We start from the raw sequence: 50,687 nt of genomic DNA on the forward strand, positions 1-50,687 counted from the left end.
AAAGAATAAAAAATAGGGAAGAGAAGGGGATGCATTTGGAACGTAAGTAAGGAGTAAAGAAGGATCTGGAAGCATTTAAAAGTAAATATTAAAGAATAAAAGTAAGAATGGGTCTCTTTTCCCAGAGAAGAAAATTGATGGGATTCTAAGTCAGAAAGGTACAACACGTCGGAGCTCTTCATAGGGTACGTTGGAGGCATGGGAAGAAAGTTTGTAGTCACATATCAACATCCCTCGAATATTGAGTTGGAAGGCCCCACCGCGCTGAGAGGTTCTTCTTTAAAATAGAGAGATAATGTTGTGGTGAAATTTCACGCTGCGGCGGAGAATTTTATAAAAGATTGTGTTACGGTGGAAATTTCGTGAAGATTGAGTGATTATATTGCGGTGGAAAGATTTGTGGTTGGATTTTCTTCTCAAGTAATACCTTAGGCGACTGACGTCGAGAATTTAGACAGCATGACTCGAATGATTTTTTTTCTTTCTTCGCTCGGGGTCTAGCCCAAAAAGTTTTTTTTAAAAAAAGGGCATTGTGGGGGTAAAAAGTTTTCGAGAATGATTTTTGGGCACAACAAGGGGAAATCTAACAAGACCGGCTCCGGATTCCACCCTGGAATTCAAAGTGGTCCTGCGAGACCCACTTTTAAAGAAGATTTACGAAAAATTTCGGCATAACCTTCATTAAAACTGGGCAATCCAAAACCTGTGGAAAATAAATTTCACTTCTAATAATCCAACCACAAACTCCTGGAGCCACCCTGCTCCCATCATTCAACCAACTCAATCCCAAAAATAATAATAGTGTATCAAGTACTTCAAGTCTAAGAAACTCCAAGATTTAAGATACTACAATTCACAAAGTTAGGTCGTAGACCTCAAATATAATTCCATACAAGTCTGGGTCACAAATCCCATAGTAATCAGAGCAATCTAGGAACGTAAATTAACATAGAGTACAGTAGGTTAAACAGGTAACCTACAAAATATGATGACGGAAGCGGATGCGGTCACTATGGCTCACTCCTGAACGCCGAGCAGCAACACTGTAAACTAGGCATTTGAAACCGAAGGGCCCAGGGGAAAAGTATATGAAAACGTTAGCGTGAGTGGACAAAAATAAACAATTTTAAATCAAATGGATTTTATACTTTCCCACATTTATTTCTTTAAAAAAAATTCCCGATGCATGCAATGATTAACGAAAATAAAATAAGAGTTCCGCTAATGAAAACCGACTAGCCCCGCTAGTCACAAACGATTTAAAAGAAAAGGTTGAATCTCTAACACTCAAGGAAATAAAACCAACCCCGCTGGCTAAAATAAATCGGACTAGCCCCGCTAGTCGAAAATAGTATAATGAGTAGGGGAAGACGATAGCCATACGAGTGAGCTTCCCAGGCTCGGGTGATAGCCTCCCAGGCTAAAGTACTCCCATTACTTTCGTAATATACCCTTACGCCACTATGTGTAGCGATAGGATACTGGGCTTGAGAATTACTGTCACAGAGACAGTAACCAGTGCCACAAAGGCGGAGGGCTTCGGTGATCCCATCACCTCGCCACAAAGGCGGAAGATCAAAGCTAGCAATGATAAGTCACCCAAAGTATGGCAAAAGAAAATCCGAAAACCACATAAATCCATAAAACTTCCCCAACTATCGTAAAAGAATTTCCAATGACGTGTCCCACACGCCAAGATAATCTCAAGTTCAAAATAAATAGGAGATAAATAAATATAAAGATTTACTCCATCGAAATCTCATTTCGAAAATCTCAAATCGCCGAATATAAATATAATATAAATAGTATAAATCCGGAAATCACATCGGAAATAAATAAATAAGAGAAAATAAGCATATTCCAATGACGTGACCCCGCATGCCATAAAACCTTCAAATATCCAAAACCATTTCTGAAAATAACCATATGCTTGGGAATGTAATACAATAAATAAATTATAACCTTGGAACCAATTAAATAAATGCATGCATCATTCTTTGAAAAATAAAAGTCCACTCATAGTATATAGTCAATCCTGACGTCGCTCGGTATTTTCCTCGTACGAAGACTCCTCTCGTCCTGTACGAATAGCACTCGTAAAAATATATTTACAGGACGGAAATTAACTTTACGATAATTAGAAATTGAAATTCATATTGTCCCCCTTCAAAATCCAACTCCTTAATTCACATCGAATCCATCCATAATACTCCAACATTATTCATTCATCGATATATAAGTTCTAAAGTGAATTCGAAAGAAATTCGGCGATCGAATTCACGTAAATCGATAATTAACCATTTATACTCAATTCGTAATTCCTCCAATTTCCACCAAACTTCATGTATAAAATTCTACAATCATTATAGGATTTTTGGAGCCAAAACAGTAATTAAAACTCAGCTCTATGCGCCACCCACAGTGGCCCCGCGTGGGGCCCACGCGCCACCGGTAACCACCACCAATGGCCACCAAATTTTGGCAGCACCACCTACTCAACAGACCCAACCTCTTTCTCAACTACAACAAGTTCCAATTTTACCTTTAAACAGTCGAATCCGGCCGGTGAAGATAACCCAGAAATTCAAGAACCCTAGGTTGACGATTCGGCCTCTACACAGAAAATCTTGGCTCGAGGTTAGGGGCGAAATGATCTCTGTTAAAAACCGAGCCTTCGACGCCGGTTTGGTGACCGGAGGTGGCCGGAATCGCCGGAAATCGGCGAAAATCGTGAACTGCTACAGTTAGTTTCCTAGCTCAAAATCGAGTTCCTCCGGCCAAATCTTCCCAAAATACCACCACAGATGCGTCAAGGGGGAGGAGACGAGCTTGGGGATGGCCGGATTTCGTCGTGGGTCAGCCGGAGAGGGAAGAAATCAAAGGGAGAAGAATCGGGCCGAAAGGGAGGAAGAGTCGGGGGAAGGAGAAAGAGAGTTACCGTGGGTTTCCGAAAATGGAAACCTACAGTGGTAACTTTCCATATATATATTTTTATTACCATGAACAATAACTTCCACATTTTAAGCTATAACTTTCACATACGAACTCCAATTTATACGTACCACATATGCACGCGCTAGGTTTAACGTCCTCTACAACTTTCATGAAGGAAATTTTCTCAAATTGTTAACCCATAAAAAGTCAAGTTTTAGCCACCCCCCTAAAAGATAAAACTATAACCGCGAATGGTAAAACATACAGTGATTCGTGTAACTCAGTAAAAGGGGTAAATCGGATGTGGGGTGTAACAAAATCCCTCCAAGGAAGGAAGAAATCCCGCTAAGGAAGAAGTATCAAGTTGGGCGAAACACAATACCTTCGAGGGGATCATCAAGTTGGGGCAAAACACAATATCTTCGAGGGTGGGATCCCCTCGAGGTGAGTTCAGCTAAGGTGGAAAACAATCTCCTCAAGGAGGAAAGGATTCCGTCAAGGTGGGTTTAGTAGAGGTGAGATACAGACCTCTCGAGGTGGATATGGGTATAGCGGAATCAGTCAACTGATCTGTCCAGCTTACCCAAAGTCCCAAGTAATCGGAAGCACTTCCCCACAAAGTCAGAGGAGTGATGTCGTGGATCTACTCGTGTATGACTTGCGGATTAAGCTTGCCACTGCGCTCACTAGTTGAAATATCCGTTCGGGTTCGCCTATAAATACTTGGAGAGTTAAGCTTAAGCAATCACTTCCAAAATACACCCATCACACCTCAAACTCTTGCTAACTTAAGCATCGGAGTACTTTTTGCAGGTACCCCTACCAATTCCCTTTCAGTAGCTATGAACGCCAAGTTCAAAACCCAACTCCAAGGATCGTCACCCAGTTCTCTGAACACGAAGCCACCACTCCCGCTCCAGTTAGAAGAAGTAGGTGAGGAGACTTTCCGTTGAATTTTTCCTCACCAACATGTACATATCATTGCATAAAATTTTTCTACATGTATATATAAAAGTAGGAGCCATCTTACTATCAAGCTCAAATCGGTGACTGAAGCGAATGAAGTGGCCAATCGCTGGCCAATCAATTTCGAATCAGGGAGAAGGCATGTCCCAACACCGCACATCTCCAACCTTCCGCTTCCCCATGGTGGCTCCACTACCTATCCCACGCAGTGTCGTGGATCTACCCATAACTGATCCTACTCCTCAACCACCGACCAATCCCTAAAGCAGCCATCCTTCACGAAAGAGAAAAAATTAGCTAAATCGGAAAACGTTTAACCATTAGATTAGCACAATGTTCATCTTAACTTTATCTAACGGTTTACATTTGTTTATACAATTTTGAGTGACTAAATGATTATGAATTTGGTTGATTTTTTATAGACACAATTCTTGTATAGGAATCTAAATGATCAACGATTGAAATTATTGAATTAGGTCATATACTAGTGTAAAATAATAAAAATCCTCAAATTCTTAAAAGTAAGGATATCCTCTCCTTTCTTGATCCTCCCTCTATATATATGTATATATATGTTATCTATTAAAGATTACACATCCAATCAAACTTTTGCCTCTTATGAAATACATATATTATTATACATGCCTAACTGCCTAAGCTATAACAGTGAAGCTCAGGTACCAAAATTCAGTAGTTCCCTGAGGGCAATAGCCCCTACTTGTCCTATACTGCGTCCGCCACTGGGCCGATATGCGTCTTATTTCTCTCTTAAACGAAAACTATTATTTTCTATGCATCAGAAGCGGTTGGTCTATTGTATACTCTATCAGAAGCTTTCTTCACCTACAAAATGAATAATAATAAAAAATAAAAAAAAGCAAGAGATTATTGTAATAGAGGCTGACAAATGAGACATAATATGAAAGTAGTATACTTCTTTTTCCCAGTCTGTGAATAAGATTATGATTGCAAGAGACGGTGCTTGCACAAATTGCGCAACAATGATTCCCATCCAAAGACCCTATAAAAGAACATGTTACTTTAATTTGTCTTAGTATGACATAAGCAGTATCATACTATCATATTTCTCTCCCAGAAGGATTAAGAAACTTAACAGATTAAAATTTTAAGACGAAGAGTGAAATGATTTGGCGTCACCTTTCCTCCAATGTGGAATACTAGGGCTGGGAATTCCAAACCGAGATCCCGAAACCGATCCCGTCCGATCCGAGCCGAAACCGATCGGGTCGGTATGATGAGTGGTTTCGCCAGAATCCCGATCCGAACCGTACCGAAACCTCTGCAAACGGGTCGGCACCGGTATGGGTGAAAAGCATACCGTATTGACAGAACCGAGCCGAAACCAGATCATGACGGCGGTTTTCATGGCGGTTCTGTGTCGGATCGAGTTGCTGGGATTCGTGGTGAGCCATGGGTACGGGTTGACGGAGACGGCGAGGTGGTGGTGTCATGCGCGTGGAAGCCCGGGTGGAATAAGTTGGCGTCGCTTCGCCGCTCGAAAGCCCCAGCCTGCTCTTCATCTCCATCTGCGAACTGTTGAAACCGATTGGTGCCGACACTGTACTGAATCGATCGGTTTCGGGATCAATCGGTTACCCTGCTAAACTTCCGGTATCGGTCTCGGTATAGGCTCATTCCCGAGCCGAGCCAAACCGATCCCACCCCTATGGAATACAAATGCTAATAACATTGCAGTAGGAATTCCCATAAATAATAAGCTCCCAGATTAACATATGCCCCAATATTCTGTTGTCCACTTCCTTTTATGATACCTGAATTTGTAAATTATTTTAAAGTCTTTTCTTCAAAAAGAGAAAACATGGTACTCATTGCATGAGTAGATAGGACTTGATTTTGAAAGTAAAATTCCTAATAAACCCAGAGGATGCTATAAAATTCAGAACCAGATAATTCAGTTAAAAAAATGGTCGTTATGGGAGAAGTAATCAAGCAAAATGGGAAAAAACCTGAAAGCACAGATTGAAGTCCATCAAAAAAGTGGGATAGCGCAACCAAAATAAGCATTTGTCCAACGTAATTGACCACTTCCTTTTCACTGCTGTAACAGTTTCCCCAAACTTTTCGGCCCAGTATCAGTATAGCAGCAGCCATAATACCTGTTTGAGCCCAAAAGTAATTTTGGCAAGATCGTTTAGTGGATTTAGCATAGCGGGCCGATACCTGCGGCCCAAAAATAAGCCTACTTAGGTTTGGGTTACAGCTTCACCCATTCCGAGATCCATAAGGAAAATGAGCCCTTATTGGAGTCAAGTGTCAGAGATTGAATAGGAAACTTCAGTCAATAATCCTTCTGTGGAGAGGAACGGTCGAAACCCTAGGTAAAAATACCAGGTTTCCAGGATGAATTAGAGACAACTCTCAAATCAACTAATCATACAGATTACCAAAGCCTCTCCGGAGCAAACCTACCTGCAACCTAGTTGTAAACCAGCGAAGCAAGAAAGTCATGCTTTAGCAAAACCCGTGATTTCTCCAAACTTCCCGGTGATTGCTCTGCTCAACCTGCAACATCTGAGTATTGATTCGGTGTCGCGAAGAGATCATAACCAAAGCCCTTACCTGTAAGGCAAGAAGTCATTTTTCGGAAGGCAGAGAAAAGAGCTTTGTGATGAGATTGGTGCTCTTCTCGTCCACAGTGCTTGATTCAAGAAGTTAGGTCAAGGGACTCCCCGACGACTGCACCCCATGGTGCTGGCACGCCTGCGCAATCACATCAGCAAAAGAGACAGTTTGCAAGCCAACTGGTTTGGAGCCAAATATTTTGGCACGCCTAGTGGGACCTGTGCATAGCGTTTCTTCGTGAACGTAACCATTGGGAAGTCAAGCTAAAACCCTTACCAAAATATTTACGCTAACTGCTCAAAACACAAGACCTCCAGTTACAGACCGCATTCTCGCGCGGACTGTCGTGGTCTTTTTGAAGAACAAGTGACTCAAAGGTTTTCTCACCCCCAATCATCCGACATGTCGACTGAACAGGGAGAGAATCCCTCGCCCGATATTGAGGGTCAGAATGTCACTATTACCCAGTCAAGTGAGCCTATTAACACTACCGTCGTCTCCAATGCTGCGGAAAGTGAAGAAAGAGAGGCTTTCATTCCGAAGCCTATTCTAGAGGGAGCGACTTTCGAGGAAAAGCTCGCGATCATCATGGTGAATAACGAGACACATCATAAAAAGGTAGCTGCTGACTTTGACAGGGAAATCGCGTGGACAGACCAGCTCATACGCGAACTAGATCAGCGCATTGCCCAGCGTGCTGAGGATATTAAGCAACAAATTGCACTATCTGAGAATGCAGTATGGGCCCATGCCAGAGGTATCGCTGATGAGCATAGTTAGCGCCAAAAGGAAATCATAGAAGTTATCGCGAGCCAAGCCAAGCAGACCGCGTCAGATTTGGCAGGTCTTCGGAAGGATGGTTCTAACCTTGCAACAGAGGTCGCCATGCAGAGAACCGAGTTGAACCAGGCTAAAGAGGTATTGAACAAAGCTTTAGGGGATTGTAATGCCATCCTCGGTTCACTTGGCCAACCCTCCGGTTTTGGTAAACATATACCACCAAATGCTCGGGAGAAGGCGAGCAACAGTACGGCCACTCCATCTGCAACGGCTACTGCCGCGTCAACCAAGAATAAGGAAAGAGCCTGGGTGATCGGCGGTAACAAGGCCACTCCACCAGCCCCGCAAAAGGATAAGATTCGGAAAACCGGTGATGGTACTCCTGACGATCCTGTTGTGTTTACTCAGTACGACAGCGATAGGGCGGAGAATGTATAACATGAACTCCCAGACAATTATTATGGCATTGATCAGACAGGCAACCCGGTCAAGATAACAGCTCTGGTAAAGGATGTACCCATGCCTGCGGTAACTCTTCAGCAATATGCTAATCCTCAGACCATTCGCCTTGGAGAAGGAACAGCGACTGCCAGCCAGGCTATACCCCTGCAGAATGCCCGCCAGAACGTGGCAGCACCTCCCCTTCGTCCGGGCTATGTGAGACGGGAAGAGGTTGAGGAGATGATCAGGCTGACTAATCCTAGGGCCCACCTAGATGGGGTCTATGAGGGACCTTTCCCGCTGCATATGTCTTATCTCCAACGCTTTCAGATCCAGAAGGCCAAATTGAGCATGATATTGCCTGAAAAGGAGTTGGTTAAACTGGCAATCAAAGGTCTGGGGCCTCGCCAACGAAAGAAGCAACATGGCAGCATGATTCAATCAATGGGAGAGCTTATCACAGAGGTCGGTAGCTTTGAACATCTCCTCAGAGAAACTGACGCTAGGAAAAATGCGTCCAAAGGGATATATGTGCCAGGCAAACACCGTACAGTAGCAGCGCTGAGCTACCAGTCGACTACTTATGATCCCTACTACCACCGTCATAGTGAAGAGATTTTCCAGAATGAAGAAGAGGAAGAAGAGAATGATGTCTCTGCTTTTGAGCTGACAGGAAGGAAGAACACAGCCATGAAACAACTGAAGATATCTAAGGAACCTGTCAAACTCAAATATGTGGCTTTCACCAAACCTGAATTCGCGACGTATACATATGATGCCAATAAAGCACATGAGATTTTAGATGAGATGATTGCTGCGAAGATGTTGAAGATGGACTTTGGACCTTTTCCTCGTCCGGATAAGCTAAAGGGTAAAAAGTACTGCAAATTCCACAACCTGTGGAATCATAACACAGCTGATTGTGTGAAGCTGAAGGATCAAATTCAGGTATGGCTCAATAATGGTAGTTTGTAGGTGGAAGCTCCAGTGACTGCGGCAGCACTTGTAGATCTGAACCCTTTTCCTGACACCGGAGTCAACATGGTCGATGTGAACTGGCCCAAGCTGAACCAGAGGAAACCAACCCTAGCGAGAAAATAAAAACAAGACTCCTGCGAAAAAGAAGGCTCAAGCCATTAGCGAAGCCTCACCCGTGGTCCTTTGTTCGCGATGCAAGGAAGAATGTGGCATCCAAGTGTCACATGAAGAGGTCAAGCAGACATTTGGTTTCGGTTCGTTCCCGCGAATCCAGTGGGCCTCACAGTCGCGAAACTATTAACCGTCGAGTCCAAGAGCAAGAGACAAGACCGAGTCACCGTCATCCCCAAGGGACTCCAACTTGTTCAAAAAGCTGAAGGCAGCTGCAGCAGAACATAAGCAAGGTGACAAGGCTATGAATGAACATAAAGATGTCTTGACGAAACCCTACATCCCACCTGCTTCAAACTCCACCATCAAGGAAGGCAAGTGGTACACCAAGGAAAAGGGAAAAGCAGTGGAAATCAGTCCTTCCAAGAAAAGGAAGTTGCAACGCAGGTTTGGAGAAGCCAAGCGAATGCTGGAGGCTCTGGATCAGGGTCTGATCAAACCCTCGCAAATGGTCAAATCTCCTTAGCAATATCAGAAGGAGATGGAGGCATTAGCCGCTAAGCCTTTGGTGGCTCCCCGTAGTTTTCAAAAGCAAGCACGCTCGGAATCTAAACCTAATGTTTTCTGCAGAATCACTAAAGAAAGAACACCTCTGCCAGCTAGGAAGGAAAGCACACCAACTAAGCGGCCACATGTCAGGCGCAGTTTGTTTTGTGAGGAACCAAACACCAAATCCTTGGTCTTCGAGAGACTGGGGGGTAAGGACAATACTGCAGAAGCTCTACAGTGGAAACCTAAAAAAGTCCAAAGTGTAGTGGTCGTGACCCCAAAACAGAATACAGTAGGGGAGGCGGCGTAGGAACACAAGCAGTGTGAGGTAAAAGGCCTCGTAGAGGAGTCGTTAGTTGCTTTGTTGGTCAAACAATTCAACACCGACATACCAGCTGACGAACCCAAACTCAACCTGGATGAAGAAATGGACGAGATAGAAGGGCTAGATACCTCCTGTAACATGGTTTACGTGCTTCCGGCGAAGTACACACTGCCAGTCGCCGCACAAGAATGCTTTGACACCGAAGAGCACAGTGAACAACCTTTACAGATTACTTTAGCGGCAACGACACCTACCGAGGAGGCTATGTTTCTAGAAATAGAGGATGAAAACGGCAAGGAGTTCTTCATGAGCTTTACAAGGCCAGCCCTAGCTATGGTCCCACATATGAGGCCTCTGTACATCACGGCGGAGATTGGTGGTGCCAAGGTTAGCAAAATCATGGTTGATACTGGAGCCGCGGTCAATGTCATCATAACAAGAACCATGCATTTACTTGGGATCACGAAAGAGAAGATCCAGTCTACGTCTCTTGTAACGTCCCGAACCTAAATTTACCAGTTACAAGTCTTTCGATGGGTAAACGACATTTACATTTACTTTTTGGCTCCGTTTCGACATTTTAAGGGGCCCTAAAAGTTGACTTTTTGTTCGGGTCAAAATTTGAGAAAATTTCCTTCATGAAAGTTGTAGTGGACGTTAAACCGAGCGCGTGCATATGTGGTACGTAAAAATCGGAGCTCATATACGAAAGTTATATGTGAAAATGTGAAAGTTACTGTTCACGGTAAGTAGTATATATTTGAATTTCTACTGTTGGCCGGTAACTTTTCTTTTCTCTTTCTCTCTCCTCCTCCCCCGCGTTTTTCTCTCTTCCTTCGGCGATCTGCAACTCTGGTGTTCTCTCTCTTCCGGCCACCTGACGGCGCAAGACTGGTGGCTACGGACTCGTCTCGACCTCCTCGTGACGCCTACGGTGGTATCTCACGATAACTTGGCCGGAAAATGACGAACCAAGTCGTTGGAGTTTACTGTAGCAATTGATCGTTGACCTCAATTCCGGTCCCCTCCGGCGACAAAGCCAGGCTTTTTAGAAGCGCCTTGAGGCGTACTTGAAGCTCCCCAAATACCTTGAGGCGATTTGCAGCGTGGAGGGAGAAAGCATAATTAGAAAATTTTACTCTACATCGGTTTGCTTAATTGTTCGGCCCCTTAGAGGTATGTTTTGACTTGGCCACATTTATGAAAGACCCTTGGAATGTTGAGTTGTTGATGCTGGTAAAATTTGGTAGCCAGATATGGTGGTTGACTGGCGGCGCGTGGGGTCCAGGAGCAGCTGCCTGTGGCGGCGCTTGAGGGCGCGTCCGGCCGTTCCTGGTGAGTTGTTTTGGTTTATTGGGTAGTATATATTGTTACGAATTTATGGATAGGTGTTTGGTGGAAATTGGAGGAGGTTTGGATATTAATCGAAATTTCCGAAGTTCAATAGTTTGGTTATTGATTTATGAGAATTCCACTATCGGATTTCTCTCAGCTTTGCCCTAGAAACCTTCAATTAAAGAATAGATGCAAATGATGAAGTTTCGGTTTAATCAGAGAAGAAATAGAAATGTTGATTTATGAGAATAGGACATTGGAATCGTATTTTATTCCGGATTGTTATTCACGAATTATAATTGTGTACATGGCAATATACCGAGTTATTGCTCGACGAAAGAACTTGTATGCGTGATCGCCTCAATAGTACAGTGAGTGGACATTTATTTTAAATTAAATGTGCATGTAGTATATTATTAATTTCCGATTGAGGTTTAATTTATAATTTGAATTATTGAGTTTTATGGTTTTATGAGATTTGGTTGATTGAGTTTTGATTTATTGGGATTTATTTATGAATTATGAGGTTAGTATTGAAATTCCTTCCCGAGGGCTTTTAGTAGATTTTCGAGATAGTTATTTATGAGTTATTGAGTTGGGAAATGATTTTCGGGAAGTGACTGATTCAGAAAATATTATGAGAATTATTGATTTCGAATATCAGTTTTTATGAAGATATACGAGTACGAAGGATTTAGCAAATATTTGAGCAAGTAATTGAAAGAGGTTGTTACCAGTTTATTGAGGAGGCTATCAGTCAGCGCATGCATGCATTACCTAGTTGGCAGTCCCTTCTAGGTAATAGTCTGGTTGGCAGTCCCTTCCAGACTACAGTCCGGTTGGCAGTCCCTTCTAGACTACAGCCCAGTTGGCAGTCCCATCCGATGCGTCATCTGGTTGGCAATCCCTTCCAGATGACATGAGGTAGTTAGTTGGCAGTCCCTTCTATCCACTGCCTCCTGTTCCGGTTGGCAGTCCCTTCCGATGCTTCTTCTGGGTGGCAGTCCCTCCCAGATGGCATGAGATGACTAGACAGCAGTCCTTTCTAGTCATCAAACGAACCTCTTGAAAATGATGTTTTAAAAAGGATTGAGGATGAGATTTTAAGAGATTGCAGTAAAGATGATGATTCAAAGTATTTTCCAAGATTGTTACTGCATGCGAGATTTTAGAGAATAACTTGGGAAAGCATTAAGTTTTACTTATACATTCGAAAGTACTTATTTTTCATCCACTCACTCTAACGGTTTTTAAATGTTTTTTTTCCCTGGGCCCTTCGGTTTTAAATGCCCAGTTTGCAGGCCAGTTTAGCTTGAGGTCGAGCGTACTTGGGGTTGAGGCATAGCTGTCATAGCTTCCGCATTATAAAAGTATTGGTCGTTTATCTTGTATTCTACCTTCTTGTACGCCTAAGAAATAGATTGCTCTGATAACTCTTGAGATTAATATTCTTAAGTATCAGAATTGTTTGTGAAATGGGAGATGTTGTGATATAGGGAGCAGGGTGGCTCCAGGAGAATAAGGATGGATGATTTAGAAGTGTAAAAGCTTTTCGACAGGTTTTGGGTTGTCCATTTTTAGGGGAAGTTCTGTCAAATTTTTGGTAGAATTTCTTCTAAGGTGGGCCCCGCAGGGCCTCTTTGGATTTCAGGGTGAAATCCGGGGCTACTTGGAGCCTATTACTCCATTGCAGGTCAGTGGCATCGATGACAAAGGCCGCCCCACAGGGGTGACGGCCTCTGAATTAGCACAGTGGGAGCTCACGCTCGCAAAGGAAGGCCTAGAAAAGCTATGCCCAAACCCTTAAACGATTAATGGATTACGACCTTCCAAAGGAAGGCATAGAGGCCTTCCACTCGCTATACGAAAGACTATCCTCGTACCTGGTGGAAAAAGAGGCCTATGATCGAATCGCGACCTTGGAAATTGTCAATGAGGAGTTCTCTGACCAAGAATAAGAAGACGACGAAGAGATTCAGCTGGCTCGGCAGCGCTGGATGATACTCCTCCTAAGGTCAGGGACCCTACCGAGAAGGTCAATCTTGGAACAGTAGATGAGCCTATGGAAGTGGCTATTAGCGCCTATTTAGAGCCTAGCGAAAAACAGAGGCTTATTGATTTATTAATGGAATTCAAAGACTGCTTCGCGGAGAAATATGAAGACATGCCAGGCCTATCACAGAATTTGGTATGCCATCAGCTACCCACACTCCCTGACAAGAGGCCTGTGAAGCAAGAGCCGCGAAGAAAGAACTCTGAGACCTAAGTCTTGGTCAAAGAGGAAGTTGAAAAGATGCACAAGTCAGGCATTATCAGGGTAGCCAAATACAATAAGTGGCAATCCAACATAGTGCCAGTCCGCAAGAATAATGGCAAGATGAGGGTTTGCGTGGACTACAGAGACCTTAATGTCGCTACGCCTAAAGACGTCTACCCCATGCCGGTCGCGGATATGCTGGTAGACGCAGTAGCGAGACATGAACTATTATCCTTCATGGACAGAACTGCAAAGTATCACCAAATTCCGGTCGCGGAGGAAGACAGACACAAGACCGCGTTCGGTTGCCCAGGGTTCGCGGGTGTTTTTGAATATGTGGTCATGCCTTTTGGGCTGAAGAATGTTGGGGCAACATATCAAAGAGCCATGAACCTGATCTTCCATCACATCATTGGGAAGATTTTAGAGGTTTACATTGATGACGTGGTCGTGAAGTCTAAGAAGAGAGGAGACCATATCGTAGATCTTAGAAAGGTCTTCGAGAGAATGCGGCAACACAAGCTGAAGATGAACCCCGCCAAATGCGTTTTCGGAGTTCAGGCAGGTGACTTTCTAGGATTTATAGTCTACCAAAGAGGAATTGAAGTCCCTGAGGAAAAGGCCAGCGCAGTCATCAACGCGTCTCCCCACGAACAAAGAAGGAACTACAGCAATTGCTGGGTAAGATCAATTTTTTGAGACGTTTCATCTCTAACTCTGCAGGTAAAATCCAGCCCTTTTCCCCACTGCTAAAGTTGCAGGGACAGAATGAGTTTGTATGGGAACCTAAACATCAAGAGGCTTTTAAAAAAATTAAGGCCTATTTTTAGCGAGCCCGCCAGTACTTGTTCCCCTAGAGATGGATTCCCATTGAAGTTGTATATTTCAGTAGCTGAGGCTTCCATTGGAAGCCTACTCGCTCAAGATGACGAGGAAGGCATCGAACATGCCATCTTTTACCTCAGTAGGACACTTACAGATTGCGAAACAAGGTATACTCCAATGGAGAAGCTATGTCTTACACTATATTTCTCAGCATGCAAGTTACGGCACTACATGTTATCCTTCACTAGTTGCATCATTGCTCAAACCGACCTGCTTAAGTATATGCTGTCGCGACCTATTCTGAGAGGTCGCATTGGCAAGTGGGTGCTGGCCATATCCGAATTGTCGCTACAATACGTTCCACAGAAAGCAGTAAAAGGACAGGCCATCGCAGACTTCCTAGCACATCACCCTATGTTGGATGTCCCCACCATGAAAGAGTTAGAGATAGCGACAGCCACCACAACTCGACTAGATTTGGCGCGCATTCTAGAATATGCTATATGGTATCAAGCCACAGTCTCCCTTCAACCTTGGGTATTGTTTTTTGATGGCTCACGCATAGAAACCCCTAGCAGGGGCAAGGGTGGTTCTGGAAAACCCAGCAGGCGATCGTTTTTCATATTCTTTCCAGTTGGAGTTTAAGTGCAACAATAACCAAGCAGAATATGAGGCCCTTATTATTGGCCTGGAGGTATTATTGGAACTAGGGGTGAGAGACATCCAGGATCGTGGTGACTCTTTACTCGTGATCAATCAGCTTCAAGATAAGTTCAGGTGTGTCAGTTGCTTGCTCATACCATATTTGAATAGCGTCGTTGAGCTCTTGGACCAATTTGATGTCATGGGTTTGGAGTACATCCCTCGCGAGCGCAACTTTGCGGCCAATGAACTTGCCCAATTGGCTACAGGAATTACATTGAAATATGGGGTCCGCGAGCGCATTCTGAAGGTTGAGCGATGCACGCTGCCTTCATGGCTTGTGCGACTTGACCCGCCTGACGAACCGGTCGTCGTGGTTCTGGAGCCTATTGAAGTAGATTGACGCATCCCTTTGATAGATTACCTCAAGCAGCCATACCCCATTACAGATAAGAAGATCTGTTTCCTTGCTTTAAATTACTTCCTCAAAGGCGAAGAGCTACGTCGACGCGGTGAGGATGGCATCGATTTCAGGTGTGTCTATGGCCGCGAAGCGAAACGATTAATGCTAGAAGTACATGAAGGCGTGTGTGGAGCCCATCAAGCTGGTCCAAAGATGCACTGGCTTATCAGGAGACATGGCTATTATTGGCTCAACATTTTGAAGGATTGTATCGCATTCGCGAAAGGATGCCAAGATTGCCAGGCACATGGACCAGTCCAGCACATTCCTAATATTCCCATGCAGCCCATCATTAAACCTTGGCCTGCGCGAAGTTGGGCTTTGAACTTGATCGGCATGATTCACCCACATTCTTCACTCCAGCACAAGTTCATCATCGTCGCTACCGATTTCTTCACTAAGTGGGTGGAAGCTGAGCCTTTGAAGGAGGCTTCCGGTGCCACCATTCGTCAATTCATCCTTCGCAATATTATTTGCAGGTTTGGCATTCCAGAGGTTTTAGTGTCTGACAAAGGGGCAGCGTTCATTGGCGATGTCGAGCAGCTTATCAATGATTATGGCATCCAATTTATCCATAGCACGCCTTATTATGCCCAATCCTATGGTCAAGCGGAGGGCAGTAACAAGATCATCATTACTCTGTTGCAGAAATTGCTCGTGGAGAACCCTCGCCAGCGGCATGACACATTGTATGAGACGTTATGGGCTTATCGTACTTCGAAGTGGAACCCTACGGCCACGACCCCCTATGCATTAATGTTTGGCCACGATGCGGTTCTCCCTTTGGAGATCAATGTTCAATCTATGCGCATCTAAGATCAACAGCATCTGATTGGTGAAGATTATGTCCAGGCTATATGGCAAGAGCATGAAGACCTCAGCGAGAAGCGCTTAGAGGCTTTGGACACCTTGGTAATGGGAAAGCAGCGGATCGCCCGCGCCTACTATAAGAGGACGCGTGGTCGTAGTTACAAAGAGGGTGAATTGGTTTGGAAAGCAGTCCTTCCATTTGGCGAAAAGTTGACTGGCCGCGGTAAATGGACTCCTCGCTAGGACGGACCATTTGTTATTCACTGAATTCTGGAACGCGGGGCTTTTCACCTCAAAGATTTGGACGGCGACCTCCACCACAACTCTATTAACGGCAGGTTCCTCAAGAAGTATTACCCCAGTGTTTGGGAATTTGACGACCCACAGGCTCCAACTGTTCCTGGAACAGGGGGCAAACATAGTCTTCTTGGGCTTGCTCCATCTTTTCCAGTTAGGCCAGTCAGTGGCTTCATCCTCATGTATTCGCTCCGCCTAAGAACACTAGGGGGGCAACACTCTATATATTTAGGCCATTTGATTGCGGCCATTACTCTATATATCTATAAGTGCCTATCCCAGAGGCCTTATTAGTTTTCTTTTGAGTTTCAATATCCTTGACAATATGTGTTAGGAATATATGTAAGGGCCTATACCATATTATTTTTCAGCAAATGACAAAACACAGAAAATCTCATTAGAAAAATTTCATACATAAAGTGGTTGTGCGGCCAAAAGCAATACAATGTGTTCAAAAATTACATTGACGGTTTACAAAGCCAAAAAGTGGCTAAACATCATAAGGATTTCAGATCTTCTAAGAGCTTCTGGATCTTGCTGCAGGAAGAGGCAATGAGATGATCATTGTTACTCTTCCTCTCTTCACCCACATCTCTTGACTCCGGGCTGCAGCTGCTATCGCCTGTACTGGAAGAAAAGGGAAGGAAATAATCCATCGCAGCCCTTCCAGTTGGCTATCCTCAGGGATGGAGATGGAATCAGCACGTTAGCGCAGTCCAGTTGCCTCATCTAGCTCCAGGGGAAAAACAGAAGTCGATGCGTTAGACCCCGGAGGTAAACTACGGAAGAAGAACGATCGGCCTCGAATGGCCTTCCGCCCTTCTTCTTTTTTATCCGCGCAGGGAAATCTGAGGAGATGGAATTCCCAGAATATGGTATCCTGCGCTAGGAGCCCCTCGTGTTCTTCAGTCTAAGTGGAACCAGTGAATCCCATCCGGAGTTCCAGAAACCAAAGACAAGAGGTTGAACCTGAGATTAGGCCATAAGGCCTACCCAGGCATTGAGATTAACCTATAAAGCCTAAGATTTAGAGGCTAAGGGTGAGATCGTAAGGAGAAGATTTCGAAAACAGAAGGAAAAGGAGCAGAGCTTGCAGAGTTATTTCTGGGTTAGCTATGTGTGTGTATGTGTTCACTTCTCCAATGTATGGATATTTATAGGGCCAACCTCAGTGGCTTCAACCTTTCGATGGGCAGTTGAAGCGATTTCAAAGTTATCAATGGGAATATCAATTGAATTGAATGCTATGATCTCAGAAAGGAAAGAAGTTTGAAGACGTGTGGGAAGCGGAACAGTCTTCGAGGAGGTAACCGCTCTATTCGAGGTTATCTTTTCAAACGGTTTTAATATGCAATAAAGGTAAAGTTGAGCGCTTAACTGCCTGTAATACCAAAATATTTAGGCCAAGAAATGTGGGCTGAATATTTCACCAAACCATAAATAATGATATTAATATTAATATTGTTCATACAAAATAATGGGCCTAATATTAGAGGCCTAAAGCCCTCGGCCTGCATAAGTTAGGCGGAGGAAATGTTCATCCAGGCGAAAGCTGGCATCAGCAGTGGCTTGAGCGGCTTGTTGGGCCGCCAGGCGAGCCTGGGCCAGTTCTTGAGACAGTGCCTCGAAAGCGGCTAAGGGTTGCTCCAGTTGAGTTTCCTCATGGGCGAGCCTGGCCATGACAGCTGTTAATTGGGCCTGAAGATCTTGAATCTGGGTCCTGAGATGGTTCCTCGTAATAGTCAAGTCCCTGATGAGAGTACGCCGGTCGCCTAAGAAATCGCGCAAAGTGTCCGTCTATTGAGTGAGGGTCAGATAGTGGGCTTGGGTCTGCCTGGCCTGCGCAGTCGCGGCTGCCTTCTCATTGAGCCATTGGGGGAGATCCTGCAACAGTTGATCGATATCGAGGAACTGAGCTTCGATGATGGATTTTTCTCTGAGAAGTACCCTCAGATACTCCAAAGCTCTCGTGGGTGCACCAGGCGTCAGAATATCCGGTCCCAGGAAAAGACGGAGGCCTTCTCTGACATCATCTATAACTCTAGGAGGAGTCACTTCAAGTACGCGAGCCAGCCTTTCCAGTCTGGAAGGAGGCGCAGGCGGCGGATTTGGGACAACAACAACAGGAGCCTTGAGAGACTCCGCGACAGGCACCGCCTCCAGTACCGGCTCAGGGTTCACTTCATCTCCTACTTCAAGTGCTTGGGGGGCATTAGGGACAGGTTCTTGGTTATCCGCGTCCTCGCCATCTGGTTCAGCAGGATTTGCGCCAAGCATCTCTACGGCGGCTACAACCACTTCTTCGATAGGGGCAGGATTCTGCTTTTCTGTGAATGGTTAAAACGTCGAAAAATTAAGGCAGGAATCAGAATATAGTAAGCAAGAAGGTGTACCTCTGGAACAGATGGCTCGTGCAGAATTGCTATTGGCATTGGTTCTTGATTGACCTCGCCGGAAACTAGAACCGGATCAAGCGCTACTTATTCCATGGCAAGTACTGTAGTTGGTTTCTCGCGAGGGTTGTCCAGGAGCGGTATTCTTTCCTCAACCTCAGGCGAGCTGTCGTCCATAACTTGAACTAGTACTAAAGCCAACTGCATATTTGCAGCGCTGATGGGAGGTGGAGGATTGTTAGAACCAGTTGGCGCTTGGGCGTGTGAAGCGGACACGTCTTCGCCAACAGCGGAGGAGCCTTCCCCAGCTTGTCTGGTGGACCTACGACGAACCTGTAAATGAGGAGTGTTATACGGTCGTGCATAATGAGACAAAGATGCCAGTGCTCACTTTAAGGGTATTACCAGTCGATCAGCGATTGGTTCATCTTCTGCCCACGGATCAGTTTGAGGATCAGGGCGACTACGCTTTCGGGCCAAAGCAACGGCAATCTGTCAGGATTTACAAATTAGACTTGGGAGGAAAATGTCAAGACCTCATAAGGGGGAAATCCTTACAGTTTGTAGGTCATTATCATCAGAAGAGGAGTCCTCGACTTCGGGTTCCGTCACTATTGCTTTCTGCTTCGCGGCCTGTCCAATGGCCGGAGAAGCATTAACTACGCGACTGCCGGAAGGTGGTACACTTCCCTAATGCAACAAAGTTTGAGTTAAAAGGGGAAAAGCGGATAGTGAGAATGAAGAACAATCTAAGGCAAGTACCTCTTGAGGGGGCTCGCAGATTACAATCCTAGCCTGGACCTGGCGTGGAGTTCTCGCGGGTCGCGGAGCTGGTTCAGGTGGCGGGGGTCGTTCCTCGTCTTCAGGAAAGCGAGCAAGCAGCTCGGTATCAGCATCGTAGGGATATTTCAGTTCAGCAAAGAGGGTCGCGAAGAGTTCATCATCCCTTTGTCCCCAGCAGTTAACAGAAACTTCTGACCACCATTGCTCGTATCCTTCAGAGTTCCCATCCACGGGAGCGATGTCATTGGCCCAGTCAGGGAGATCAACAAATGCAAGCATGCTTTGTGCCGGTGGAGGCCTAGTAGTGGAGCCAATTCTGCGCCAAGAAGTATTGTAGTTCTAGGCATCATAGAGGGGGAATGGCACTAATTGGACGAGGCCAAATTGGCGAGCAAAATGGTTGGGCGCGTAGAGCTCATAACTAAGTTCATCAGCAGCAAGCCTAATATTTGAATAGGAGATCGCGCAGCAGAAAGCCAAGCGCACACGATCACTGTAGTCAGGAGCCCCGGGAAGGAACCCATTTTCAAGTGGTGGTGGGAATCTTCTACCAAGCACTAGGTCGCAGTAGGGCATTTCGTGCAGAAGGTACAGGTATGTGAAGCACTCAGAATAAGGAGGGGATGTGTACCTTTCCTCGCGGCTAAGCATTGACCCAAGAGTTGATCATCCGGTGGAAGCAGTGAGATATCGTCGCGGAAAAAATATGGAAAATAAGTTTGAATCCAGAAGTCGAGGACCCAAAAAGGGCCAGAAATGCTAATCTCAAAAGGATGCATGGTGGCCTGGTATAGAGTGCAGTAGAGGGCGCCCAACACTGGTTGTCCCAGTCCTACGCGGCGGCCATTATAGAGGGCTGTTGCTAAAGAAGTCCAAGGACTAGTGGGTTTGTTGGCAGAGGTGCAGAAGATGAACTTGCAGAGCTAGTACTCCAGAAAGGCAATTCCACCTCTTGCATTGTGCTGTCTGAGGTAATAGGCCAGTTACCGCGGATAGGAGCTGCTGTGAGCGCTGCGACCGGTTTGGGCCATGGTGGAAGGAAAGGTGGCAGAGTCGAATTGGTCATGCAGATAGGGCTCGCCATCGATGGGCAATCTAGTAATGGTGAGGATATCAAGCAGGGTGATGCTCATTTGGCCAAATCGGAAATCGAAGGTGTTGGTGGCAGTATTCCAAAAGCAGAGAAAGGCGGCGAGCGGTGAGCGATTACCACCGCGTGGGAGGCGAAAGCATAAATCAATAGTATAAGTGATACCTACCACGTTCCAGCGAGCCAGATCTCGCTCTCACGCTTCACGATACCAGGAGAGCTCCGCCTCGCTGATAGAGGATGACCAGTGCCCTATTTTCGCTAGATGTTTTTGTGCACCCCAACTGCTGAAATCTCAGGGGGTCCTTCGGAGGATCGGAATAGGTAGACGAATGGGTAAGCCGTAGAGGGCAATAGCGTCATCGGGGATGGAATCTCGCGGCACCGGATCCAGTCTGACGTGGTGATTTAGGAGCCTGAGAAGTAGAGGTCTCTGGATAGTAGTGTGGATGTGACAGCGGGCATCGATGCTGGTTCCCCAAATGTGGGCGGCCTTATCATTGAGTTCTTCCTCTTGATCGATGACTATTTTCTTTGGGGGAGCCATTTCTGGGTTTCTGAGGAAGATGTTCGGAATAAGAGGGTTTTCTGGGTTTTGGAGACTAAAAGAGTTTCTGATGTGACAGGTTTAGAATGGCTGTGGGATTTAAATAAGATATTTTGTGAGGGAAACGATGCGACGAAAAGACGTTTTGCAAAGCGAATGGACGCAACCCTCATTAATGACCTCGTTTCGATCAGTAAGGCATGTCGTTTTAACCCCCTTCAATCAGTTACATTTTCGCGGGCCTGATTTCAGGGCCTGGGGGGCAATGTTTGAGCTCAAAAGTAATTTTGGCAAGATCCTTTAGTGGATTTAGCATAGCGGGCCGATACCTGCGGCCCAAAAAAAAGCCTATTTGGGTTTGGGTTACAGCTTCACCCATTCCGAGATCCATAAGGAAAACAAGCCCTTATTGGAGTCAAGTAGCAGAGATTGAATAAGAAACTTCAGTCAATAATCTTTCTATGGCAAGGAACGGTCGAAACCCTAGGTATAAATACCAGGTTTCAAGGACGAATTAGAGACAACTCTCAAATCAACTAATCATACAGATTACCAAAGCCTCTCCGGAGCAAACCTACCTGCAACTTAGTTGCAAACCAGCGCAGCAAGGGTAACGACCTCGCAACCCAGCGACGCTAAAGTCACGCTTTAGCAAAACCCGTGCTTTCTCCAAACTTCCCAGTGATTGTTTTACTCAACCTGCAACGTTTGAGTATCGATTCGGTGTTGCGAAGAGATCACAACCAAAGCCCTTACCAGTAAGGCAAGAAGTCCTTTTCCGGAAGGCAGAGAAAAGAGCTTTGTGACAAGGTTGGTGCTCTCCTTGTCCACAACGCTTGATTCAAGAAGTCAGGCCAAGGGACTCCCTGACGACTGCACCCCACGGTGCTGGCACACCTGCGCAATCACATCAGCAAAAGAGACAGTTTGCAAGCCAACTAGTTTTGGAGCCAAACAATACCGTCGGTAACAACAATGCATAGTGCAACACCTACTGCTAGACTAGCAAGTCGCGGTTGCCCGGCACTCAGTTGATTTGAAACTCTTGTGCTACGGCACAATATATTTATATAAAGATCAGGAGACAAATATGCACAAGAGAGACATGCATTACACAAACCTTGATGCAGCGGCGAATGCAAGAGGAATCATGTATATCATGGAGCATGTGTTAAGGCTGAAAACATGTGACAAATTCACTGTTAGTTAGCTACTATCAGAGTTGTATCGATTTCAATTAGTCATTCGAGTTAATGTCAAAACACAAACCTAATCGATAGCAATGAGGTTTCAAGCTTGCTGTGGATTTGGAAGAAAACAGGACAAGAGAACCATCAATTCGAATGACCAGATAACTAGGCTGATCGCAGAAATAACACCAACAAACAACCAACATTCGAGAACTTCACATACATACATACATAGTTACACACACACACACTCACACACACACATATATATATACACATATATATATATATATATATATTCTAAGAAATGGTTTAGGAACTTTGTATTTGGATTTGCTCAAACAATCTGGTACTGGCTTCTAATGCTCTAATCAGCGCATGCAATGTTATACATCAGCGACATAAATGAAAATTACCTGATCATTATAGCTGAAGGGATAGATAATTTTATGAAGTTGGGAATTCCATGAAATGCCTCCTTTGAAAATCCAGTCCATGTGTGTTTACAAGAGGGAGAAACTCTAATATAAACAACCAAGAACAATGCATTGAACCAATATGATATGGAGATTGCGACAGCAGCTCCTCTATATCCAAGGCTTGTCTTATATACCAGAAGCCAACAGACAAGCAAGTGTACTAGTGTTGCTGTGCCTGTGCTAACTATCATAGGAACCACATTGTTTTGGGTTTGCAAGAATCTAGAATGACATTGTTGGACTGCGTAAGCAAAAATGCAAGGTATCAAGAAACGAGCATAGTTTCCAGTAGCTGCGGCAATTTCTGGATCTTGACCCAAGGATTGAAGAATGTGGCCTGCATTGAACCATATAGTTGCAATAGGAATGCAGGCCAGCAGAAGAACAAGCATTGCCCTCTGCAAGTGTATCCCAAGCATATGATACTGTTTTGCTCCATATGACTGCCCTCAAAATGTGTCTAACGCGCTACCCATTCCTATCTATTCACCAATTTACGAGAGAAGATACTAATGTTCATTACTTTACCAATTTACGTCAGATTTTTTTTCCACCGAACATTTTCTCTACAATAAACTTGAAAATACCAAATGGAACGATATTGTGTTATAACTCAAAGAACAACTTAACAACAAGAGTACTTTATCAATAGGGACACAGAATTTGCTAACATAGTGTAAACCTCTCCACTGAGGAAACTTCACTGTGTGGCTTTTAACGTAGCCAACACGAAAGATCAATCCATTATGAATTAAATGAGTTTACAGTACACAAGTTGTGTTGTTCATAACATACACAATCTCTTAGCAACAAATGCTAACTTGATTTACAACTGATCTAACGTATACTTGATTTTCAATCTATCAACTCTAATCAAATCACTGATCTTTCTCGTTCTCAATGTCTCACTGATCTTTGAGAATAATCTATGGAAGTACTGGACGACACAAGATAAAGCATGAAACAAATAAAGAGAGTTTTCAGAAAAATGGTTTTTGACAGAAAACCATAGTTCAAGAATGAACCAACATTTTTATGCTACCGATGAAAAACCCTACACATGTATTAGTTTCGAGGCCTTTTATACAAGAGGAAAAACTCCCCCTCAATCAAATCTTTTCTTTAAACACCAAATGATAGATATAGAAAGATATCAAAATTTATTTGTTTTGCATGCAAGAAGTCTTTAATGCAAAGTACACCAAATCAATTTAATAGACATGTAAATCAATTAAATATGTGCAGCATGATTTGGAAATTTAAACTCAAGATCAGTGAATCAATTTTGCTTGAACGTATCTTCCTCTTTGTTTCCTTGAAGCTCCGGTTTCCTTGTGACAATGGGAAATCATGTATTAAATGGTGATTGCCCAATATACTTACAATCTCCCCCTTTGGGCATTCCCATTCAACACATGATTTTTCATCTTTTTGTCCTGCATGTTAGTTTTTCATAAATCACTAACAAAGAGGGCTACTTGGATTAAGGAATCAGTTTCCATCCTTTTCCAGATCCAAGTAACTCATGCAATTATCACATAATAGTAATAATAATCCAAAAATAAGCATCCCAAGTAGTTTGTGTTTATGCACTTACAAATTCAAAACCAAAAATAAATATTGTTCATGAAAAATTTAAAAGCAGAAACAGAAAAGAAGAAGATGAAAAGATGGAAAATTAATTCTCCCCCTTTGAATGGGAAGGCACATCAAACTCCTCTAGCATTTTGGTCACGGTGTCCTCAAAGTCCTCGGTGTCCATGGACCCTTTGCTGTCTTCTTGATCATCGTCCTCTGGTACTGGCATGGACGGACCAGGTGCGTCAAACCAGGGAGGGTGGCGCTGCATGTTTCGGATTTCCTTGAGGACTTCCCTGAGAGTATGGTTGGGGCGAACGAGGAGAGAGTGCATGTCATCCATGTCGGTGGTGAGACTTGCAACCCGCCAGTCAATGACCAGAATGAGGTCGCGAAGACTCTTAAGAGAAACAACAGAAGGTGCACTAGAAGGAGATGGAAGAAGAGGAGGACTTCTGCTTCGTTCACGGTGCATGCCAGGATGAAGAATATCGGCTCGGGCTGCGGCCTAGCGCCCCTCCTCTGGAGGAGGAAGGCGCCGATGGCCTCCGCGGTGAGGAGTGATCTTAGTGCGAACCATGATGAGAGAAAAAGGAAGTGAGAGAATCTATACACTAAGACAAGGCAGAGTGAAATCCAAGAGAGATATAGATATATAGCGAACCAGTAGGTTAGGGAAAATCAAGAGACGCATCGGTCAGTGATAGCGTCCAAGAGAAGGAAAATTTATTGCAAGGTATAATTCCGAGAATCACGCATGCAAGTAAAATCTCCCCCTCACGTTATGCTTAACCAGTAAGGAAAGGGAATACAAATAGATGGCAATCCAGAATAGATATTGAGAGAACAATGGATTCCCACAATCTCCAATTATAGCACACAATATATCCGTCTGTATAGTATCCAAGCAATTAATGCAATTGTCATAATGAGAAGAGAAACTATAGCATAGTTGAAGCACAGAGAGCACAAATCATGTAGTGAACAGAACATAGGTCAGAACAGCAGGCATGATGTATTCTATCAACAAATGAATGAGTACTCCTCATAGTCAGACCTTAGGAAGAAAACTTGTGATTAAAGTGAGTGTAACCAGTATATGGGGCTTAGAAACAAGTTTAGTGAAGGAGAGAATTAGTGAAGTAAGAGAACTAAACATGTGAACTGAGCTCAATAAATCTCCTTAGAAGGAGTGGAAAACATTGTTCCCAAGCACATAATGGATTGGAGTCATAGACCCTTTTTATTTTGTGACACTTAGAACTCATGTAACAAGACTCGTCTCAGCAACTCCCAGAACAGATGTTCTTAGGGTACTAAACATAACAAGGATGCTCCATGGAGAGAGTCTCGAGTAGTTGTCTGCTTTATTTTATTTTTCGTGCACAGATCACTCACCAACTCGTTTCCTGCAAACCTTAGAAAGTTCACCACAACTAAGGCCTGATTACTAGGAGAGATGGGATAGAATTATCCATTCTCGTTTCTTACAAATCCTAGAAAGTTCACCACAACTAGGACCTGATTACTTTGAGAAGATGGAATTAATCATTTGAGCAGTTTTAATTAGTTCGCCTATTTCACTGAATCTCTTAGACAATAAACGAGGAACATGCCACCACATAGGTTATAAGTGAAAGTGCATATGAAAATTAACTGACTAAGATACGAACCATGAGTACACAATATTTGTTCAGAATAAGGCATGACAGTAGTGTCCAGAGAAAATGTACAAGTCACTAATAACAGTGGTCAAAGCACACTAAGATCACAATGTTCTCTCTCAACATTGGACTCACATTAGAGTTCCTTAATACTTAGAACATATCCCTAACGCATTTCTTAACATTTCAAACCTAGCAGTGTCAAGAGGCTTAGTGAACAAATCAGCAAGTTGGCTCTCAGTGGGCACAAAGCTTAACTCAAGTATATTTTGCTCAACCAAATCTCGAATAAAGTGATAGCGCAGATCAATGTGTTTTGTTCGAGAGTGTTGAACAGGATTTTTGGTAATATTGATAGCACTGGTATTATCACAAAAAATAGACAACTTACCTTGATTTATGCCATAATCTTGAAGCATTTGCTTCATCCAAAGCATTTGTGTGCAGCAACTTCCAGTTGCGACATATTCAGCTTCAGCAGTAGACAGAGAAATGCAGTTTTGTTTCTTGCTGTGCCAAGCAACAAGATTATTCCCAATGAAGAAACAACCTCCAGAAGTGCTTTTTCTATCTTTGAGGTTTCCACCCCAATCAGCATCAGAATAGCCTGCAATTTCTACGTTAGTGTCAAAGGTATAGAAAATGCCGCAGTTAATTGTACCTGAGATATATCGGATGATCCTTTTGACAGCTTCCAAATGTGATTCTTTGGGATTTGCTTGAAATCGAGCACACACTCCCACACTGTATGAAATATCAGGTCGACTGGCAGTTAGATACAGTAAGCTGCCAATCATGCTTCTATAGAGAGTGGAGTCGATTAATTTTCCATTCAGATCCTCGCTCAGTTTTGTAGTGGTGCTCATGGGATTTGTAACCACTTTCTTGGATTCAAGTCCAAACTTCTTGACGAGATTCTCAGCATATTTGGTTTGAGTGAGAAAGATACCCTCATCAAGTTGCTTCACTTGCAGTCCAAGGAAAAAGGTTAGCTCACCACACATGCTCATTTCAAATTCACTTTCCATGACCGATTGAAATTCACTGACAAGATATTTAGACGTAGATCCAAAAATAATGTCATCAACATACACCTGAGCTATGATAAGATCATTTTTCACATGTTTTATAAAGAATGTTTTATCAATTGATCCTCTCGTGTACCCTTTTTCCACCAGATGGGTGGAGAGTCTTTCATACCAAGCTCGTGGAGCCTGCTTTAAACCATAAAGGGCTTTCTTGAGTCTATAAACATGATTTAGATTATGTGGATCTTTGAAACCTTGAGGTTGTTCCACATAGACTTCTTCCTGCAACACACCATTCAGAAAAGTAGTTTTGACATCCATTTGAAACAGTTTGATTCTTAGGTGACAAGCAACAGACAAGAGCAATCTCACTGATTCTAATCTTGCAACAGGGGCAAAAGTTTCATCAAAGTCGAGACCTTCAATCTGTGAATAACCTTGTGCTACTAGTCTAGCTTTGTTTCTGATTACATTGCCTTTCTCATCACTTTTATTTTTGAAAATCCACTTAGTGCCTATTACATTACAGTCTCTAGGTCTTGGTACCAAGTACCACACATCATTCCTAGTGAATTGATTTAATTCTTCCTGCATGGCACTAATCCAATCATCATCTAGTAGGGCTTCCTTGATATTCTTTGGTTCAATTAGGGAAACAAACCCACACAGAGATATGACATTCATAGCTATTTGATTTTCTATAATGAAGCAAAGTAAAGCATTACCTCGACTTACCTCATCTATACTTACCTGTGGAGCAGTTTGGCTTCTGGTTTTGAGACCATCTGAGATTTTTCCAAGAATGTCTTGACGTGAATGATCCTTTTGGACTTGCTTGAACCCTCTTTTTGCTTGAGGAACTGGCTCGAAGATGTTGTCAGTATTCTCTCTCTGTTCATCAGTAGTTGATGCGTCTTCTGGTTCTGGTCTGCGAGTGGGTGATGTTTCTGCAAAGGTTTCCTCCTGTCTAATGTAGGAATCATCAATAGACACATTAATAGATTCCATGACAATTCTGGTTCTTTTGTTATAGACTCTATATGCCCGACTGTTAGTGGAATATCCGAGGAAGATACCATCATCGCTTCGAGCATCAAATTTTCCGAGTTGTTCTCGATCTCTTAATATGTAGCAGGGGCTTCCAAACACACAAAGGTAGTTTATGTTTGGTTTCTTACCTTTCCACAACTCATAAGCTGTTTGGTCAGTTCCAGGTCTCAAGAAAACTCTATTGATGGTGTAACATGCAGTACTAATAGCCTCAGCCCAAAAGTTCAAGCTTCGACCAGTAGAATGCAGCATTACCCTTGCCATGTCTAACAGCACTCTATTTTTGCGCTCAACGATTCCATTTTGTTGTGGAGTGATCGGGGCTGAAAACTCATGGGAAACACCTAACTCATGAAAGTAGTTAGCAAAAGCAGTATTTTTAAACTCAGTTCCATTAGCTGACCTTACTCTTACTAAGCACATGTTCGTGGACTGTTTTTCAATTTTTATTCTTTGGTTTAATCCCTTGAATGATTCAAAGGTTTCAGCTTTGTCTCTTAGGAAATTAACCCAAGTGTACCTGGAGAAGTCATCAACGATCACAAGTATGTATTTCTTACCTCCAATGCTTTCTGTTTGAGCTGGTCCCATAAGATCCATATGCAACAGTTCCAAAACTCTTGTGGTAGTGGCAGCGTTTATTGTTTTATGAGGAGATCTGGCTTGCTTACCTATTTTGCATTCTCCACATATCTTGTCAGTCCTACCACTTAGTGCTGGTAGACCTCTGACACACTGCTTAGTGGATAATTTGAGTAGATCCTGATAGTTTACATGCCCCAGTCTTCTGTGCCATATTTCAAAGGTCTCTTTGGCAGATCTCATAGTCAAGCAATCCTGTATATTTAGAGATTCATTAGATTGAATGTGGTAATAGTTATCTGAAGATCTCTTACCTCTCATAATATTTTCTCCCTTGTTATCAAGAATCACACATCTTTGCTTATTGAACCACACATCCTCATAATCATCAGCCAAGTGACTGACACTTATTAGATTGGCAGTTAAACCCTCTACATACAAGACATTTTTTAGATTAGGAATTCCGGGAGTATTGACTGTTCCTCGAGCAAGTATTTTTGCCTTTCTCCCATCACCAAAAGTAACTGAACCTGTAGTGCTTTCATCTTCGAATGAGATAAACCAAGCTTTATCTCCAGTCATGTGTCTGGAGCAACCACTGTCCACATACCAAAAATCTTTTCGCTTGTCTGCCAAGGCCGTGAGTGCTACCAGGCAAGTTGCTTCAATGTATGCTGAGGGATTATCTGTACTTACACTTGTCATGAGACATACATCATTAATCACTACTACAATAAATTAATCAGACGACGGGTATTTGTAGTTGTGTGATGACCAGCCTCACTGTGGTCTAAACGAGTGTTGTGTGATTGAAAAATCACACAACGGTGATTTCACCGTTGTCCAATATTCATTTCCTCAACAGATATTTAGTTCTGTTGTGTGAATTCTGCGCAGGCATGTGCCTGGCATGGCATGCGCGGGGATGCCTCGGCATTGACATGGCCATTCAGACAACAGAAAATGAAATGTAGCTGTTGTCTGAGATTCATAACACACAACAATTATATTGTTTCTTTGTTGTCTGAGATTCATAACACACAACAGATAGAATTTTTTCTTTGTTGTCTGAGATAAGTAACAGACAACTCAATGAAATGATATCTGTTGTCTGTTGATTGATTCAGACAACAGGGATAATTTTATTTCTGTTGTGTGTTATGAATCTCACGCAACAGAATTTTGTTATTTTTTGTTGTTGGTTGTTTGTTCACACAACAGCTATATTGTCTTAACTGTGATGTGAATATTGTAATCGAATTGGTTAACATCTAGTAACTGTTGTACGAGAAGCCTTAATTTTGAATCCTTTTACAGTCAGACAACATATTATTCTACATTGTGTTGTATGACTGAACCTTGGACAACAAGAAGAATATTCATAGAAATAATGCCCCATATATTACGATATAAACAGTACTCTAATCCATATCATTCAAGTACCGTTATTCAAGCATTCATACATTCAAGTAACTAGATAATGCACTAAACAAAGGCATTCCTAGTTAGCTACACAAGAATTAAAAACATTCCTATTTTCGATAGCTCTTGGCCTTTAACTGCTTCTGGCTTCAACAAAACCTACAATGTCTCACTCCCGCAATTGGCCTGCAAGATGCAAACTTGTTTAGTGATTTGATGAAATTTGACAATGTCTACATCAGACACAACATGATTTAACGTTTGCAGAAGAAAGATAATACAAAACTGCATGGGAATGTGAAGAAAGAGCAGTGAAGCAAGAAAACAAACATACAGGAAATTTACAGCAAAGAACAGAAAGTGCAAGTGAAACCAAAACCAGCAAACTCCAAAAATCACAAATAAATACAATGATTTCCCCAATTACCACATGAGTACATGACTCATGACTCTAGATACAAAATGGACATGTTCTTCCTCTCAAGGACAACAAAAACGACAGCTTAGGATAGAACAAAGCTAGAGCCAAGTCGCCAACCTTAACGATGTATCTGCAATCCTAGCCTAGGATTGTGTTGTAAGATCTACAATCCTAAATAGAAATAAATACATGCTGTATAATTATAGGCTTTATGGCAACACCTTATTATCCTTGCAAGCATAAGTAGCATGTTATGACTTTAAGCAATTGATAACAATACATGAGTTTCGTATTTGCAATGCTGTTGCATTTCTTGATTTTATTTTCCTATCCTCTTTTACAGTTCATTTCTTTCATTTATCGTTTCTGTTTTCAAAATGTCTTTTCCGTATATCAAGTTTGAACGAGCTGTGGTAAAGTACTAGACTTTAGGTAGTACTAAGCTTATCTACTTTTAAGGAAAAAAAATGATGCCTGGAAAAAAAAAAATATTACCTTCGATAAGTTTACCCCATCACTTCTCTTATTTTCAAGTTCTGAGGCATTCTCAATATGATTTAGTGGCATATTCCTCCCTCCATATTCCTTGCTAGCTCTTGTGGGTGTAACAACATGAAAGCCATTCCCATTTTACAGAGCCCCCTGCTTAAATGAGCAAAATATTAATGTATAACTCTTACTTCAAGAATAACAGCTGAAAAACAGATTTAAACAAGAATAACATATTTAAAGAAGAATAAACCATTAGAAGGTACAAGCTTCAACCTTGTAAATTAGAACTCTGAGTAGACCAAGAGTTCCAGCAAGGTTACAGTTTGTCCATTGCACTAGAAAAAGGAAGAGATGAAAGCTGGACTGTATGATATTCTCATATGAAGACAAGCACCATCAAAAGCAAGTATAAGCATCGAATTGTTGAACTCCTCAATTATAAGGTTGGCTTAATGGATTCGGTTGGCCTAATCTTATTGGCTACTAACAATGACCATGTGTTTAAACTAATGAAAGGTATGAAGCTATCATTATAAACAGATAATCATTACTTCAGCTTTAAACCTCAGTCTGCTGCATTTCTGCGACTCTATCTCTAGTAGGGAGGAGGACAAAAATTTCATGAAGGCATTAATGCCAAGGCTTTAAATCCTTCTATTTTCAAATTTTTCATTAAGAGGGAAACAATTATTTACAAGAACTTGTAAGTAAACATAGGACCATAATATCTCTCTCAAGAAAATAAAATGACATGAGGAAGTCAACGAGCTGTGAACTATCAAACATAGGAGATAGTTGAAGTCCTCAAATTAAGGGTAAAATATAGAAGGAATAAAAAGGAAAAAAAAAAAAAAAAGGAGACAAAATTAGCTCTAAACAGTATCACTAACTTGACTAGAATTACCTGGAAGGGATGCACCCAATGATAATATAAAATGAATTCTACAGTGTACAACCTATATTTTACTTAACTAGCTTTAATATGCATGCTCTGTAGGAAGAATACCAGCAGTGGTACGTGGTCCCATCTTTCTTAAACAGAGGCTTCAACTTTGCTAGGTCTGACAAAGTTGTATTTCGAATCCCATCATCACCAGATTTTGGATCAACAACCTATTTGAATTCAGTGAAATCAGTATCACAATAAAAACACACATCTCGCTGCACAGATGCTATTCAAACATTATCTATAACAAACTGTAGAGGAATTGCACATTACCTTGGTTGCCACAGGGATAATTTCATCTTTAAATCTACCAGCAGCAGTAGCAGCAACTGCCTTTCTATGAGAGTCAACCTAACAATATTATGCAATAAATCAATCAGTAAACAAAAGCAAACCAGGCTATAATAGCACGGTAGCAGAGTTATCAACTTACTTGTATGCCAATACAATATTTACGAAAAAATGGAACCAAACTATCTCTCTGAAATGCCAAGGCAGTCAATGCATGGAGCACTATGAGAAGAAGCAACCTAATGGCTCTTTGTTCTTTGCTCTTTACTCGAGGCTCCATTTTGTTTAACCACCATATAGAATTATAGATACTTTAATCCATACTATATCATAAGATGTTTTCTAAAACGAGTAGTTTCACTGGCAAGGGGCAAAGGAAGAAGACAGATGATTTTTAACTCAACATAATCCCCAAACAAAACTCTAATTTTGCAAGATACCCAAGAATTCATATGAAATAATCAATTTCTTAATTCTACAATTGACTTGGTATGATCCTCCCATATATTCATACCATGTTGATGCTGGTAGTGCCCATAAAAATTGAACAATTAACCCACCCGAAAGAAAATTGTTAACATAAACTTAAAAGATAGTTACAAAATTTGGTTTTCAATAGAAGTTCAAGACTGATTTCAAAAGCTAATAATAAACCCAAGAGAACAATCATTATACCGAAACCAAAACCAAACTGTTCAATTGATATAGAGCACAAACAACAAGTACCAATACAAGATAACTGATAAGCATCGTACAAAGAGCGCCCAAATAAAAATCAACAACCTCGGTAAGTTCACATAAATCAAACACCCAACATAACCATTTATCAAAACCAAACTCTCACATTCCATGTTAACAGTAGCAAGGCAGTGAACATAATGAAAATAAAACAGCTAGCAAAGTAGAGAAGTCACTCACAGTAAGGCAAGGTAAACAAAGACAGTAAACAACCCAAAGCAAAATCCTCCACTTCAGAAAATTTCCCCCCTTTTGCCTTTCTACAAAAAAGCTACTAGGGCACCTACTTGATTGGAAAATAACAAAAATCAGCAATTTTTAAAGGAGCAATTCAAGCACTTGTTAGAAAAGTAAAAAAGGAAATGGAGAAGGTGGGGTGAGGTGCGCTATCTATCTCATGTTACAGGAGGGAAGGATTTTCTTCAATTGCGAAAGCCTGATGGAGAAAGAGGTGAGATGTTCCTCATAGAGCTATCACCAGCTTGTCCTTAAGTTGCAAAGAGATGCAGCAAAAATGAAATTGAAGGAAGAATATGGCATGGTTCATTTTCATAACTTCTCCAACTTCAGAAATTTCAATTGGCATGATGCATTTAGTAGGATATTAAAGGTGAGTCTCCCTATAAATAAGCAATTGGCCCTGAAAGAAATCAGAGGTCGACCGATTGAAAGATGTTTAAAACCTGTCCCACATACATCAAGAGTCTCCCTATAAATAAGCAATCTAGTTTACGGACACAGTAGGCATCTAGCAAAGAGAACAACCACCATTTGTGGCTAAAGACCAGCTACCCAGGAAAAGCAATACCCGCCTCATCTAAAAGTACAATCTTATCAATTAATGGTTAGTACCTGAAAGTGGGTATAGTGAGATCGGAGGAATTGATAATCTGACCATGCTCTGAGGTCCCAATCAAATTATCATAGCCACCCTGTCATTAAGATAACAGAAGTTGGTAAGGAAGGTCATATCCGAACGATTAGAGAGACAACAGAATATATAAGGCAAAGAGAGGCATAGAGTCAATGTATGGATACCTCGTATGGACATTCAATCATTACCGAAGTGATATTGGAAGCATAGTGCACTTTGTACCCCCAATACATCCTTGCTTCTTCCCTTGGCTTGGATGATGATACAACCTGCCGTGATATATCTAGATAAATGCCATAGGAAAAAGAAACCATTACGTATCTAAAATTCATACTAAAAGATGAAAAGAAACCTTAACTAACTATTAAGAAAGGAATCACTATAGTTAAAAGAATTCAGAACAAAACATTCATTACCAGCATCCAAATTCCAACTGTCTCCCATAGCCACTGTAACTCTTGTTCCAGGATCAAGTACTTGATCAACGACGACATTCTGCATATTGTCAACAAAATCAATTAATTGCTAACTCCCGGGATTTAAGAAAAGTATCAGGCAATAACTAGTGAAAGACTAGCAAAACCAGACAATGAGAATACCTTACTCAAGCCCACATCAACTAACGTCACAACACCATCTGGAGATCTTTCCTTTAGTGTGACACCTATGCATTAATGGCAAATATCAAAACTTGTCCAATGTTCTAAACAGCAAACACAAACAAGCCACCAAAACTAAACATTAGCAGTACAAACTCCAAACCATCTCATTTCTCAGTTGGTTCTAGTTCAATATCTTCAACATAAGCAAGTTAAACAATTGCTTATCTTGCGCTAAACTAATAAAGCCAATAACCATAGCACAACCGTACAAGAAACAAAACTAGTCACTTGAATAGCACAAAATGGGTACTAAGCATTGGTAAACAAACTACTGAACTGAACTGGTTTTGGTTTACCTATGAAATACTTGGTCATGACATCAGGAGTAACAACCTCGCGCTCATCAATATCACCAGGTCGAGAAGCCTTGAATTGGAGGTGGGTTTGGATAAGTGAAGAGCGAGCCCCTATTCGAACCCTAATCTCTCGCTGGAGAGCAAGAACAACCGATGAATTAGGGTTTCAAGGATAAAGAGTAAATCGGGGTAGAGGATTTGGGTAATCGAATTTGCACTCCACAATGATATAACTTCTATTCATCAATTTCACCGATCCCAAACCTCTACTCAAATCCATAGAAAATCTAGCACGAAATCGAATCATAAATAGAAGACAGAGAGAGAGAGAGAGACCAGAGCGACGGAGGAGCAAAGGGGGTTCGGCTGTGCAGAGAGCGTAGAAGATGTCGTCTTGCCAATGAGTCGACTAGTTGATGTCGTCCCACCAGCACAGCACGAATGCCGCGACCTCCATCGGCGCCGAGGTCTGAGAGAGAGAGAGGACCTAGAGGGTTCAAGAATTGAGAGAGGACTGAGAGAGAGAAGGTCGAGAGCTTTTGTTTTCTTTTCTCTATATTTTGGTCGATATGTGGCTAGGTCTAGGGATTGTCGGGCTTGGTGGGAGTAATTGGGGGGAAGTAAAGGAATAAGAGTGGTTGTCAGGCTTCAATGAAGTTGTTTGGTGGGAAACTTCAATTTGTCTCAAGTTTCTCCCACAACAGATGAAAATGACCGTTGTGTGAGAGTGTGATGAAAAAGCAGGCTGGGAGGGAAAATTTGCCGCCTGTGCCTACATATGTTTCATCAAATTGAAATTTTGCCGCGCTATGCAACTTGCTGAGTTGCTTCCATGCTCAGAGAACAGAACTATGACAATCTGTTGTACAAATTTGTTAATCTTACACTTGGTGTACCTAGAGGATTTCTAAAAGTTCGTACAACATTTCTTATACAACAGATATCAAAAAAACTGTTGTGTGGATAGTTCAAATTGAGCTCCTTTTGGGAGGGAATTATGTGCTCATTTCCCTCCATTTAGGCCTCACATTCACACAACGGAAACTTCTTAACTCAGTTGTGCAATATCTTCCTAAAAAAAAAAATTTCAGTTTGCTTACATTCACACAACAGAAACATATTTGTACCGTTGTATGATAGAGTTCATGTTAACACACAACAGCAAATTTTAGATCTGTTGTGTGATGAGTGTTGTGTGTTTCGATTTTTGTAGTAGTGAATAGAATCAGTAGAATCAGAGTGATTAGAATGATGTTTATTTAAGTCCTTTCTAATCCAGACAGGTTTACTTCTATTTTGCATATTTGCTTTAGTAATCAGACTAGCCAATTTGTTGATAAGCACTTTCTGCTTTTTAAGCTCACAATGTAAAGATTTTACAGATAGCTTTTCCTCACCAGATGGAATTGACTTAAGTCTCTCATTGCATCTTGGTCTAATATGTCCTAACTTGCCACAGTAATGACATGTAGGAATAAAAGACTTAAAAGTTGCATACCTGTTATGACTAGTAGGAGGCATCTGATTCAACCTTACCTGAGTGACATTCTGAGACGATCTTGGTTCCTTGTCAGCCCTTGTAACAGTGTCTTTGATGACCTGAGTGATGGGATCATCTTTCTCCAATACCGAATTTGATTCTCTCACAAAGTGATTACACGCATTTCTATGCATGTAATTGTATCTAAATCACTAGAATTAAGCTAATCTTTAAGTCAATTATTATGTAATTAATCCATTTTTATTTATTTGTAGGTAATAAGCGGAGTTGCGGAAATCGAGAGAAAATGATGCAAAATTGAAGCAAATTGGAGTTTCCGACAAAAAGATGAAAAAGTCAAAGCGGGTCAACCGTAGTCAACACCATAAAGGGAGCAGAATCCAAGTGCCTTAAAGTATGAGTGGAACTATTTGGAGAAGAGAAAAAGGAACGAGAAGAAAAAAAAAAATGAATTGAGAGAGTTATGAGTTGATTAATTAATTATTCATTTAATTAATTAACCAAGTAGCCATCAGCCATCACATATTCACATACGTGCAACAATTAAACAAAGCTTTGTTTAATTGCTTCAACCTATGAAGGAAGGACATGTGGCAGCCTCTCTTTACCAACTTTGAAACTCACAGATTCTAGGTATGATTCTCGTCCTCTCTCTTGACGAATGGACCTGATCCATTTCTTTCTCTTCCCACCACACAGAGGACACGTGCATCCTATATATATATTGCCTTCACTCTAATACTGGGGAAAAAAACCTAGAGCGCCGCACCACCACCCCATATATCCCATCAGATTCTCTCTCTCACCCACAGACAACGCCCAGACCCAATTATCCCATTTCTTCTTCTTCTTCTCCCACCTAACCACCCACCTCCAACCATTTCTCTATATTTTCTTCACTATTCCACCACAAGACATCATCAATTCCACAAGATTCAAAGAGGAGCCCAAACATCAAGAGCTTCATAAACATCAAATTTGGGTAAAAGTGGGAGCCATAAATCAAGTCTAGCCATAATTGCTCTATAGCAATTTGTGGCTTGTTCTTGTTACTCTCTACTTCTCTTCACTTTTTTCTCTTTCAATTATGTATTTTGATGTTAGTTTGGTGATGGGTAGTGAGTAGTTTTATTTTTGGGGGCTAGGGTTGTGTGCCCTAGTCCAAATTTTATGTAAAGGATGCCTATTTTAATGTCATGATGCAATTTAATTTGTTGGATGCTTATATCAATTTTTGTTGGGTTAAAATGCATGTCTAGGAGCTTAGTCAACTCTAGGGTGTGTATTTTGAGCATGTCTAGGATGGAGTTAGAGGCTTGACCCCCTCTAATTCTTAAGCTAGAAACCTTCAATTTCGTATTCGAGGGGTTATAAGCATGGTGATTTACACCCGTTGCGTGAATGCGCGGGCGGGTCGCTTAGTAGTCTAATTCCTCGATCTTTAGGCCTCTTGATATGAATTAGAGACCCTTGAACCGGCTCTAATTCATGCCAAGTGAGTTCCTACGACCCTTGAACCGGAGTAGGAATACTATGAAAGGGAATTTCGGTCCTTGAGCCTTGAACCGCCTTGGATACGACTACCACCAAAGTAGGAAATTTGCATCTACATTAGATTAGACTCCGATACATGAGATTTGGGTGAAGGAACCTCCCTAGCACCCGACATTCCCATTATATTGTTCACACTTTTCTAGTTTAATTTCCTTGCATTTTTATTAATCGCTTTACATTTTATTACTTTTTGTTAAGTTCAAATCCACTCTCAAACGTTAAATCCATCGACTCATTTGTGTATACCCATCTTGAGGTTACAAGTTAGTGGCTTTGAATAGGCTTGGTGTGAGCTAAGCCGAGCATTGCCAAGGCTTGGTGCCTTGATTGTTTATAGTCTTATTTTACTTTTTATTTTTCTTGTGTGCTTTTAGTATCCTACCGCCAATTATCTTGGTTAGGTCCAACACCTAATCCCCGAGGTACGATAAACTAAGGTCCAATTATTTCCCTTACTTGACAACAATTCATACGCTTGCGAAGAGTTTATGATTCAAGTCAATGGCGCCGTTGCCGGGGATTAGGGTCTTCGGATCTTAATCCCTTGGTAATTGGCATTTAGGGTCACTTTTAGCATATTTTTACTTTTATTTTTATCTTTATCTCTTTTTCTTTGTTTAGTTGTTATTTATTTTATTTTATTTTCATTTCTTCGGTTAGTTTAGTCAAATTTAGTACTACTTGTGTTTCATTCTCTTTTTACCCTTCTAATTACTTGTCAATTTTTCATGAGTTGAATTGGTGCTTATCTTGCTTATATTTTGGTTATTGAGATACTCGATTTCTTATTGATCCTTTGTAGGTATATGAGTGACACTCTACTACCTATCAACTTGAGAAGTGGTTGTGTTTTGCAAAGATTACCTAGAGGAAGATCAACAAGGAGAGTTATAAGGAGACCAAGACATCGCTCATAAGCACCTTCTAGGTCTCCTATTCGAGTAGTAGATATGGGTGACGAGCGTCAAGGACCACAAGATGAGGAAGAGATTCCATTGAGCCATTATTCATGTCCTAGCATTGTAAATGCTCCATCTTGCATTGTGCTTCCTCCGACAAATGCCAACTTTGAGATCAAGCCTAACATGTTGTCTATTCTCCCTACTTTCCATGGCATGGCTAGTGAGAGGCCCTATGATCATATAATTGAGTTTGATGCCATATGTTCCACTATGCACTTGGGAGGATTAACTTTGGAGGGTTTGAAGCTTCGATTATTCCCATTTTCTTTGAAAGATCAAGCACGCACATGGTTTCATAAGCTCAAGCCAAGATCCATTCTCTCTTGGGCCGATATGCAAAGAGTGTTCTTGAATGCATATTATCCCCATCATCGGACTACTTATATGCGGGATAGCTTGACCAAATTCTTTCAAGAGGATGATGAGACTTTTTATGATGCATGGGAGCGCTTCAAGGATATTGAGTTAGGTTGCCCTCATCATGGACTCACCAAGTGGCTTCTTTGCGAATCTTTCTACAATGGGTTGATTATTGATGATAGAAGGAGATTGGATAATGCATCGGGTGGAAATTTTCTAAAGAAAGGTCCTAATGCCGCTTGGGATACTTGTGAGGAAGTGGCTACCCAATCCGGTCAATGGGATAATCATCAAAGGAGAAGAGGAGGTAGAGATGACCACACTACATCTAGAGGTCGAGATTCACATGCATATGGTACTAGAGGCCGAATTGATATGGAGCCTCGTGGTAGAGGTGTGTATGATGTTTCTCATATTGATAAAGATGATGGAGTTATGAATTCCAAGCTTGAGAGGCTTGAAGCAAAGATTGACAAGAAATTTGAGATGCTTCTTCAAGCGCAAAAGGGTAGTGGTTCACCTTCTTCACATGTCAAGAGTGTTGCTTCTTCACATCTTTGCTTGATTTGTGAGTCCCCTAATCATTCTACTCATGATTGTCACTTGGCTTCACAATTTCCGGAATTTGTTGAGGAGCAAGTTAGAGCTATTAATTCTTATCAAAGGCCACCAAGAAATGATCCTTATTCTACTACATATAATCCGGGTTGGCGTAACCACCCAAATTTCTCATGGAGAGATGGTGGAGGGTCCTCTAATGCACACCAAGGTGGTTCTCATTCATATGGAGGGAATCAAGGTCTTAATTCTTCATCTTTTGGTCCTCACGGTCATGGAAACACACAATTTGGTGGACAAAATCATTTTGGGCAGCAAGTATCTACTTACAATTCTCAAGGCCAAGGGCCATCTTTTGGTGCTACACATGCTTATGGAGGAGCCCCACATGATACACAAGGGTTTGGTCAAAGTTCCCATTCATTTGGAGGTGCCAATCCTACACAAAATGCTCCTCCCGGATTTCAAAATAGGCAAGCACCACAACCGGAACCAAAGAAGTCTCATATGGATGATATATTGGCCGCTCTAGCCCAAAGTCATACTTCTCTTACACAAAGCCAAGCGAAGACCGATCAAACTCTTAATATTCTTGCTCAAGGTCAAAGTTCGCTTGCACAATGTGTGGGAAAATTAGAGGTCCAAATGGGACAATTAGCTAAAGAGCTTGGAGCACGTCCACATGGTGCATTACCTACACAACCGGATCAAAATCCGAGACATGAGCAAGCTAAGGCTATTACTAAACTTCGAAGTGGGAGGGTTTATGACAATAAGGTACGCATGCCTAAATCTTCTAACTCCCCTTTGAATGTGCATGATGATCATGTGTTAGTAGAAAATTGCATTGATAGTGATGATGATGATTTGTTGCATTCATATGGAGCCAAGGGGGAAGAAAATGTACCTCTTGGCCATGTTGCTAATGATAATGTGCATATGCATCGTACTTTTATTTCAAAGGAGGATGGGAACCGGGGGGAAGAAAATGTACCCCCGGAAATTGGAGTGGGTGATGTGACTTTGTATACAAAAGGAAGAAATAAGGGGGTGGATAAGGAAGCCGGGGAGGAAGAAAATGTACTTCCCAGAGGTGCACAAGGAAGGAAGACCTCTTTATCTCATTCTACATCTTCAAAGTCTCAAGCTTCTAATTCTTCATCCGCACCACCCAAGCATGTGCATTTTGGCCCCACTACTCATTTATCATCACCTAGGGATCTTCATCAAGGGGGGAGGAATAAGGCGGAAGCTACTTCATCTACTTCTATTGATACACATGGTTCATCCTCGGGTTTGAGTTCTAATGGTTCACGGCCTATTTCGTCATCTAGTGAGCATCGGGAACAACATCAAGGGGGAAGTAATAAGGAGGAAGACTATTCTCATGTACCTTTGGATTCTAGGGATAGGAGTGGACCGATCCATTCTACACTAGGCGAGGCCTTGAGGGCTAAGAACCCTAGTGGGACGGTTACCACCCTTAGGGGTTCAAGGGGGAGTCTCACTTTTTCTCCACCTCTTGATTTGAACTCATCGGAGCCTAGACTTCCCTATCCACAAGTTAAGAGGGCTCAAGATCAAAAGAAGCGGAAGGAGACACAAAAGCAAGAGTTCATTGAGCTATTCAAGTCCGTTAACATCAATATCCCATTACTTGATGCCATCAAGCAAGTACCGGCCTATGCAAAATGCTTGAAGGACATGTGCACTAATAAGAGAAAGTTTGTGGAGAATGAAGATATATACTTAAGTGAGCAAGTGTCGGCCGTTCTTCAAAGGAGGTTGCCTCCTAAGCTTAGTGACCCTGGATCTTTTACTATTCCATGAACCATTGGATCACGAAACTTTGATCGTGCATTATTGGACTTGGGGGCTAGTATCAACCTTATGCCATATGATTTGTACAAGACTTTATCATTGGAGCCAATTAAGCCTTTGAAAATTAAGCTTAAGATGGCGGATAGGAGAATTAAGTACCCTCGTGGAATGGTGGAGGATGTTCTTGTCAAGGTAGATGAGCTTTATGTGCCGACTGATTTTGTAGTACTTGATATGGACTCTCCTTCTTGTGATGATGATGATGATGAGTTACCCATTATTTTCGGTAGAGCTTTTATGGCGACCGCCGGGGTGAAGATTGATGTTCAAAAGGGTCTACTCACCATGACAGTCTTTGACACTACCATTGGATTTCATATTTTTGATGCTATGAGGAGTCCGTTATACCATCTTGATGAGTGCTTTCGGATTGATGTTATGGATGATATTGTTAGGAAGAACTTCATTGAGCATTCATCGACTGATTACATGGAGACTTGTATTGCTCAAGGTGGAACCGAATTTGAGAGTAAGGAGCATATTGAGGCTATTGCACACTTAGAGGCATTGACACCATATTTGCCTAGACGTGTTCCACCAGTTTTACCTTTGCCACCTTCTATTACACCACCTATTCCTTCATATGAGACCCCACCAGATTTGGAGCTAAAGACTTTACCTTCGACTTTGAGATATGCATTTCTAGGGGAGGAGAGCACATTACCGGTTATTATCTCGTCGAAGTTGAGTAAAGTTGAGGAAGATAAGCTTCTGAGGGTGTTACGTGAGCATAAGAGAGCTATTGGTTGGACCATTGCCGATATCAAAGGCATTAGTCCATCCAAGTGTCAACATCACATTTATTTAGAGGAGGGATGTAAGCCCACACGAGAGGCTCAGAGGAGGTTGAATCCTCCCATGATGGAGGTAGTGAAGAAGGAGATTATTAAGCTTCTAGATGTTGGAGTCATTTTCCCGATTTCTGATTCACCGTGGGTTTCACCAATTCAGGTTGTCCCCAAGAAGGGAGGAATTACAGTAGTGCAGAATGAGAAGGGTGAGGATGTGCCACAGCGAGTTCAGAATGGTTGGAGGGTTTGTATTGATTATAGGAAGCTTAATGGAGCTACAAGGAAGGATCATTTTCCACTACCTTTCATTGATCATATGTTGGAGAGACTAGCAGGTCATAGCCACTATTGCTTCTTAGATGGCTATTCAGGATATAATCAGATTGCTATTGCTAAGGAAGACCAGGAGAAGACTACTTTCACATGCCCATTTGGTACTTTTGCATATAGGAGGATGCCTTTTGGACTTTGCAATGCACCCGCCACTTTTCAGAGGTGTATGATGGCATTGTTCCATGACATGACTGAGCGCTTTATGGAGATATTTATGGATGATTTCTCGATTCATGGTGATTCCTTTGATGATTGTCTTCGACACTTAACCCTTGTTCTAGAATGGGGTGAGGAGACCAATTTGGTCCTCAATTGGGAGAAGTGCCACTTTATGGTGGATGAGGGTATTGTGTTAGGGCATGTAGTATCATCACGTGGCATTGAGGTGGATAAGGCGAAGATTGAGTTGATTTCTAGTTTACCACCACCGAAGAATGTGAAAGGAGTTAGGAGTTTCCTTGGGCATGCAGGCTTTTATAGGCGTTTTATTCAGGATTTCTCTCTGATCACCAAACCATTGTGTGACTTGCTAGGTAAGGATGTGCCATTTGATTTCACTTCGGAGTGTTTACAGGCTTTTGAGCTACTTAAGGAGAAGTTGACTCACGCACCTATCATGATTGCACCTGATTGGACTAGACCATTTGAGTTGATGTGCGATGCTTCAGATTTTGCTATGGGAGCTGTTTTGGGTCAAAGGATTGAGCGAGCACTCCATGTGATTTATTATGCTTCTCGAACTTTGAATGATGCACAAGTCCACTACACTACTACCGAGAAGGAGCTCCTTGCTATTATCTTTGCATTGGAGAAATTTCGGAGTTATCTTCTTGGGAGTAAGGTGATTGTTCACACGGATCATGCGGCATTGAGATATTTGTTGTGCAAGAAGGATGCCAAGCCTCGTTTGATTCGTTGGGTGTTATTGCTCCAGGAGTTTGATATCGAGATCAAGGATAAGCCGGGTAGAGAGAACCTTGTTGCAGATCATTTGTCTAGACTTGAGCATGGCAGAGAATCTCCTGACATACCATTGATTGAGCATTTTCCCGATGAGTACTTATTTCATGTAGACACTGAGATGCCTTGGTTTGTAGACTTTGTAAACTATTGGGCTAGCAATTGTACTTTCATTCCTGATAATTATGATGCACAAGCCAGGAAGAAGTTTCTTAGAAATGCTCGGTCATATATTTGGGATGACCCGTACTTGTAGAAGGTGGGTAAAGACCAGGTGATTAGACGATGTATTCCTCAATGGGAGGCCCCTGAGATTATTTCATTGTGTCACTCATCTCTATGTGGAGGTCATTTTGGTGGGAAGAGGACAGCTTTCAAGATCCTTCAGTCCGGTTTCTTTTGGCCTACTTTGTTTAAAGATTGTCATTCTTTCGTGCTTGAATGTGATAGATGTCAAAGGACCGGGAATATTTCCTCCAAGGACCAAATGCCTCTCACTAATATTATGGAGGTTGAGATTTTTGATTGTTGGGGCATAGACTTTATGGGACCATTTCCGAAGTCTCATGGGAATGAATATATCATAGTCGCGGTTGATTATGTTTCGAAGTGGGTTGAAGCCAAGGCCACAAGGAAGAATGATTCTAAGGTAGTCACCAAGTTCTTGAAAGAGCATATTTTCTCTCGATTCGGGACTCCTAGGATTATTATTAGTGATGGCGGCACACATTTTATCAACCGGACTTTTGATGCCTTGTTGAGGAAATATGGAGTCAAGCATAAGGTTGCCACACCTTACCATCCTCAAACTTCCGGTCAAGTGGAGGTGTCAAATAGAGAGATTAAGAGGATTTTAGAAAAGACGGTCAACTCTTCTAGGAAGGATTGGGCTATTAAACTTGATGATGCTTTATGGGCCTATCGGACCGCATATAAGACTCCTATTGGCATGTCTCCTTTCCGCTTGTGCTATGGAAAGAATTGTCACCTTCCGGTCGAGCTTGAGCACAAAGCTATGTGGGCTATTAAATTTTTGAATTTTGACTTGGAAGCAAGTGGTGAGAAGCGGAAGCTTGATCTTTGTGAGTTGGAGGAGATCCGAAAAGAGGCATATGAGAGTGCCAAATTGTTTAAGGAGAAGACCAAGGTGATACATGACCGACACTTAGTGAAGAAGACATTTCTTCCCAAGCAAAAAGTTCTCCTATACAATTCTAGGCTCAAGTTATTTCCTGGGAAGTTGAGGTCTAAATGGAGTGGACCTTTTGAAGTAGTTGAAGTTTTCCCTCATGGTGCTATTACAATCAAGAATCTTCATGGTGGGGAACCCTTCAAGGTAAATGGGCATCGATTGAAACCTTACTTAGACACCACATTTGACAATCAAGAGGAGGAGGTCACTCTCCAAGATGTCCCTTGACTCACCCTTGACATATGGACCGGCAATGAAGTCCTTAAACAAAGCGCTCGCTAGGGAGGCAACCCTAGCATTACTTGTGATGTTCTTTCTTGTTCATTTTGCATCAATAAGGCTATTTAGCCACCTTTTTGGGAGGTGCTTGGAGTGTGGAGAATAAGGAGATATTTTGAGCTATAATTTTTTGTGTGGAGGTCATTGAGGATGATTTTGGGTTCTGAGTTGATGGGATGAAGACCACGAACTTAATGGAGGACCCTTGTCCTTATCCCTTAATGGGCTATTGGTGATGCATTGCTCTTGGACACTACACATTTCTCAATGGAGTTGATCTTTTCATGAGCACCTAGAGCTACTATGGAGCATACGTAAAGGAAGTCAAGGCCTTGTGCCTTGAGGTTGGTGTCTCACATTGGTCTTTTCCAAGGGTCGTGAGCAATGGAGGGTCGACAAAGGGGGTTTTCGTATCTTTTCTCCGCATTTAGATTTTCATTTTCATAGTTAATTTTTGTGTCTTTGCTCGAACTTCACTCTCATGCCTAAATCCGACACGGATTTTAGCTTTCGAGCTCACTTTACAACATTGAGGACAATGTTGGTTTTAAGTGTGGGGGTGAGGGCTCGGGCGCCCAAAAAAATAATAATAATAATAATAATTATTATTATTATTATTATTATTATTATTATATAGTTTTTTGTAATTATATTTTAGTGGTTAATGCCTTTTCCAACCCCAATGACGAGCCATGGACTTAACTTGTTGTGATTGTGAATAGACTAAGCATGATCTAGGACTTTGAATTTGTTTTGTGATTAAGTGTATATGTGATCTATGCTTGACTATATGTGTGCATATAGCCTAAGGTTAGGTTGGTTCATCATAATTAGAGAAGCATATAGATGATTCGATTGACTTGCATACCCTTATTTGTGAGCTTTTGTGCCTATATCTATAGTGTATGCATCGTTCATTCACTTATTCTTTCATGTGTGTACAATTTCATGACATTGCGTATCTAGAACTTGCTTGAGACCTCTCGAGGCTACTTTTAGCTTGCGACATGATAGAAAGGATGGAGGCATTAGGACTATATACCACCATGGCCAAAGAAGCATGTGCCCAAAAATATTTACCACTAGATTGCCACTTTGATCCTATTTATATAATTTAGCCTTTTTGTTCATTACCACCACAAATTCCTACCTAGCCTATACACTTTTATCCTACCCTTCCATGGTAGTTGGTGAAGCGATTCGAGAGAATGACTTTATGTTTAAGTGCTTCCAAAGAAAAGAAAAGTCAAATGTGTGAGGTTATAAAAGAATAAGTGTGGGGGTGAGTGATTTGTATAGAAAAGAAAGTTCTCAAAAAAAAAAAAAAGAAGTTTGTGCAAATAGAAAGAAAGTTCAAGGAAAAAAAAAAAAAGAAAGAAAAAAAAAAAAAAAGTATTACATAGTACGTAGTATAGTGGGTTGTGCATTGGGTTTAGAGTAAGTGACTTAGCACTCGAAATCAAATGTCTTAGATCTCTACAAGAGAGAGTTGCTTCACCGATTTCTATGGACTTTGTATTTCCTTATCCTTCATTTCTTATAGCCACTTGCCCTTAGCCCCATTACAACCAAATAAAAGACCTCTTAATCTTGAATGTTGTGGGTTACCTAGCGGAGATGAGATCGAAGAGCAAGCATATGGCCGCGCATGTTGTGAAATTGCTTTTGAGTGAAACACATATAGCCCCTAAACACTTGAGCGGTAATATGTAGTGAACCTATGTGAGTTTAGCGGGTTATGTTGGGTCCTCTATATGACTATTTGATTATGGTGGATTGATTTGACACATGGTCAACACATGCATATACTTGAGCATTTCTCACATGTGTATTTTAATTGCCTTACAAATTCATAATTCCTATGTTATGCTTTGTCAACCTCATGATCATGTACATAATTAGTTCTCCGAGGGTTATGGTTGGAAAGGCTAATACTACACTTCATTTATGTTTGAGTTGGTAGATTTTCGGATTAGATTTCATTTAGTTTGCTTGAGGACAAGCAAAGCTCAAGTGTGGGGGTGTGATTACACGCATTTCTATGCATGTAATTGTATCTAAATCACTAGAATTAAGCTAATCTTTAAGTCAATTATTATGTAATTAATCCATTTTTATTTATTTGTAGGTAATAAGCGGAGTTGCGGAAATCGAGAGAAAATAATGCAAAATTGAAGCAAATTGGAGTTTCCGACAAAAAGATGAAAAAGTCAAAGCGGGTCAACCGTAGTCAACACCATAAAGGGAGCAGAATCCAAGTGCCTTAAAGTATGAGTGGAACTATTTGGAGAAGAGAAAAAGGAACGAGAAGAAAAAAAAAATGAATTGAGAGAGTTATGAGTTGATTAATTAATTATTCATTTAATTAATTAACCAAGTAGCCATCAGCCATCACATATTCACATACGTGCAACAATTAAACAAAGCTTTGTTTAATTGCTTCAACCTATGAAGGAAGGACATGTGGCAGCCTCTCTTTACCAACTTTGAAACTCACAGATTCTAGGTATGATTCTCGTCCTCTCTCTTGACGAATGGACCTGATCCATTTCTTTCTCTTCCCACCACACAGAGGACACGTGCATCCTATATATATATTGCCTTCACTCTAATACTGGGGAAAAAAAACCTAGAGCGCCGTACCACCACCCCATATATCCCATCAGATTCTCTCTCTCACCCACAGACAACGCCCAGACCCAATTATCCCATTTCTTCTTCTTCTTCTCCCACCGAACCACCCACCTCCAACCATTTCTCTATATTTTCTTCACTATTCCACCACAAGACTTCATCAATTCCACAAGATTCAAAGAGGAGCCCAAACATCAAGAGCTTCATAAACATCAAATTTGGGTAAAAGTGGGAGCCATAAATCAAGTCTAGCCATAATTGCTCTATAGCAATTTGTGGCTTGTTCTTGTTACTCTCTACTTCTCTTCACTTTTTCTCTTTCAATTATGTATTTTGATGTTAGTTTGGTGATGGGTAGTGAGTAGTTTTATTTTTGGGGGCTAGGGTTGTGTGCCCTAGTCCAAATTTTATGTAAAGGATGCCTATTTTAATGTCATGATGCAATTTAATTTGTTGGATGCTTATATCAATTTTTGTTGGGTTAAAATGCATGTCTAGGAGCTTAGTCAACTCTAGGGTGTGTATTTTGAGCATGTCTAGGATGGAGTTAGAGGCTTGACCCCCTCTAATTCTTAAGCTAGAAACCTTCAATTTCGTATTCGAGGGGTTATAAGCATGGTGATTTACACCCGTTGCGTGAATGCGCGGGCGGGTCGCTTAGTAGTCTAATTCCTCGATCTTTAGGCCTCTTGATATGAATTAGAGACCCTTGAACCGGCTCTAATTCATGCCAAGTGAGTTCCTACGACCCTTGAACCGGAGTAGGAATACTATGAAAGGGAATTTCGGTCCTTGAGCCTTGAACCGCCTTGGATACGACTACCGCCAAAGTAGGAAATTTGCATCTACATTAGATTAGACTCCGATACATGAGATTTGGGTGAAGGAACCTCCCTAGCACCCGACATTCCCATTATATTGTTCACACTTTTCTAGTTTAATTTCCTTGCATTTTTATTAATCGCTTTACATTTTATTACTTTTTGTTAAGTTCAAATCCACTCTCAAACGTTAAATCCATCGACTCATTTGTGTATACGCATCTTGAGGTTACAAGTTAGTGGCTTTGAATAGGCTTGGTGTGAGCTAAGCCGAGCATTGCCAAGGCTTGGTGCCTTGATTGTTTATAGTCTTATTTTACTTTTTATTTTTCTTGTGTGCTTTTAGTATCCTACCGCCAATTATCTTGGTTAGGTCCAACACCTAATCCCCGAGGTACGATAAACTAAGGTCCAATTATTTCCCTTACTTGACAACAATTCGTACGCTTGCGAAGAGTTTATGATTCAAGTCACAAAGTGTGTGCCTTTGGAGCTTTCTCCAGAATATCCAAGTCCGAATGTATCATGGTGGGTTTTTCTGGAGTTGAATAACTTAGATGCTGTTGCAGAGCTTATCTCAAACTTTGTGAACTTCTCTTGAGTGGACTTCAGCTCTTTCTGCAATGATTCATTTTCAGTTAGTAGGTTTGAGTTTAGAGCATGTTGTCCTTTTACCTCAAGTTGAAGTATCTCGATTTTGTTTTTCAATTCAGCGCATTGTATCTTCCAGGTGTGAGAGCTTTCGCCGCTTTGTGAGATCTGCAGTTCTTCTATGAGTTTGTTTCTTTCTTGTTCCCACGTGTTCTGAGAGGTCCTCCATGCAAGTTCCAACTTCTCATTTTTAGCTTTTAGCAGCACAATTTCATCCTCCAAACCTGCATTTTTGATTAATGTGGCTTTTGACGCTTTATAGAGTTGTTTGCAGCGGGCATTGGTCTCATCATCTGAGAATTCTTCATCACTTTCAGATTCAAGTGAAAGAGATGACACGAAAGCAACATTTTCGATCTCCTGAGGTTCATCATCACTCCATGTCGAGAGGAGGGCTTATTGTTGCTATTTCCATGCTTCCTGTTACCACAATCAGTAGAAATATGGCCATAGCCACCACATTCATAGCATTTTACTTTTCCAGATTTGTTTGCTCTAAAATTCCCTCTAACGTTGTTAACGTTGTTAACAAAATTTTTCTTGGGAACATTTAAGCTTTGAGAGGAGGATTTATTTCTAAGAAACTTTTTGAACTCTTTGGTCAGAAGAGCAAGATCAAGTGATTCATCTTCCTCTTCTTTTCCTTTCACAGCCTTGAAAGCTACACCTTTGGATCTCTTTTCAGGTTTTAGTCTTAGTTCATAAGTCTTTAGATTTCCAATGAGTTCATCCAAGGGGTATTCATCAATGTCAAAGGAGTCCTCAATACTAGTGACTTTAGAGTGAAACTTTTCTGGTAAGGCTCTAAGTATTTTCTTGACTACCTTATCTTCATCAAAGGGGGCACCTAGACTACGACATTGACCAGTGATCTTTAGAATTCTACCATGAAAGTCATCCACGGTTTCATCCTCTCCCATGGTCATAGTTTCAAATTCATAAATCAGACCTTGCAGTTTTTGAGCACGTACCTTTTTGTTTCCTTCATATGTAGTCTGCAACAGATCCCAAGCCTGTTTTGCAGTGTCGCAGTGACTAATTCTCAGTTTTTCACTTTCAGAGAGAGCTGTGAAAATGCTATTTTTTGCTTTGAAGTCGGCTTGAAGATCACGTACTTCTACGTCAGTCCAGTCCTTCCGTGGCTTGGGAATAGAGATTGATGAGCCCTCGCCTTTAGCTGGAATTATTGGTGTCTTCCAACCATTTTCCACAATGTTCCATACATGTTCATCTTGCGCATACAAGTATGACTTCATGTATATCTTCCATTGAGTGTACTTTTCACATCCTCCATCAAACCATGGAGGACTATTAACAGATCCACCAGCAGCCCTATCTCGATGTTGTTCCATCGTCCCTGCGATCTA

General features: G+C 41.8%; 2 protein-coding genes, 1 non-coding gene and 1 pseudogene across 4 annotated transcripts; all 4 read right to left on the reverse strand.

Moving 5' to 3' along the window:
* Positions 1-4,689: 4,689 nt before the first annotated feature.
* Positions 4,690-24,852, reverse strand: LOC112177988 (annotated as a pseudogene).
* A 5,250-nt stretch (positions 24,853-30,102) lies between these two features.
* LOC112175448 (probable acetyl-CoA acetyltransferase) lies at positions 30,103-33,636 on the reverse strand. 2 transcript variants are annotated; one of them, XR_005804203.1, is made up of 6 exons: positions 32,416-33,636; positions 32,256-32,333; positions 32,043-32,149; positions 31,310-31,371; positions 31,040-31,186; positions 30,103-30,309 (listed from the first exon to the last, which is right to left on the reverse strand). XR_005804203.1 is itself a non-coding variant. In XM_024313129.2 (6 exons), exons 2-5 carry the CDS (start codon positions 32,551-32,553, stop codon positions 31,102-31,104), a joined length of 408 nt encoding a protein of 135 aa, XP_024168897.1. In that variant the 5' UTR covers positions 32,554-32,633; positions 33,192-33,636; the 3' UTR covers positions 30,103-30,309; positions 31,040-31,101. The 2 variants fall into 2 exon arrangements, 1 of the variants encoding a protein (XP_024168897.1); XM_024313129.2 differs by lacking the exon at positions 31,310-31,371 and having other exon boundaries at positions 32,416-32,633; positions 33,192-33,636.
* Positions 33,637-33,740: 104 nt separating this feature from the next.
* Positions 33,741-36,517, reverse strand: LOC112177989 (putative methyltransferase C9orf114 homolog). Its single transcript, XM_024316215.1, has 7 exons — positions 36,380-36,517; positions 34,844-34,976; positions 34,485-34,549; positions 34,302-34,380; positions 34,050-34,168; positions 33,864-33,943; positions 33,741-33,759 (listed from the first exon to the last, which is right to left on the reverse strand). Exons 1-7 carry the CDS (start codon positions 36,515-36,517, stop codon positions 33,741-33,743), a joined length of 633 nt encoding a protein of 210 aa, XP_024171983.1.
* Positions 36,518-39,244: 2,727 nt separating this feature from the next.
* On the reverse strand, positions 39,245-39,348 carry LOC112181087. Its single transcript, XR_002928692.1, has one exon. It is a non-coding gene; the product is annotated as a small nucleolar RNA R71 (small nucleolar RNA).
* Positions 39,349-50,687: the final 11,339 nt, after the last annotated feature.

This window comes from Rosa chinensis, chromosome 7, assembly GCF_002994745.2.
Source record: "Rosa chinensis cultivar Old Blush chromosome 7, RchiOBHm-V2, whole genome shotgun sequence".
NCBI lineage: Eukaryota > Viridiplantae > Streptophyta > Magnoliopsida > Rosales > Rosaceae > Rosa > Rosa chinensis.

What these genes read in the sequence shown, in the direction of transcription:
- LOC112175448 (XM_024313129.2), bottom strand. Translation starts at nt 32,553, where the DNA reads ATGGAGCCTCGAGTAAAGAGCAAAGAACAAAGAGCCATTAGGTTGCTT. An exon ending in AATATTGTATTGGCATACAA is followed by an intron (nt 32,334 to 32,415) that starts GTAAGTTGATAA and finishes TAATATTGTTAG; the next exon opens with GTTGACTCTCATAGAAAGGC. An exon ending in GGGACCACGTACCACTGCTG is followed by an intron (nt 31,187 to 32,042) that starts GTATTCTTCCTA and finishes TCATTTAAGCAG; the next exon opens with GGGGCTCTGTAAAATGGGAA.
- LOC112177989 (XM_024316215.1), bottom strand. Translation starts at nt 36,517, where the DNA reads ATGCATAGAAATGCGTGTAATCACTTTGTGAGAGAATCAAATTCGGTA. An exon ending in CGTCTCAGAATGTCACTCAG is followed by an intron (nt 34,977 to 36,379) that starts GTAAGGTTGAAT and finishes CTTGCTCTCCAG; the next exon opens with CGAGAGATTAGGGTTCGAAT. An exon ending in TTGATGTGGGCTTGAGTAAG is followed by an intron (nt 34,381 to 34,484) that starts GTATTCTCATTG and finishes GACAATATGCAG; the next exon opens with AATGTCGTCGTTGATCAAGT.